Source organism: Entelurus aequoreus, linkage group LG06 (genome assembly GCF_033978785.1).
Source record: "Entelurus aequoreus isolate RoL-2023_Sb linkage group LG06, RoL_Eaeq_v1.1, whole genome shotgun sequence".
Lineage (NCBI taxonomy): Eukaryota > Metazoa > Chordata > Actinopteri > Syngnathiformes > Syngnathidae > Entelurus > Entelurus aequoreus.
The window spans coordinates 15,016,733-15,088,821 of NC_084736.1; the positions used below are offsets into that span (position 1 = coordinate 15,016,733).

General features: G+C 37.8%; 4 protein-coding genes across 10 annotated transcripts in view; 1 reads left to right on the plus strand and 3 right to left on the minus strand.

Moving 5' to 3' along the window:
* Positions 1-1,398: 1,398 nt before the first annotated feature.
* map3k14a (mitogen-activated protein kinase kinase kinase 14a) lies at positions 1,399-40,590 on the plus strand. 3 transcript variants are annotated; one of them, XM_062050047.1, is made up of 16 exons: positions 1,399-1,532; positions 20,974-21,279; positions 21,349-21,430; positions 21,514-21,742; positions 23,937-24,323; positions 24,390-24,524; positions 24,602-24,731; positions 27,550-27,678; positions 30,239-30,343; positions 31,946-32,103; positions 34,691-34,841; positions 34,904-35,143; positions 35,210-35,304; positions 38,066-38,207; positions 38,273-38,373; positions 40,334-40,590. In XM_062050047.1, the coding sequence occupies exons 2-16, from the start codon at positions 20,997-20,999 to the stop codon at positions 40,493-40,495; spliced, it is 2,529 nt and encodes an 842-aa protein (XP_061906031.1). In that variant the 5' UTR covers positions 1,399-1,532; positions 20,974-20,996; the 3' UTR covers positions 40,496-40,590. The 3 variants fall into 3 exon arrangements, with proteins under 3 accessions (XP_061906031.1, XP_061906033.1, XP_061906032.1); XM_062050049.1 differs by lacking the exon at positions 1,399-1,532 and adding an exon at positions 1,714-1,753; XM_062050048.1 differs by lacking the exon at positions 1,399-1,532 and adding an exon at positions 13,358-13,493.
* Positions 40,591-43,287: 2,697 nt separating this feature from the next.
* LOC133651457 (apoptosis regulator BAX-like) lies at positions 43,288-48,338 on the minus strand. Of its 2 annotated transcripts, none has more exons than XM_062049406.1 (6): positions 47,882-48,199; positions 47,766-47,814; positions 47,513-47,674; positions 47,308-47,437; positions 44,216-44,320; positions 43,288-44,155 (listed from the first exon to the last, which is right to left on the minus strand). In XM_062049406.1, the coding sequence occupies exons 4-6, from the start codon at positions 47,434-47,436 to the stop codon at positions 44,057-44,059; spliced, it is 333 nt and encodes a 110-aa protein (XP_061905390.1). In that variant the 5' UTR covers position 47,437; positions 47,513-47,674; positions 47,766-47,814; positions 47,882-48,199; the 3' UTR covers positions 43,288-44,056. The 2 variants fall into 2 exon arrangements, with proteins under 2 accessions (XP_061905390.1, XP_061905389.1); XM_062049405.1 differs by lacking the exon at positions 47,882-48,199 and adding an exon at positions 48,232-48,338 and having other exon boundaries at positions 43,289-44,155.
* Positions 48,339-56,907: 8,569 nt separating this feature from the next.
* On the minus strand, positions 56,908-68,736 carry LOC133651862 (ADP-ribosylation factor-like protein 5B). 2 transcript variants are annotated; one of them, XM_062050056.1, is made up of 8 exons: positions 68,665-68,736; positions 68,284-68,372; positions 68,062-68,086; positions 65,834-65,894; positions 65,611-65,758; positions 62,368-62,451; positions 59,704-59,855; positions 56,908-59,612 (listed from the first exon to the last, which is right to left on the minus strand). In XM_062050056.1, exons 2-8 carry the CDS (start codon positions 68,356-68,358, stop codon positions 59,564-59,566), a joined length of 594 nt encoding a protein of 197 aa, XP_061906040.1. In that variant the 5' UTR covers positions 68,359-68,372; positions 68,665-68,736; the 3' UTR covers positions 56,908-59,563. The 2 variants fall into 2 exon arrangements, with proteins under 2 accessions (XP_061906040.1, XP_061906039.1); XM_062050055.1 differs by having other exon boundaries at positions 68,284-68,370; positions 68,458-68,724.
* Positions 68,737-70,629: 1,893 nt separating this feature from the next.
* The window catches only part of cacnb1 (calcium channel, voltage-dependent, beta 1 subunit), a 99,268-nt gene continuing 97,808 nt past the window's right edge, over positions 70,630-72,089 (minus strand). For all 3 annotated transcript variants that reach the window (XM_062050051.1, XM_062050054.1, XM_062050053.1), the window contains one exon: positions 70,630-72,089. This exon is cut by the window's right edge and continues 2,473 nt beyond it. The gene's annotated coding sequence lies outside the window, so the exon portion shown is untranslated.

A 72,089-nucleotide genomic window follows, 5' to 3' on the forward strand; every position in this document is an offset into this window, starting at 1 on the left:
CTTTTAGCATCTTTTATGTACAAAATGTATCAGAGTGGCCCTCGCATCCTTCCATTTTACTAAACCCTTGCTGGGAAAAATTTGGAAACCTCTGACTTATAATTAAAATCAGTGGGTAAGCCGAAACATAATAATACATCATTATCATCATATTATTATTAGTACATCTAAAGTTAAAGTTAAAGTGCCAATGATTGTCACACACACACTAGGGGCGGTGAAATTATCCTCTGCTTTTGACCCACCCCCACAGGGGAGCATTGAGCAGCAGCGGTGGCCGCGCCCGGGAATCATTTGGTGATTTAACCCCCAATTCCAACCCTTGATGCTGAGTGCCAAGCAGGGAGATAATGGGTCCCATTTTTATAGTCTTTGGTATGACTATTAAGTACCTCCCTGTCTTGTGACGCCTCTATTTCTAATAATAATAGAGGGTCCTTGAATGCACCACAATTGTAGGTATAAAGAGGAAGAAAAATGTCTGATATAATTTATCCTTAATTTTTTAAATTGTTTAATGAAACCCACAGTGTCGGATATTATTTAACTGAAATTCATTATTCTTTAGTAAGGATGATTTATCATATATTATGTATTTATTCATGCAGAATACAATGGTTTTTTTGCCATATTTTACTCCAATATTTATTATTAACCCCACTATTATACTGTTTTTTCATCATTCCCAATTAGGAAATGGTAACATAGTGGAACAATGTGTCAGTAATTGTTGAAACTTGGAGAAGGGGTTGGGTTAGATACATTCTACTTCTTCCAACTCCTTTTCAGTGTAAACATGAGGTTAACTGTATTACTATGTGTGTTGCCTGGTAAACAGCACGGATAGCTCATATCTACTTTTTTGTCTCCATCTAGTGGTTACTTTGTAAATTTAGCTCCCCCCCCCCCCCACATTAGTAAAATGTTTTTTTTATTGATTAGTTATTCCCTATAAATCTATGGAATACAGGGAATTACATTATTCAGTATTTAAACATTGCTAAAAGCAAATTCAGTACCAACATAATATTGATAATACGGCATGGGAAAGACCAGCAGCATTTTTATTACCTGTATTATTTTTGTATCCAAAGTGATCATGAGGCGTAAGACAGTGACATTCTTAAACAAAGTGATGCAAGTATTTATTATTGTTTTTTTTGGAAAATAAGCTTCAACTTAATTTCCGCATTTACGTCAAAGCGAAACTGCGCTCACGGTAGTGTAAAGTTATAATAATAAACTAGCTCAATAACTGATGTGTTACTGTTTTTCACTTCAAATTAAAAGCAACACTCCTATTAAACAAAACTGTGACGATACTGGAATATATTGAGTACCCCAAATCCCTCGTAAAATATGTAAATAACCAACATTTAAATTATTGACTAATTTTAAACATTATTGTATGAAAATAACGTGTTAAACATATACTTTGAAAGGACGTTAACCGGAAATACCACGAATTCCCTCACACTTGCTTTTCCACCGCCAACGAAACAGACGACCAACGCCTACCAATAAGAAGCTTGGTGAGTAAAACATCTCATCCAAATGTTGCATTTGCGTGAGTTGTTGTCGTTAAATACTTTTGATCGTTGTTAATATTCTGAAAGACGTCAACATTTAGTAGCATAAACTTTTTTTCTGGCCGTTTCCGGTCTTGGGAAGATTCCCCCCTTCCCCCCTTTTCTCTTGCAGAAAATGACAGCAGTAAATTAACACATAATTGGAAACACAATGCAACATAAAGGTAACGATCAGTACATTCACTAGTTTATATTTACTTATTCGCATTTGTTTGCGTGTCCCTATATTAGCTTAGCAAAAACATTTGCGAGTTAAGTGCAGCAAGTTAAGCCACTGTTAAAGTTTGCAGGTTCTGCTTGTACAGCAAACTATGAATATTGTTTTTTTTGGAAGTGAAGTTTGCAAAAACTTTAGGTAAAATGTAATACAATTGGAAAAAAGCAGCACACATTCAAAACAATAATGAATCACAACTAAGTATTCTCATCTCTGGTCGAGAGATAAATCAAACAGATTAAAAAAACAAACAAACATTGGTTTAAATACAGGGTCATTCAAATGTGAGTGCAGCGTGCTAGCTACTGAGCTAAAAGCTAAAAAATATTGCTATATCACGTGGACGTGCTCATGCCGTGGCGAAAGCGGAAAAAGGAATACATGTTGGGAAAATGCAAATTTCAACAAAAGTGGTTGGCAGGCTATTTTTTGCAAAACCTGGTTAAAACCCGTCGATTCCAAACCCGGAGAAGCGTTCTGCAGCATGTGCAAAAAGACCTCCAAACTTTGCTCAATGGGCATCAAAGCGGTAAAATTACACACGTTATTTGCTCATGACAAATTGACGGTCAAAGGCAGTTAAGTTAAGTTAAAGTGAAGTTAACTTAAGTTAAAGTACCAATGATTGTCACACACACACTAGGTGTGGTGAAATGAACCTCTGTGTTTGACCCATCACCTTGTTCACCCCCTGGGAGGCGAGAGGAGCAGTGAGCAGCAGCGGTGGCCGCGCCCGGGAATCATTTTTGGTGATTTAACCCCCAATTCCAACCCTTGAGGCTGAGTGCCAAGCAGGGAGGTAATGGGTCCCATTTTTATAGTCTTTGGTATGACTCGGCCGGGGTTTGAACTCACAACCTACCGATCTCAGGGCGGGCACTCTAACCACTCTAACCACCTCTCAGGCAGCAGTTAACGGTGCAAAGTTCAAAGTGCAAAGGCGTGATCAACAAAACAACTTCTGCTGTTGCCAAGGCTGCCTTAATGTACAGGTTCACCTGAGCTGAAGCCCAGGGACCCCACCCAATCAGGACCCCCCCCGATTTTGACAGCGGATTGCAATTGTTGGTGTTCGCTGTCAATCACAAATTGCTCAGCGCCGTCTAGCGATTGTGTACTCTCTCTTTCGGCTGTTTTTTCCTACTGCTCCGAGCTGCACTGTGTGAGAGACCAGCGTACTTCTATTGAGCTAAACGCAGTCAGTCTGAACACGTTTGTTTTTAAAATGGGTGATATTTTCGCATTGTTGCTGTTCTGTTGAGTGAAATCACCATTTTTTTTTTTTCAAGCTGTGTTTTCGGGCGCGGGGTGATGTTGTTGAAGTTAGTGGGGTCGGTACGGGGGCATCGTCGAGGTTTGTTGGGGGGTAGGGAGGGGAAAAACCACCTCATCACCAGGGCCCCCCCCTTGGGTTAAGTCGCTACCACAACAGAAAAATAAATAAAGTACAGTCTTGTAAGCCAGTTGTAATTCACTAGAGAGTAACAGTTATTGTAAACTATTCAATAATTTAACATTATCATTGTTAGATGCTTACAATTTGGTCTATGCCGTGGCTCTCTTTAGTGCCGCCCTAGTGGCTCCCTGGAGCATTTCTAAAAAAGGATTGAAAATGGAAAAAGATGGGGGGGAAATAATTTGTTTTAGTGTGTTTTTTGTTTGAGGACAAACATGACACAAACCTTCCCAATTGTTAGAAAGCCCACTGTTTAATATGTTTGTGTGTATGCTTCACTGATGACAGTATTTGGTGAACATCGTTTTGTCCTACTCAGTGTTTCCCACACATTAATTTATTTGTGGTGGCCCGCCACGAAAGAATTAAGGCCGCCACAAAAAAATGTTGTTGTTTTTTTTTTAAATATACATTTTATTTATTTTTATTTTATTTTTTTTGTGTCCTGTCAAGCTTCTCAGGAAAATCATATAGTTGATGTTGATGCCCATATCGGCTGTTCAGATTTACTTTACAAAAGGGAAGTGTAGTATCAAGATTTTTGGAGCTCTTTGTTCAGTGGATCAGATGTTTGATGAAGCTTTGTGTCTATCTACCACCACTACTGTTTTCTGTTTATTTGTTACTGACTGTGGTAGGACACCTCTGCCTCTGTTTCACTTTATGTTGCTGGTAAATAATATGGTTGTAGTAGTAGGCTAAAGTTAAATTATTTAGTATGCACTAATTAAAGGGGTAGAGCTTTAAGAGACATTTTAGCTTTTATATTGTTATAATATATATTTTTTGTAAGAACCACAATTAATAAATATATTTCAGTGAATAACTTATTGTTCAAATCTGTATATAAATATGTACATAAAGTGTTGTAATTATATTGTAAAATGGATGGATGGATGGACGTTTAAAACAAAACTGTTATTATTAATTAGTAAGTATACATTTTTTTAGCCTTTTTAGAGAAAATCATATCATTGTAGTAAATTATACAAATTACTCGATGATGTCATGGTGACCACGCCCATAGCCACGCCCCCACCGCCACAGGTATCTTGGCAGTTTATGGGAAACACTGCTACTAATTTCGGCAGTTCTTGAACTCACCATAGTGTGGACTGTGACGCAACAGTTTGTTTACATGTAAAATCTTCCACTGCTTCTTTGTCTCATTTTGTACAACAAACGTCTTATACTGTGCGTGAATGCACAAAGGTGCGCTTTGTTGATGTTATTGACTTGTTGGAGTGCTAATCAGGCATATTTGGTCAGTGCATGATTGCAAGCTAATCAATGCTATCATGCTATTAAGAGTAGCTGTATGTACATATTGCACAATTATGCCTCATTTGTAGGTATATTTGAGCTCATTTAATATCCTTTGATTTTATCCTCTTTGTATATAATTTAGTTTTGCATGTCTCACGACACATCATCTGCATGTAATATTGGCTGCATTTCTGATAGTTGTTTGTGTGCCATGTTGTTCCAGACCACAGCAAACATTACCTAGCTTGCCAAAGATCGTAATAAATCCATTAGAAGAAGACAGCCTGCCGTTTCCTTTAACTTGGACACACACATCTATACCCTTGGCCATTAAAAGCCAGTAATTTCCATGATTTATTTCACCTTCTGAGTAGCCTCTGATTTACTAATGGTTTCTAATGTTGTAAAAATGTGTAGAATAAATATTAAATGTCAACATTTCTGTCAACAAAGATTTGCTTCAGCCTGCGACACATAGTCCTTTTGAAAGTAGGCTATTATAGCTAATATAGACACTTACGTCACGTGCTGCCTTTATTATAGGACTTATATAAGGCTTTAAAATAATTTTGATAGTAGGCTATTATAGCTAATATAGACACTTACGTCATGTGTTGCCTTTTTTATAGCACTTATATACGGCTTTTAATTTTTGGAACTCAAGACAGATTTATTTTTTGTATGTTTGATCCAATATGGCTCTTTCAACGTTTTGGGTTGCCGACCCCTAATCTAGGCAGACAGTTGTAAGCTTTTGACTAAATATACCGGTAAACACTGTCTGCAGTAGTACATGGGCATTACAGTTGTTTGAAGTGGTATTAAAAAGGGCATTACATTACACTGCAAAAAGCCAGTGTTCAAAAACAAGGGAAAAAAATACAAAAATTAGGGGTATTTTATTTGAATTAAGCAAAATTATCTGCCAATAGAGCAAGAAAATTTGGCTTGTCAAGACTTTCCAAAACAAGTAAAATTAGATAACCTCAATAAACCCAAAAATACCTTAAAATAAGTATATTCTCACTAATAACAACTGTACTACTATATGAGTACGTATTTTCTATTGTTTCATTGAAAATAAAACAGCAAAGTTCATTTGGCTGTCATCTGTTTTAATTATGAAACACCATTGTGTCAAAGTCATGATTTTTTTTTTCATGCTTGAAATAAGAAATTATTATTTTAAAAAAGTAGTTTTATACTTGTGAGTGTTGATGACACAGCTTTGCAACAGTTGATATTCTAGGTTCAAGCATGTTTTACTCAAAATAGGTCATAAAATCTCAGCAACAAGCTGTAATATCTCACTGAGATAATTTAGGACCAAAACACTTAAAACAAGTAAAACACTAACATAAAATCTGCTTAGTGAGAAGAATTATCTTATCAGACTGAAAATAAGCAAATATCACCCTTATTTGAGATATTTAATCTTACTTAGATTTCAGTTTTTGCAGTGTAGATATGCTGATACCTGCAGAAACCTTGAACTAATAGGCAGCATAAATTATAGATATGTCATTAATAGTATTACATGGGTGAAATGATTGTTTATCTCAATGGTAGCCAATGAGGGACATTTGAACTACAAAGAAGTAACATTGCCATAACACAATTATACAACGTACCGTCAGTTGGTGACGTTGCTAATGAGAAATTGTTCATGTAAGAAATACTGTGTGAACACCTACAGTCAAGTTATGTTGTTATGTTGTCATAATTATCACTAATAAGTGTTCAACATGCCGGTTAGTGATCAAAAAACATTTGAAACCGGCGCAGCTGGAGCCGTTTTCCAGCCATGTGTCCTTGCAGGAATGCTGTTGCCGTGTGTGTGTGTGTGTGAGTGTTGTGGCGAGGCAGACTGCAGGTCAAGTCCGATTTCACTACTCTTACTAAAGCTTTTGGAATTTCATTAATCTGTGTGGGTGTACGCCGCAAAGTCAGCCCAGGATGGCCGCTGTCGCTATCTTTAGTTGGAATCAGGAGCTGAATCGACACCGACGTTCAGCAGACAATGCAGGAGTATTTATTGCACAATGTTTCATTACTGAGATATGTTTCCAATATTGTGCGGTAGTATAGGATGGTGCAGAGACATATCAATTGATTAATTGCCGGCTGTGTGGAATTGGTTGATTTGGAGCTGTTAAATCGTCTCAAGTAGCTCACGCCAAGGTCCACCATATGTTGGCATTTAACAAAGATTTTTTTAGAGATGTCCGATAATGGCTTTTTTGCCGATATTCCGATATTGTCCAACTCTTAATTTCCGATTCCGATATCAACCGATACCGATATATACAGCGGTGGAATTAACACATTATTATGCCTAATTTTGTTGTGATGCCCGCTGGATGCATTAAACAATGTAACAAGGTTTTCCAAAATAAATCAACTCAAGTTATGGAAAAAAATGCCAACATGGCACTGCCATATTTATTATTGAAGTCACAAAGTGCATTTTTTTTTTTAACATGCCTCAAAACAGCAGCTTGGAATTTGGGACATGCTCTCCCTGAGAGAGTCTGAGGAGGTTGAGGTGGGCGGGGTTGGGTTGAGGTGGTAGGGCGTGGGGGGTGTATATTGTAGCGTCCCGGACAAGTTAGTGCTGCAAGAGGTTCTGGGTATTTGTTCTGTTGTGTTACGGTGCAGATGTTCTCCCGAAATGTGTTTGTCATTCTTGTTTGGTGTGGGTTCACAGTGTGGCGCATATTTGTAACAGTGTTAAAGTTGTTTATACGGCCACCCTCAGTGTGACCTGTATGGCTGTTGACCAAGTATGCATTGCATTCACTTGTGTGTGTGAAAAGCCGTAGGTATTATGTGATTGGGCCGGCACGCAAAGGCAATGTCTTTAAGGTTCATTGGCGCTCTGTACTTCTCACTACGTCCGTGTACCACTCCGTTCAGCGGCGTTTTAAAAAGTCATACATTTTACTTTTTGAAACCGATACCGATAATTTCCGATATCACATTTTAAAGCATTTATTGGCCGATAATATCGGCAGTCTGATATTATCGGACATCTCTAATTATCTTTAGACCAAATTGACCAAATATGTTAAAAAAAATCTAGCATTATTAATACTTATTATTTATGGCAGGCGCTGTGTCCTACTCTGTTCAGCGGTCCTTGAACGCACCGTAAAATCACCTTTTCCTTGTGAGTATAGAACGCTCACTCTCTTTTAAGCGAACACAGCTTGTAGGTTCAATGCACACAGTAATGTTGATATAAGTTTAGAATGGGGTATGTCCTTTCTTTATGGGGAAAGACGTCAATGTCTCTTGTTTTCATGTTAATTTTTAAGATAGCAAACTGGCACCAGTCAGTCTGTGAGTTTATCAAAGTGCAGTTATCAATCTCAGTTTTCCGATCGTTTTGATTTAAAACGGTAATGCCGGGAGTTTTACCGTGGTTATTAGACCTGGGCCGATAGTCCATAAGTCAAGTAACCGAACGATAGATAAAAAGGTAGTCGGCAACTATTGCAACGTCCATAATCGCAATATGCATGCATTGTTACAACGGTTTCAGCAGCTGCAGGTGTTTGTGCTACGTGCACAAAAATGGTAAGAATGATAACTGCTGTAAAACTCCCAACAGTTAGTATTATCGTATTAAATTAAAATGATGCAATAAATGTGATTGATAACAATTTGATAAAATTATAGACCGACTAATGTTAGATTGTTAACTGGCTTAAATGGTAACATAAAAACAAAGAGACGTCTTTCCCCTTTAAGAAATGTCATTGCCCAATCAAAACTTGATTAAACATATTATTGTCTAAACTACTATGATGCAGTATTTACATTGTACATTAAGACTGGACTGTCTTTGCACAAAGTGATCGATATAAACTCCATAGTTTCACGTTGAAACAGAGATGTGTTCTGCAGGACGTGAACTACCATAAACCGTAAGCAAAACAAACATTCTAATACCTTTACAAATTAAAATGGAAGAGGTTAAACATATTTAAACACACAAATAAAAATAATATGCCAGAACAATATTTCGAGTTTCCTCTGCCAAGAAAGTATAGTGGGTGGCTATTTGTTTTAGTGTGTGTAAGTACTTTTTGAGGACGTTGAACTATACTGCAATAATAATGGTATTCGTGATCATTTTGGTCACAATAACTTTATTTAGCCATTTTATTTATTATTTTAATTATGTAAAGTTGAGGGTCCCCCAACCCCTCCTTAAAAGAGAACTGCACTTTTTGGGGAATTTTGACTATTGTTCATAACTAGGGATGTCCGATAATATCGGACTGACAATATTATCGGCCGATAAATGCTTTAAAATGATATCGGAAATTATCGGTATCGGTTTCAAAAAGTAAAATTTATGACTTTTTAAAACGCCGCTATACGGAGTGGTACACGGACGTAGGGAGAAGTACAGTGCGCCCCCCCATCTCCCGAATTCGGAGGTCTCAAGGTTGGCAAGTATGCTCTAGTATACTCTGGACTGAGGCCGTGTGCCTTCATTGTTTTTGTAGCTGTTGTTTTGAGGCATGTTTAAAAAAAATAAAAAATAATGCACTTTGTGAAAGTCAAAGTATAGTATTTCCCATAGTTGTAGTGGGTATCAGGATTATCTCAGGGAGAGCATGTCCCAAATTCCAAGCTGCTGTTTTGAGGCATGTTAAAAAAAATAATGCACTTTGTGACTTCAATAATAAATATGGCAGTGCCATGTTGGCATTTTTTTCCATAACTGGAGTTGAAGTTGTTCTCTTATTTTGGAAAACCTTGTTTTTGATTGAGTGATTGAAACTTGTATTAGTAGATTGCACAGTACAGTACATATTCCGTACAATTGACCACTAAATGGTAACACCCGAATAAGTTTTTCAACTAACACGTTAATCAATTCATGGTAAAGTTACATTGTTTAATGCATCCAGCGGGGCATCACAACAAAATTAGGCATAATAATGTGTTAATTCCACGACTGTATACAGTGTTTCCCATAAACTTCCAAGATACCTGTGGCGGTGGGGGCGTGGCTATGGGCGTGGTCACCATGACATCATCGAGTAATTTGCATAATTTACTACAATGATATGATTTTCTCTAAAAAGGCTAAAAAAATGTATACTTACTAGTTAATAATAACAGTTTTGTTTTAAACATCCATCCATCCATCCATTTTACAATATAATTACAACACTTTATGTACATATTTATATACAGATTTGAACAATAAGTTATTCAATGAAATATATTTATTAATTGTGGTTCTTACAAAAAATATATCTTATAAAAATATAAAAGCTAAAATGTCTCTTAAAGCTCTGCCCCTTTAATTAGTGCATACTAAAAAATTTAACTTTAGCCTACTACTACAACCATATTATTTACCAGCAACATAAAGTGAAACAGAGGCAGAGGTGTCCTGCCACAGTCATTAACAAATAAACAGAAAACAGTAGTGGTGGTAGATAGACACAAAGCTTCATCAAACATCTGATCCACTGAACAAAGAGCTCCAAAAATCTTGATCCTACACTTCTCTTTTGTAAAGTAAATCTGAACAGCCGATATGGGCATCTACATCAACTATATGATTTGCCTGAGAAGCTGGACAGGACAAAAAAATTTTTTTTATTTTTTTTTAAAATTCTTTCGTGGCGGTCCGCCACAAATAAATGAATGTGTGGGAAACACTGGTATATATCGGTATCGGTTGATATCGGAATCGGTAATTAAGAGTTGGACAATATCGGATATCAGCAAAAAAGCCATTATCGGACATCTCTAATTGTAGATTGTCATTACTTCCACAAGTGGTGAAAAAAGTGAATTACAACCGAGTACCGCTGCGACCCAAATTAACCACAGCTGAGAAACAGATATTTTTTGCAGCCCTCTACAGGGCGCTCGCTTACAGAAATGATCTGGAATAGATCATATCCAAGTCCAACTGCAGTTTTTTTTCATATTTAGAATGCACAGAAAGACATGTGAGTTCCTGTCTCACATAAGGATTGAGGATGATGTGCTAATTTCCCCAAAAAGTTCAGTTCCCCTTTAAGTGTGGCACGAGTGTCAGAAGAAGTTGATATTAAACAATAAAACAATGTTCAGTTTGAGAGCAGTTTGAGTCCACTTAATTTCCTGTTTGCTGCAATAAAAAGCCAAAGATAAAGCACAGTGTATCTGAACTCAGAATTTTTAAGCGTGTTCATGCTTTAGCGCACAGGTGTCACACTCAAGGCCCAGGGGCCAGATGTGGCCCGCCACTTCATTTTATTTGGCCCTCGAAAGCCTGGAAATAATATGTATCAATAAAGTACTGTAACTTTTCTTACAAAATGTATTCTTTCTTTCTGTTTTGGGAGAAAAAATATATATGTAATCGCAAATTATGTTAACTTAGATATTGTCTAATTATGCAAAAATATATTAAACATTCAAACCATTTTTTATATATAAATAAATACTAATAATAATTATTTCAAAGCAAGTTATCCATCAAATTGTGCAATGTAAAAGTAGCAATAGATTTCATGGTAAAATTGTGACATTTACTGTGTTTTTTACAGCCTTTTTCTCTAAATGAAGAAAACTGTACTTTTTTTTACTGTAACAAACTGTGGTGCCGTTTTGCCATTTGCAGTACCGAATTTTTCGGATTATAAATCACAGTTTTTTTCATAGTTTGGCCGGGGGTGCGATTTATACTCAGGAGCAATTTATGTGTGAAATTATTAACACATTACCGTAAAATAGCATATAATATTATTTAGCTGATTCACGTAAGTGACAGCCGAAACCATCCTGTCCGGAATCAGAAAGGCTGGAATAATTGGAACGGCAACTGACGATGACTCTGACGTAAGGGACGTACCGATAGAAGAGGAAGCGGCGCATTGTCTACCTTTGGAGTTGGCAGAGTTGTTTGGAAGCGACACCGAGGAAGAAGATTTCATGGGATTTAGCGATTAGGAGTGACAGATTGTTTGGTAAACGTATAGCATGTTCTATATGTTATAGTTATTTGAATGACTCTTACCATAATATGTTAGGTTAACATACCAGGCACGTTCTCAGTTGGTTATTTATGCCTCATATAACGTACACTTATTCAGCCTGTTGTTCACTATTCTTTAATCATTTTAAATTGCCTTTCAAATGTCTATTCTTGGTGTTGGATTTTTTTAAATAAATTTGCCCCAAAAATGCGACTTATACTCTAGTGCGACTTATATACGTTTTTTTCCTTCTTTATTATGCATTTTCGGCCGGTGCGATTTATACTCCGGGGCGATTTATAATCCGAAAAATGCGGCGATACACCGAAAAATCTACAGTTGTTTTTTTGCGTTTAAAAAAACAAACAAACTGGCAGCTCAGGTGCCAACATTTTATTGTAAAATTGCAGTTTTTTTTATTTACAGTAAAATAAAACAAATGTAAATTTTACAGTAAAATTCTGGCAACTGAGCTGTCTATTTTTTTTTACCATAAAAACATCAGTACTGTTTTTCCATTTATAGTAATATACACTACATTTTGAGGTACAATTATTGCAACTTACCATGTATTTTTACATTTTACCGTATTTTTCGGAGTAAAAGTCGCTCCGGAGTATAAATCGCACCGGCCGAAAATGCATAATAAAGAAGGAAAAAAACATATATAAGTCGCACTGGAGTATAAGTCGCATTTTTGGGGGAAATTTATTTGATAAAATCCAACACCAAGAATAGACATTTGAAAAGCAATTTAAAATAAATAAAGAATAGTGAACAACAGGCTGAATAAGTGTACGTTATATGAGGCATAAATAACCAACTGAGAACGTGCCTGGTATGTTAACGTAACATATTATGGTAAGAGTCATTCAAATAACTATAACGTATAGAACATGCTATACGTTTACCAAACAATCTGTCACTCCTAATCGCTAAATCCCATGAAATCTTATACGTCTAGTCTCTTACGTGAATGAGCTAAATAATATTATTTGATATTTTACGGTAATGTGTTAATAATTTCACACATAAGTCACTCCTATGAAAAAAACTGCGACTTATAGTCCGAAAAATACGGTGTATATGTTTTTTGCCTTCTTTATTATGCATTTTCGGCCGGTGCGATTTATACTCCGGGCGATTTATAATCCGAAAAATGCGGTAATAGACCGAAAAATCTACAGTTGTTGATTTGCGTTTAAAAAAACAAATGGCAGCTCAGGTGCCAACATTTTACTGTAAAATTGCAGGTTTTTTTTTTATTTACAGTAAAAAAAAAAAAGAAGTACATTTTACAGTAAAATTCTGGCAACTGAGCTGCCTTTTTTTTACCATAAAAACAGCAGTACTGTTTTTCCATTTACAGTAATATACACTACATTTTGAGGTGCAATTATTGCAACTTACCATGTATTTTTTACATTTTAGTTTAAAAAAAAATCTACTTACAAAATGCATTAAAAAATTGTGTAATAATACTATTCACTGTTAGAAGCGGCCCAATGGGGCCAAACATAACTACGACGTGGCCCTCAGTGAAAACGACTTTGACACCTCTGCTTTAGCGGAACATTGTCCTGATAATGTTAAGCTTCAGGTGCGTCCCACTTCAGCGGTTGCACAGTATTGAGTTGCTTAACGCCACAAGTGTGTGTTTTGGCCCTGCTGTGATCGTAGTCTCGGTTCATTGGCTCGTCAAAAGCAAACCTCTACATGCTGCGGTGTGCGGAGCCGTTGAGGAGTTCCGTCGAGAGTCAGCAGAGTCCAAGGGGAGGCGCCAAATAGGTCGAGATGCATTTCCCGTAAGTGGCCAAACTCCTCCCCTGAAGAAAGAATTGCAGCAATAAGGAAGAGAGAGAGAGACAGGCAATAGCACAAAGGACGAGTTACTTGTTTGTTTATGTTGTTGTATACATGTTGCTGTTTTGTTTAGTCAGTGTGGAGAGAGTTCAACCCTGTTCCTGTTGGTACGTCTCCTCTTAGATGTTTCTTTTGTGTGTGCGTGTGTCAACTGGCTCTTATTTAACCCTGCCTTTCCACGTTAACTCACATGCCTTCTGTAGGAAGTGCCACTCCAAGTGCTTTGTTCTTGCGGCGCACAAAAACTTGAGTTAAAATGTTTAAAGATATTAATGGCGATGTCATCTTTATGTCCGCCATGCTCTTGAGCAACAAGCTTTGACTTTTAGATCTTTAGCATCACTACAAATTAGGTTAAAAGTCAGCAAAACAAGACACTATTGTTGTTATTATGCAACTGTAAATGAGGCCTTGTCCTACATTTGCAACTTTTTAGACTTATGTAATGTTTGGAAAAATGTTGTATTCCTGTTCTACTAGTAACAGATCAGGAAATTGTGTTTTTTATTACGGGTATCAAACGATTAAAATGCTTAACTGCAATTAAGTGCATTTTTTCTCAATTAATCAGATATGTATCAACTTTTAAAAAATCTTTAATAAGTAGCTTGGATTAAGTAGCATTGTCAAGTTTGTATTCACTTTCAACATGCGACTGGACAATATGGTTGCTTTATGCAAAAAATATTAAGCTTTTTTCAGACAGTTCAACTTGCAATGGGCGATATGGCCTAAAATCTATATCGCGATATATATTGCAGCCTCCTGCAATAAAGATATATGTCACAATATATTATTTGGTTTTGTAAATGATAATAGAAGCTTTTCAAAAAGTGTTACAAATAATCTTAATTTGGCTGATGACATATGCTGTAACATATGACATAAATTCCAGTTGTAATATTTTCTCAAAACTATTATTTTTATCTACTTGCTAATGTACTGTTAATATTTGGTTACTTTCTGGTGTAACATGATTCCATCTACACTTCTGGTGTAATATAATAAGCACTTATTCTTCAGTTGTTAGGGTACTGTACATTAGTTTTGGGCGACACCAAAAATGTGGGTATCGATTAGAGATGTCCGATAATGGCTTTTTTGCCGATATCCGATATTCCGATATTGTCCAACTCTTAATTAACGATTCCGATATCAACCGATACCGATATATACAGTCGTGGAATTAACACATTATTATGCCTAATTTTGTTGTGATGCCCCGCTGGATGCATTAAACAATGTAACAAGGTTTTCCAAAATAAATCAACTCAAGTTATGGGAAAAAATGCCAACATGGCACTGCCATATTTATTATTGAAGTCACAAAGTGCATTATTTTTTTAACATGCCTCAAAACAGCAGCTTGGAATTTGGGATATGCTCTCCCTGAGAGAGCATGAGGAGGTTGAGGTGGGCGGGGTTGGGGGGGCGGGGTTGAGGTGGGGGGGGCGTAGCGGGGGTGTATATTGTAGCGTCCCGGAAGAGTTAGTGCTGCAAGGGGTTATGGGTATTTGTGCTGTTGTGTTTATGTTGTGTTACGGTGCGGATGTTCTCCCGAAATGTGTTTGTCATTCTTGTTTGGTGTGGGTTCGCAGTGTGGCGCATATTTGTAACAGTGTTAAAGTTGTTTATACGGCTACCCTCAGTGTGACCTGTATGGCTGTTGACCAAGTATGCCTTGCATTCACTTGTGTGTGTGAAAAACCGTAGATATGTGATTCGTCCGGCACGCAAAGGCAGTGCCTTTAAGATTTATTGGCGCTCTGTACTTCTCCCTACGTCCGTGTACCACTCCGTACAGCGGCGTTTTAAAAAGTAATACATTTTACTTTTTAAAAACCGATACCGATAATTTCCGATATTACATTTTAAAGCATTTATCGGCTAATAATATCGGCAGTCCGATATTATCAGACATCTCTAGTATCGGTCCAATACCAATTAGCTACAAGGGCAGAATTGGTCATACCCATGCTGATACTGATACTGATCTACTGATAGACGGTGTTGTAACAATATCAATAATTTTTTTTAAATTATGACCTACTATTGTCTCTGATTTATATCATTTGGTTTTTGCGTTGAAAGCCCTTCTGTATTAGGAATTTATTCCCTGAGTTTGTAAAGTTTTTGGTAGTGAAAAATATTGATCTAACCCCTATGTGTCAAAGTCGAGGCCCGCTGGCCGGATCTGAATTATCTATGGCCCCCGGGATGATATTTAATTAGTATTAGAACCGGCCCGCAGGCCACAGCCGCCTGCTGCTGTTTTGCACGCACCAATAGTCCATCAGTGTGGGCTTTTTTTTGATTGATTGAAACTTTTATTAGTAGATTGCACAGTACAGTACATATTCCGTACAATTCACCACTAAATGCTAACACCCGAATAAGTTTTTCAACTTGTTTAAGTCGGGGTCCACGTTAATCAATTCATGGGCGCTAGGAATTTTCAAAATGGGGTCCCAGGGACCCCATCAAGTCATACAAATGGGGTCTCAGAGTACATTTTTGGGGTCCCACTTTTTTGTAACCGTTTTGAAAACAAATGATAAATGTATGCATTATCCTGTTATATCTCACATTCTATATTGTGTTTTGGAAAAAGGTTGTCATAAACATTACTTAATTCATAAAAAAATAAAAAAAAATGCAAAAGAAAACAAATTTTTATGCATATGTAAATGTATTCAGTTATAAACATTCATTCTCTTTCTTCTTACCTTCATGGATCTAAACTTTACCGCTGCCTGTATTTGTTTCTATATTATTATTTCAATATTTTCAGAATGTGTTTGTTCTATTTTTGGCCAAAGTAAGAGAAAGAAAACAATCTGAAGTTGTCTTTATTTTTTAGTTTTTATGCCATCATTTTAATAGTCCGGCCCGTGTGTGCACAGATTTTCCTCCATGCGGCCCCTGAGCTAAAATGAGTTTGACACCCCTAACCACTGTGGTATTGACCTGATACTATACTACTTGTTATCGTTACTGTCAACATCCGTATCAATCGGCCCACCTCAAGAGTGCTAGCTTGTGGTTAGCGGTTTGCATATCTTCTTACGGTGTGTAGTGTATCAGAAGAAAGAATACATTTAGTAAGAAAAGTTACAGTACTTTATTAATACATATTATTTCCAGGCTTTGGAGGGCCAAATAGAATTGAGTTTGACACCTGTGCCATAGCCAATAGATAGGCCACCGATCAGTATTGACCGTTTTTTTTATGTGAAAAAAGTTAGTGACCCGCATTGCCGATTAATGCATGACAAGCGGTTAGCAGCTAATTATGTGTCTCCATACACAGTGAGGAGCCACTCCTCTAAGATAATCATAATCGCCTTCGTTACGGCACATGAACGGCATTCCATTGTGTCTTAACCTGCTCAGTGGCCTTGTGGTTAGAGTGTCCGCCCTGAGATCGGTAGGTCGTGAGTTCAAACCCCGGCCGAGTTATACCAAAGACTATAAAAATGGGACCCATTACCTCCCTGCTTGGCACTCAGCATCAAGGGTTGGAATTGGGGGTTAAATCACCAAAATGATTCCCGAGCGCGGCCACCGCTGCTGCTCACTGCTCCCCTCACCTCCCAGGGGGTGGAATAAGGGGATGGGTCAAATGCAGAGGTTAATTTCACCACACCTAGTGTGTGTGTGTGACTATCAGTGGTACTTTAACTTTAATGTACCATTATCAAGTATCAATATCACTGGAGGACGAGGCTGAACATATTACACACTGTGAAAGAGAATGAGGAAGTAGTTTAACTATTGTGTTGATAATATTAAACTGTCAATAAATAAACATAACACTGTCATGACTGGATTCTTGGGTTGTGTTCCTCCTGAAGGCAAAGGAAAATTGGCGCGTGCAAGACGTGAATTTAAATACATGATTTAATTTTAACAAATAAAAAAAAGGAATAAACAAAAGGCGCTCACAGTGGAGGTAAAAAACTTGACTAGGAAAACAAAAGGCGCGCACAAAGGCGGAAATACAAAACTTGGTAATAAACACAAAACTTGCATAAATGCAGAAACTATGAACAATTAAACAAAAACACTCACTGTGGCATAAATGAACAAAACTCACTTGGCAAAGAACTGTGACATGACATGAAGCAGAGTGCTGAAATAGTGTGAGGACGCCAGGCCGAACAACAGAAACAGACAGATTTAAATAGTGACGTGATCAGTGAAAACGTGAGGCAGGTGCGTGACATGAGGTTGTGAAACAGGTGCGTGACAAGACAGGTGAAAACTAATGGGTGACCATGGAAACCAAACCAAACAAGGAAGTGCAACCAGGAACTAAAAAAAGAGCCCAAAACCCAAGCAAAACAAAAACATGATTAACACAGACATGACAAACACACGTGATTCGTATCGGTGTTGGTAATCGGCCGATCTCACTCATGGAATCAGCAGCATAAAACTGATCGAAACTTTCTTTCACTATTAAGTAGAGATGTCCGATAATGGCTTTTTTGCCGATATTCCGATATTGTCCAACTCTTAATTACCGATTCCGATATCAACCGATACCGATATATACAGTCGTGGAATTAACACATTATTATGCCTAATTTTGTTGTGATGCCCCGCTGGATGCATTAAACAATGTAACAAGGTTTTCCAAAATAAATCAACTCAAGTTATGGAAAAAAATGCCAACATGGCACTGCAATATTTATTATTGAAGTCACAAAGTGCATTTTTTTTTAACATGCCTCAAAACAGCAGCTTGGAATTTGGGACATGCTCTCCCTGAGAGAGCATGAGGAGGTTGAGGTGGGCTAGCGGGGGGTGTATATTGTAGCGTCCCGGAAGAGTTAGTGCTGCAAGGGGTTCTGGGTATTTGTTCTGTTGTGTTTATGTTGTGTTACGGTGCGGATGTTCTTGTGTTTGTCATTCTTGTTTGGTGTGGGTTCACAGTGTGGCGCATATTTGTAACAGTGTTAAGGTTGTTTATACGGTCACCCTCAGTGTGACCTGTATGGCTGTTGACTAAGTATGCTTGGCATTCACTAGTGCGTGTGAAAAGCCGTAGATATTATGTGATTGGGCCGGCACGCAAAAGGCAGTGCCTTTAAGATTTATTGGCGCTCTGTACTCCTCCCTACGTCCGTGTACCACTCCGTACAGCAGCGTTTTAAAAAGTAATACATTTTACTTTTTGAAACCAATACAGATAATTTCCGATATTACATTTGAAAGCATCTCTACTTTTAAGTATGCAGCCCTCGGTGAAAAAAGTTAGACACTACCACTATAAATGGTAAAAATTACTAGAAAATTCACACAAAAAAAAATTGACTTTGACAAAAAATACTTTAATTATAGTCATCTACTTGCTCATTGTCGCAAGGTGCCTCAACCAAGCAGGAGGGCACTTCCTGTGACTTATTTTCAGACGACCGAGTCAGCTTCAACGGTTCCTAAACAGCCCCTTCCTTCCGGTGTCATCCATACCCGCAAAAAAAAAAAAAAAGTCACTCTCGGCAACTGCAGTTCAATGCAAGGTGTGTCCTTCCGTGCAAAACCTGAAGCGGCGGGGCGGGGGCGGGGCATAAGCCCTTGTCCGTTGAGGCATGGCTCCAAAAAAGTCCACACATATTTCACGTCATTTGATATTGTAAATGTAGTTCTTAGGGCAAATGATATAAGCAAACTTAAACAAATAATATTTGCAACCCTGGGAACAATAATCACATTATTAGAGGTGAATAACACTAAGTATTTTGTAAAAACACACTCTCGTCACTATATTTTGTCTAATGGTATACATGCTTAATAAGGTTACATTACAGAATGTTTGCACAAAAGGAGAAGCAGATCTTATTTAGTCCTCCTACCCCTTCTCTGTGCCTCTGCATTTACTGTCCACTTCCCGTGTTTACTTTGTTCCACTGCACCCATTTTATAATCAGCGGGAAAGGAAGACTCAAGAATCTTTAATAATAAATAGTCGGTAATGAGAGAACAAATGCAAGAGCAAACACCGACAGACACATTGTTTAATAATAAATGAATAAGACAGAACGGTAACACTTTAGTATGGGGAACACATATTCACCATTAATTAGTTTCTTATTAACATGCAAATTAGTAACACATTGGCTCTTAATTAGTCATTTTTAAGTACTTAGTGCCTTATTCTGCATGGCCTTATTATACAATCAGTAAGCCATTAACTAAGAGTCTTCCCTCTATAACCTCAGAATTATTGCTTATTAGTAACCCTAACCCTCACTCTAACCCTAACCCTTATATGTTCCCCTAGTGTCCAAATAACTCTAAATTAAGTCTTTGTTACTTTAATAAGCAACTAATTAATGGTGAATATGTTCCCCATACTAAAGTGTTACAGACAGAATATATGATATTTAAATGTTTAAAATGATACATGATGAATTCAGGATAAATGATCAGACACAGTTGTTGTCAGCATTCGGCTTCCTTCAAATACCACCTGAACACCAAATGCTTGTCCTTTTTGCCTGAATTCAGGTTATTGCTTGAGTTCTTTTGTCATTACATTTCCAAAATGTTACTCCACATAAGTCACCGCAAGATTGCGCATAAACCTGGAGAATTCTTAACAGGTTGCGCCAAATCGAGGCGCGCACGATGAACATCGGTGACAGCCTTATGACAGCATTAGGGATTTGGTACACATTAAAGCATATTAATTCCAGGCTTTCGTGGGCCACGTAAAATAAAGTGGCGGACCAGATCTGGCCCCCGGGCCTTGAGTTTGACACATTTGTGCCATAGGGTCATGCTGTACATTAGCTCTGCTATTGACATTTTACGTGGTGATTTTAACATCTCCAAATTTGTAACTGAAAACTACAACTAAGATGCACGTTACAATCACACAGCTGGTGCGTAATAAGTACAATACTTACAGTATTAACACTTTTTAGGGCGCAGCAAGAAAAACAAATCAACACACCATAAACTATACCCTACTGCAACTTGTTGTCATACCTGCAAATGTGACTCAGAACTATCTCAGCTACAATCGGGCAGAAGGCGGCGTACACCCTGGACAAGATATATATATATATATATATATATATATATATATATATATATATATATATATATATATATATATATATATATATATATATATATATATATATATATATATATATATATGTATGTGTGGGAAAAAAATCACAAGACTATTTCATCTCTACAGGCCTGTTTCATGAGGGGTTTCCTCAATCCTCCTGAGGATTGAGGAAACCCCTCATGAAACAGGCCTGTAGAGATGAAATAGTCTTGTGATTTTTTTCCCACACATACATATTACGCTCTACCACGGTATCGAGCACTATTTTTTGGATAATCTAATTAAGACATATATATACATGTATATATATATATATATATATATATATATATATATATATATATATATATATATATATATATATATATATATATATATATATATATATATATATATATATATATATATCAAAGGTTTTATCAAACAAATTTTGTATTGATAATGTGTCTATCACGATATATATTGAGCCCTATAACTGACGCCATGTTGTGCTTCTTTAGACACGTGAGACCTTGCACAAGCCATGGCGGTGAGGCAGAGGATCTTGAACTCCACTGCCCCCTTCTCCGGGTCGCCCCCTGTCGACCTGAAGGGCTCATACCCGAAATGTACCGCCACAGAGAAAGGCACGCAGCAGCAGCAGGAAGAAGAGGAGGAGGAGGAGGAAGAGCCGTGGAAAAGCGGCAAAGTGGACTACATCGCGCTGACTCTGAGCCCCTTGTTGAATAAAGTGCTGACTCAGGGGACTGCCGAGCAGGTTGGAGAAGCGCCGCTGAAGAGCTCCGCATTCATCGCACAAGCCGAATGTAATTTTGTCTTTTTAGATGTGTTTCAAAATGGGTTCCATGGATGGTTTAACACTCCCCTCTTCTCAGGTGAAACCCAGGACTCCCAGGAGTTTAGTCCGTCCTGCTCCGAGCGCCCCTATGTTCCCTCCCCCAGCTGTTTCCTCGTCAGGTACTGCCATTCAAATAACATTTTTAAAAGTCGGTGGGATTAAAAATGACGTTGTTTTGACGGGACGCTCGCTCTCTCTCCAGTCTGCAGCCGGATCACAACAACGTGGCGTGTCCGACCACCGCCTCTGTCCAGGAGCCCAGCTGCTCGCCGTCGACTCGTCGGCTCGGCCAGAGGAAGAAAGCGCGTAAACGGACGAAGCGCAAAGGTCGGAAAAAACAAGGAGGCAAGGAGGTGGAGGAAAGCTACAGATACGGAGTAGCTTCTGGAGTCCCTGAGCAGGAGAGCGGGACTTCTTTGGAGCACATTTTGGTAAGAACAATGATCTACAATTGACAAAAGTCTTGGGACACAGGGAATTCATCCCTCACTCCAGATGTCCCAATACTTTTTGTCCGTAGTAACAGTTCACCGTGGAGCTGACACTTTGATTGGTCCAATATTGGCATTGAAATTGAAATCTTTTGTATAGCCCTCCAGGAATATTTTTGTTACAGTCCTCTGCATAATAAACACCAATCTGAAAATATCGCCTTTTTGGGAGTCGCAGTTCAGGACTTCCTTCATTGACAGTCCAACACGAGAAACCTTTACATCAGGGGTGTCCAAACTTTTTCCACTTAGGGCCGCATGTGGGGGCCATTTTGATATATTTCACTGTCAAAACCAATACTATCGATTTTTTTTTTTTACCTTTACGGCTCCCCTCAAGTTTGGTCCCAGGGAGCCAAAAGGGTCTCAATTATAAAAGTAAGTCATATATATATATATATATATATATACACAGTACAGGCCGAAAGTTTGGACACACCTCATTCAATGCGTTTTCTTGATTTTCATGACTATTTACATTGTAGATTATCACTGAAGGCATCAAAACTATATATAAATATAATAAATAAAAAAACGCATTGAATGAGAAGGTGCGTCCAAACTTTTGGCCTGTATTATACATATACACATATATATATAATTTAACGCTTACAATAAATTTATAGATCAACTTCAGGTCCATCAGTTGATATAAAGTAGAAAATGATATATGTTTTATGACCTTTTGTCAAAGATCACCGTTTTTTTAAATGCAAAAACACAATATATGCATTATTTTCCCCCCCCAAAAATTATAAGTGGAATATTTGATTGGAAGTATTTGGAGCCTTGAATAGGTCAATAATACATAGAACCCATCCATTTTCTACCGCTGGTCCCTTTCAGGGTCGCGGGGTGCTGGAGCCTATCTCAGCTGCATTCGGATTGTTTTTAATTCATTGAGCAATGACAGATTTAAAAAAATATATATATCCAACTAAAATTATTGGGAATTCAAAAGGGCCCCACTAATAAATGTGTTAAAAATAAGTGCTACACTTCTAAATTTTAACACTTTAGTCTCACGACCAACTTTTTTTTGTTGTATGCCCCTTTTTGTCAAAGAAAAAACTTATTTTTTTTTATAAGGCAAACACAGAACTTTGCAATAGTTTCCCCCAAACAAATGTAAAAGTGGAATATTGGATGTGAAGTAATTGGAGCCTTGAATAGGTCAATAGTACATAGAACCATTGTTTTTAATTCATTGAGCAATGACAGGTTTAAAAAAAAAAAACTCACTAAAATTCTTGTGAATTCCAAAGGGCTCCACTAATAAATGTGTTAAAAATAAGTCATACATTTCTTTATTTTTTCAATTTTAACACTTTAGTCTCACGACCAACTTTTTTGTTGTTGTACGCCCCTTTTTGTCAAAGAAAACTTCATTTTTCATATGGCAAACACAAGTATGCAATAGTTTCCCCCAAACAAATTTAAAAGGGGAATATTGGATGTGAAGTAATTGGAGCCCTGAATAGGTCAATAGTACATAGAACCATTGGTTTTAATTCATTGAGCAATGACAGATTAATTTTGTTTTTTTTAAACACTAAATTATTGTGAATTCAAAAGGGCCCCACTAATAAATGTGTTAAAAATAAGTCATACATTTCTTTATTTTTTCAATTTTAACACTTTAGTCTCATGACCAACTATTTTTTTGTTGTACGCCCCTTTTTGTCAAAGAAAACTTAATTTTTCATATGGCAAACACAAGTATGCAATAGTTTCCCCCGAACAAATTTAAAAGTGGAATATTGGATGTGAAGTAATTGGAGCTGTGAATAGGTCAATAATACATAACGTTGAGTTTGATTCATTATTAATTTTTGAGCAATGACAAAAGAAAACGAAAAAAAGAAAGAAAAAAAACAGTCTGCATTTATTTCACTTTTTAATGTTTGTTTTTTTAGAATGTGCCTTGGGCTGTTAAAAATGACTTTCGACACCCCTGCTTTAGATCATTACCATAGTGGTAGGACAATGTAGCTGTGATTTATAATGAGAAGATGTGCTTTTATAGATTAGATTTTTTTTTTGTACGTCTGACGAATAAAACGCACAATTTTATAAATGAGGCCCCTGGTAATTAATTGTGTATCTATTATAGCTTTGCTTTTTGCTCTCGTAGGACGAGTCGTTTCAAGGACGGAGGAGCCCCTTCAGTTCTTCTTGCTGCAGCAGTGTGGAGAGTTGTAAGGAACAGGACGCATCGCCCTCTCTATATAGCCCAAAAATCTTCAACACAGGGTCCAGCTGCTCCCCTCTGTCCTGGACGGATTTTTCCAGCAACGCCCCGCACAGCCTCCACTCCTATGGGCAAGAGAGCGACTCCTTCAGCAGCGCCGGGGACTGCTCGCTGGCCCTCGCCGGGCTCCGGGGTAGCGTTAGTCAGGGGGACCCGTGCTACGCAGGGCCTTTCTTTAAAGCCGTGGAGCGGGACGCGTGGGTGGAGGACGGCAAGGAGTGGCCGTCTCAGGACTCGGTCAGCAACGAGGGGATCATTTTTTACAATGAAGTAAGTTCTTCTCCAACCGCGTGTGAAGCGTAATCGTGGTGAAATAATTCAACCTTTTTGTCGTAGAAACTCCAGCCTGTGGACTCCGAGTACAAGGAAGGGAGGGAGTTTGTCCTGTCAGATTTCCTCAAAGAAGGCTCCTACGGCGAAGTGCACAGTGCTCGAGATGTCAACACAGGCTTCAAATTTGCAGTTAAAAAGGTGACGCAGAAGCAACGGTCTTCAACGCGTGGCTTGCGTTGTCTCTTTAACGGCCCGCTTCCTTCCCGTGCTGGCAGATCACCCTGAAGAGGTTCAACAGCGAGGAGGTGAGCACGTGGAGTGCCCTCAGATCTCTTCGCGTCCTGAAGCTCTTCGGAGTGGTCCGAGACGGCCCTTACATTTTCTTTCTGATGGACCACAAGTCAGGTAAAACACTGCTTGTGGAGATTTTTAATACCAAGTTACAATAAAGTGTTTATTGTGGTTAATTGGGACTATGGTTGTATGGTATATCAGTACTAGCAAAGTACCTTGGTACTAATGGATTTGAAAAATACCTGTACTTTTTTTTTTTGTTCTGTCCAGCTACTCAGGCAAATCATATTATTGATGTAGATGTCCTTTTAGGCTGCACACATACTTTACTTTACAAAAGAGAAGTGTGGGATACTTCTCTTGTTGCCTTATTTGTATTTGAATTTATTAAATAGATTTATATTATTATTTGGTGCAGCCGGACCAGAGCAGGAGAGAATAGAAAGAAAAGGAAGACAGGAGGAGGGGGGATAAGACAAAGAGACAACAACAACAGCAAACACAACAGAACAACATCAGCAAATAGGATATGTACAAATATGAATGTAAAAGTGATAGCAAAGAAGCAGTTAGTGAAATAAATATTAATAATACAGAAATAACAATGAGCATTATTACACTACAAATGGAGTAATACAAATACCAATAGAAATAGCACTATTGATAATGAATAATAATAATTACCTCTATTATCAACAATACATATATTAATGATAACTTGAAATACAAAAGAAAGCAGATAAATGGAGGGGAAGAAAGAGAAGCCAACTATATTAACCTTGTAGATTGTTATAGTAACAATAGGTTAAGCTTTGTCAGTTTGCCATGTGTTACCCAGTTTCCCATAGGGCAACAACGTTAATATGCGTTTGATGAAACGTGATTATATGCATGAGTGTCCTTTTTTTTTTTTAACCGCGTGCTGCCATGCGGCGGTGATATTGTTGAGCCGAGGCGCTTGTTGAGTGAGTCAGTGCGCACATACACAGCACATACAAGCAGAAACAGTTTAGAGGAAAAAGAATGGCAAAAAACGGCAATTCTACTGGTAAATAAAGACGGTGTGTGAAACGCAAAATAGAGGTATTTAATTGGACTTCAAAACTAGGTGAAGCTGTAAACCAGGGGTCCCCAAACTACGGCCCGCAGGCCAGATCGGGCCCGCCAACGTCCAAAATCCGGCCCGCTGAAGGTCCCAAGTTTAAAAAAAAAAAAAAACGAATATTTTTTAAAAATTATTATTATTTTTTTAAATCTGTCCTTTTTAATACATTTTCTACCGCTCTTTACTCTCGGTGTCTCCTAGCCACTCAGGCAAATCATATTGTCTAAAAATGCATTTTCTCATCGATAACGTGACATTATCAGCGGCAAGTGCGCGCTTTCAGTCAATTAGTGTGCGAGAAATATATATATATATATATTTATATATATATACACACATACACACACACACACACACACACACACACACACACACACACGTATATCTGTATCATGAATCAATTTAAGTGGACCCCGACTTAAACAAGTTGAAAAACTTATTCGGGTGTTACCATTTAGTGGTCAATTGTACGGAATATGTACTTCACTGTGCAACCTACTAATAAAAGTCTCAATCAAAGCCCGACCCCTGGCCAAATTGTTTTAACCCAATGCGGCCCCCGATTCAAAAAGTTTGGGGACCCCTGCTTTAAACCATCATGCCTCGCCTAACCTGGCAATACAGTATTGCACCCAAACGTAGGTAAACATTTAAATAACAAGCATCCAGATCTGCACAAGGAGTTTAAAGAGTGACAGGTAATAATGTAGTTAACCCACTCCACTGTTGTGACCATATAGATACGTAGACGGTCACACAGCTGGTTGGCTTGTTGCCAATTATTAGCGCAGTCAAAACCACTCACGTAGCGTAAACTAATGCAAGTGAAAATTGAAATGAATGACTTTTCTAAACAAATCCCACAATTGTATTTGTGTTTTATCTTTATAATGTGTGTTTTACTTGCTATATGTCTTATCTATGTACCGTATTTTTCGGACTATAAGTCGCAGTTTTTTTCATAGTTTGGCCGGGGGTGCGACTTATACTCAGGAGCGACTTATGTGTGAAATTATTAACACATTACCGTAAAATATCAAATAATATTATTTAGCTCATTCACGTAAGAGACTAGACGTATAAGATTTCATGGGATTTAGCGATTAGGAGTGACAGATTGTTTGGTAAACATATAGCATGTTCTATATGTTATAGTTATTTGAATGACTCTTACCATAATATGTTACGTTAACATACCAGGCACGTTCTCAGTTGGTTATTTATGCCTCATATAACGTACACTTATTCAGCCTGTTGTTCACTATTCTTTATTTATTTTAAATTGCCTTTCAAATGTCTATTCTTGGTGTTGGGTTTTATCAAATACATTTCCCCAAAAAATGCGACTTATATATGTTTTTTTCCTTCTTTATTATGCATTTTCGGCCGGTGCGACTTATACTCTGGAGCGACTTATACCCCGAAAAATACGGTACATATTTAACAATCACACACATTTACACACAAAAAGAAAAGAAAAAGAATGACCGAAAAAGTGCTTTGAAAATGTTTTTAACTTAATTTGTATCGCTCATGTTTTTTTTTTTTACAAAAGTAAATTTGTGGTCATCAGGAAAGGAATTGTCACAGCAGAAAGTAATTTATTCTGTGACTAAGCGGTAGAAAATGGATGGACTTCTTGGCTGTCGTTCAACTAACAAAATGCACCCAGTTGCACAAGTTATGTTCAAAAACTGCTATAGGTTCAAAACTCCATTACCATGAGACATTATTAGTATGTTTCTGGCGAAATAACGAGTGAATGTGCAAGCAATGGCTATTTTCGGTTAAACAGGCTCCTTTTGGAATCATTTCTCCCTCCAGGCTCGCTTGGCCAACTCATTCTCCGGCGGGGGCGTTTGCCAGAGGACCTCAGCCTCTATTACCTGTTGCAAGTCGGAACGGCGCTGGAGTACTTGGCCAAGAAAAAGGTGGCGCATCTAGACGTCAAAGGTACTTGAAGGAATATTTATGTTCTCATTAGGGTCAGGGGGTATGAGACAGGGTACTACTTTAATTTATTTTCACGTGAAAACCCTAATTTTCAAGGTGTGGCGACTCTTATTTTGCAAAGTAGTAATGACTTCCTTGTTCATTTACAGAATTTGGTCAACTTCCTGTTTTCACTTTATGAAACTGCGCATGAAAGTGACGATGAGACCACATTAGGGCCTCTGTGCGTTTATACTGGAGTCTGATATAGATCACATTTTACTTGTAGTCTAAACAGTCTAAATTTTGCCCTAAATTAAGCATTTTCAAGCATCAAAATAGCTAAATTAACCAAAAATACAAATACTACAATAGTGTTGGCCTCTAGAAGAGACCAAAACAATCAGATCAATCAGATCGTGTTGTTCAGTATCGTGGCCACTGATTGGCTCAGCCTCAGGCAGCATTACTAACATTAGCATGCTAACTTTTTCAGACAATTTTCCAGCCAAATGCCTCACTCATATAACTTGGTACTTGACACATGCTAACTTTTAGCATGCTAACATTAGCAAGCTAACTTTTTTAGCCAATTTTACAGCCGAATACCTCAGAGTCACATAACCTGGTACCTGACACATGCTAACTGTTAGCATGCTAACCTTTTAAAGCTAATTTTACATGCATACACTTCATAGTCTTATGATTTGGCGGTGACACATTCTAACTATTAGCAGGCTAACGTTAGCATTTAAGTTCCGCATTTCAGCTGCTTTCACATTAGCATTCACACGCAATTTATCCCGCCCTTTGAGACACTTGTGATTTAGGGCTATATAAATAAACATTGATTGATTGATTGATTGAAAATTGCATATTATAGTTCAGGGGTGTCAAACGTACGGCCCGCGAACAGGTTTTATCCGGCCCGCGGGAGGAGTTTGCTAAATATAAAAATGAGCGAACATTTTTGAATGAAAGAAACTGCTGTTCTAAATGTGTCAACTAGACGTCGCAATAGCAATTCTTTATATCTTTGTAGACTATGCTACATATGTAAAAAAAATAAAACACATGATGTTAGTGCCCCAGTCGAGGAAAATGAGAAAACTATATAAATAACCTCCTGTAATTTGATTTTGATATTTTTTTATCTTGATAGATTGAAAATGAACACCAATGAGTTCACTGATGAACATGATCACATAATTTATTCAGAAAGTATAAATAACTACAAATAAAGAGAATACTATTAACCACAACATATAAGTGTAAAAATGTTTTTATTCACTGTTGAATGTGGCCCCCGCGACTCCAAAAGGGACAAGCGGTGTCTGCCCTGAGATCGCTAGGTCTTGAGTTTAAACCCCGGCCGAGTCATACCAAAGACTATAAAAATGGGAGCCATTGACTCCCTGCTGGGCACTCAGCATCAAAGGTTGGAATTGGGGGTTAAATCACCAAAAATTATTCCCGGGCGCCGCCAACGCTGCTGCTCACTGCTCCCCTCGCCTCCCAGGGGGTGAACAAGGTGATGGGTCAAACGCAGAGGTTAATTTCACCACACCTAGTGTGTGTGTGACAGTCATTGGTACTTTAATTTTAACTTTTAACATGTGGCCCTCTGTGACGTGGCCCTCAATGAAAAGTTTGACAACCCGGACCTAAAGTGTATGGATACTCGCTAAATATAAGTTACAAAAATAAATCAGCAACACTGATCTGTCTTATTATGCTGTGGCAGACCAGGCACTGTCATATCAATTGTCTCCTATCCTATAAATCTGTTATTCTCAAACTGGTACGTGGGCTCAATTAATTATAATTAGGTATTATTTATTAATGATCACTTACTGTACGAACTGTGGGTAATGTTAGTGGCCAAAAACATTAAACATACTTGTAAAATAAAACCTCCGGCTTGTTTTTGATAAATACTTAGGCCTACTACGCTACTGTATTTTAATGTTGGTCATTATGGGGTTTTATAAGGTGGTACTTGAGAACCGCTGCTATAAATACTTTAGTGTGACTATAAAAAGAGCAAATCACAAATCAAGGTTGAAGTGATAGGAAAAAGTAAAATAACAGTTCCGGCTTTTGATTGGTCGTCATGGAGACGTCTGTCGTGCAGCTGTCTGCTTTGGGCGCAGAGTGGATTTACAGCACCTGTGTTGCGAAACCGGGCCGCCACTGAGAGAAGCAGGGACGGGAATTTCCCACTGTGACTCACCGCTGCTCGGTGGTGGAGGGGGGGGGGGGGATATGAGGAGCAGGAAGTCGTTAGGAGAAGTGGAGGAGGTGTGCGAGGACAGAGATCAGAGAAAAGACTGATTGTAAAGAAAGCAAAAAACGAAAGTAAACGCCAGCATTTATTTCTCAGGCGCCACCTGGTGGTTGTGTCAACCGCAACTTTGTGCTCCTGCAGCTGTTCCTTGCGTGTCCCCTCTCTTACTTCCCCGCCCTCGTTTTTCTGCAGCTGCTCTGTTTGCAATTATACTGTCCTCTAACTATGCACAAGTCATGGAAGTCACCCAAGCTCCACTTTTCTTTTCTTTTCTTTTTTTGTCGTCCCCCTCAGCCGACAACGTGTTGCTGTCAGAGGACGGACGAGACTGCTTCCTGTGTGACTTCGGACACGCAGAGAGACTAGACACGGGGGGACAGAGCCTCAGCGGTTCCAGAGGTAAACACCAGTTTAGACCCCTCACGCTTCAGCAAACACATCTTGTCAAGGTACAACACTACAGAAAGTCAAGTTAGATATACTTTGGAGTAGTCAGTAAACAGCTTATATTTACCCCCCACGGAAATAAGTCAACACAGCCATATTTGTGCAAATAGCTGGTAAGGTACCGTATATTTCGGACTATAAGTCGCAGTTTTTTTCATATGTGCGACTTATACTCAGGAGCGACTTATGTGTGAAATTATTAACACATTACCGTAAAATATCAAATAATATTATTTAGCTCATTCACATAAGAGACTAGACGTATAAGATTTTTTCGGATTTAGCGATCAGGAGTGACAGATTGTTTGGTAAACGTATAGCATGTTCTATATGTTATAGTTATTTGAATGACTCTTACCATAATATGTTACGTTAACATACCAGGCACGTTCTCAGTTGGTTATTTATGCCTCATATAACGTACACTTATTCAGCCTGTTGTTCACTATTCTTTATTTATTTTAAATTGCCTTTCAAATGTCTATTTTTGGTGTTGGGTTTTATCAAATAAATTTCCCCCAAAAATGCGACTTATACTCCAGTGCGACTTATATATGTTTTTTCCCTTCTTTATTATGCATTTTCGGCCGGTGCGACTTATACTCCGAAAAATACGGTAATTGTGTGTCTTGCCTGTAGTCAGGCTTTGGTTACAGTCTGGGACTGCAGGAGTGCACTGAGGAGCTGCGGTTCAACATGATGTACCGTATTTTCCGGACCATAGGGCGCACCGGATTATAAGGCGCACTGCCGATGAGCGGGTGTATTCAGTTTTTTTTTCATACAAAAGGCGCACCGGATTATAGGGTGCATTATAGGGGTCATATTATTATTATTTTTTCTAAATGTAAAACACTACTTTGTGGTCTACATAACATGTAATGGTGGTTCTTTGGTCAAAATGTTGCATAGATTATGTTTTACAAATCATCTTCAAGCCGCTTTCTGACAGTCGCTTCAGGATGCGCCGTTTTGTGGGCGGTCTTATTTACGTGGCTCACCTTCGGCAGCGTCTTTTCTCCGTCACCTTTGTTGTAGTGGTGTAGCGTGCAAGGACGGGAGTGGAAGAAGTGTCAAAAGATGGAGCTAACTGTTTAAATGACATTCAGACTTTACTTAAATCAATAACGGAGCTCACTGGTGCAATAACAACGCCAGAAATGTGTCCCGTGAAAAGCCGTCCAACCGGAACTCTCTAATAACTAAAGTTCCTTGGGTGAATAATGTAAACTCACTGCACTGCCTTAAAAGCTGAGAGGATTACAATCAGAGGAAGGTTACATTTGAAATAAAAAAAGTTTACATTTCATATTTTTCTCCTGCTCCTTATTTCCGATAGGTCCTAAACTATATCAATAATTATCGATATCGACCGATAGAAAACACTTATATCGTGATACAGTTTCAGCCGTATCGCCCAGACCAAAATGCTTAACGAGCTGTACACTGACTACTCTGAAGTACTTTCAATAGCAATGTGCCTTGACAAGATACCGTCATAAAAATGTTAGCAAAAATGTGAGACCCGGTACTTTGTCCTTCGTCCTCTCGCAGACCTAAAAGGCACCGAGACGCACATGGCCCCCGAGATCGTGAGAGGTGAACCCCGCGGTGCCAAAGCAGATGTGTGGAGCAGCTGCTGTATGTTACTGCACATGCTCAACGGGTGTCAGCCCTGGACGCGATATTACACCTGTAGACTCTTCCTGAAGGTACACACACACACACACTACACTATAATCGGTGTTTCCCACAAACGGCAATCTATTTGTGTTGAGAGGGAAATATCAAATTGACAAACCTGGCTATAACATGTGTTTTTTGTTTTTTTTAAAGGCTAAAAAAATACAGTATTATACATATATCAAAAGACATATTAATGTTATTAGTTATTAATATCAACTAGGGCTGTCAAATATAACGAGTTAACGCATGGGATTGAACACAGAATTATTGCATACATTTTGTATAAACACATGTTAATCACGCAATTTATTTTAAGCGCACATGCTCTTTTATCTTAAAGAAAAAAATTATTTGGTTACCAAATTTGGTGACGTCTCATGTGTGAATGTAGGATGACACAGTTCCTCGAAAATTAACTACCATAATATACACATTTAGCGCAAAACATATAGAATTTTTGTTAAATCAACAATGCAGTTTGGTGTAACAGGAAAAAAAGCAATGCAGCCAAACAGGATAAAGGTTGGCTTGTATGCTGCTAGCTTAATGCTAACATACAATGGATGATCCCATTGACAGGCTAACAGATTAGCATTGCGATTGTGCAAATTTAAAAAAAAAATCAACATTAAGCAGTAAATTAATTTCTACTGATAGACACCAAACTCTGTGGAAACGAATATTGATGCTAACTTGGCCAGTCTGCTGGTCTCTGACATACCTCGCAAGCCTGTTGCTCAAACCTCAAACTCTAATTTTAACATGCCTCATATGCACCTGAAACATTTGCCCAGGAGAGGGCAGCACATACACCACTTGGAGAGTGAACCGTTAGCTTCCTGTAATGGTAGATCCTGAAAAAAATTACAAAGTAAAAAACAAAACCAACAAAATATTTTTTTAAAAGCAATGCAACCCTACAGGATGAAGGTTGGCTCTTATGCAGCTAGCTTAATGCTATCACACAATGGACGATCCCATTGACATGCTAACAAATTGGCATTGCGGTGGTTTTACAATATTGTACAAATGTTGAGGTTTTAATGGAACAAAACCTGGAAGGTAAAGGTAATAAAAACAATTTTTAATTACGTTAAAAAAAAACTGTAGATTTGTGGCGGCCCTAAACTAAATTAGAAAAAATATTTTTAAAATGTATTTTTTTAATGCACGCTACATCGCACTTCAAATACTGCGACTTTCCCATATTGCGTATTCTATTTTTGTATTCTATGATTTTTTAAAGCATATTGTAAAAAAGTGTTGGGTCTTAACCAAATTAATGCATAACAATGGCTAAATAAACTACAAATATCAGTATCACAGTAGTATTGGTCACTAGATACCAAACCAATCAGAGCGTGCCGTTTTTCAGTATCGTGGCCACTGATTGGCTCAGCCCCAGCCAGCATTACTATATTGGATTAAAAGAGTTTAAAGGTGATTATTTCATGTCTACAGGCCTTTTATATGTTAAAAAATGTTATTTAGAAGGTCGTAGACAGATTTTGTACGATCTAGCTATGAAAACATTTGCTTTCTAATTAGATATCGGACTGCCGATATTATCGGCCGATAAATGCTTTAAAATGTCATATCGGGAATTATCGGTATCGGTTTCAAAATTATCGGTATCTGTTTTAAAAAGTAAAATTCATGACTTTTTAAAACTCTGCTGTGTACACGGACGTAGGGAGAAGCGCCAATAAACTTTAAAGGCACTGCCTTTGCATGCCGGCCCAGTCACATAATATCTACGGCTTTTCACACACACAAGTGAATGCAATGCATTCTTGGTCAACAGCCATACAGGTCACACTGAGGGTGGCCGTATAAACAACTTTAACACTGTTACAAATATGCGCCATACTGTGAACCCACACCAAACAAGAATGACAAACACATTTCAGGAGAACATCCGCACCGTAACACAACAGAACAAATACCCAGAACCCCTTGCAGCACTAACTCTTCCGGGACGCTACAATATACACCCCCCGCTACCCACTGCCCAACCTCAACCCCGCCCCCCCCGAACCCCTCCCAACTCAACCTCCTCATGCTCTCCCAGGGAGAGCATGTCCCAAATTCCAAGCTGCTGTTTTGAGGCATGTTAAAAAAAATAATGCACTTTGTGACTTCAATAATAAATATGGCAGTGCCATGTTGGCATTTTTTTCCATAACTTGAGTTGATTTATTTTGGAAAACCTTGTTACATTGTTTAATGCATCCAGCGGGGCATCACAACAAAATTAGGCATAATAATGTGTTAATTCCACGACTGTATATATCGGTATCGGTTGATATTGGTATCGGTAATTAAGAGTTGGACAATATAGGAATATCGGCTATCGGCAAAAAAGCCATTATCGGACATCTCTATTTCTAATTAATGATTCCCTCTTTGCAGCATTTCATTTGTCACGTTCATGTCCGGAACCAATTAACAGCGATAAACGAGGCATTACTGTATGGTATTGTACACTAGTGAGGACAACCCTGACTTAAGTGTACCCATGTTTACTTTCTATATTATTGCCTGTAAAAATGCTTACTTTAGTACGACATACTGTAGTGTCATCACCGTCACGCCACGTTGTCACGGTTACAGATCGCCAACGAGCCGCCGCCGCTCCGAGAGATCCCGCCCCACTGCGGCCGCCTCACGGTGGGGATCATGAAGGCGGGGCTGCAGAAGGACCCCAGCAAGAGAGCGTCGGCCAGTGACATGAAGGAAAGAACGGCCAGAGCTCTCCAAGAAGGTTGGCATCTTTGACAAAAGCTTTGGCGATTCGAAGTTCAAACGTTCTTTGATGGCTTGCAGTCGGAGGTCTGAGAAGCCCGTCCAGCAGATCGTACGCCGAGCCGCTTCATTTCGCCAAGAAGCCACCAGACTCCTTGCCGGCCGTCCTGAGCGAAGGCGAGGAGCGACAAGAGCAGACGAGGAGGATCCTGCAGCTGGACGAGGAAGAGGAGGCCGACGTGTCGAAGATTCCCTTGTTTTCCCAGCCCGGACGCAAAGAGACCACCGTGCCCGAACTGGAGCTCCGTAAACTGGAGAGAGGTGCGCCTCGTGTCTCTCGAGGATCTTTTCTTGTGGCTCCTCTAGAACGCTGTTGTTTGTGCACAGATTTCTACCTGAGCAGCTTGTCCCAGCTTCACTCTGCGGAGATGCAGGAGCAGCTCCTATCTTGTCTCAGCAGCGACCCCTACTGCAACAGGAAGGTAGGTTGGCTTGTATGCTGCTAGCTTAATGCTAACATACAATGGATGATCCCATTGACAGGCTAACAGATTAGCATTGCGATTGTGCAAATTTAAAAAAAAAAAAACATTAAGCAGTAAATTAATTTCTACTGATAGACACCAAACTCTGTGGAAACGAATAATGATGCTAACTTGGCCAGTCTGCTGGTCTCTGACATACCTCGCAAGCCTGTTGCTCAAACCTCAAACTCTAATTTTAACATGCCTCATATGCACCTGAAACATTTGCCCAGGAGAGGGCAGCACATACATCACTTGGAGAGTGAACCGTTAGCTTCCTGTAATGGTAGATCCTGAAAAAAATTACCAAGTAAAAAACAAAACCAACAAAATATTTTTTTAAAAGCAATGCAACCCTACAGGATGAAGGTTGGCTCTTATGCAGCTAGCTTAATGCTATCACACAATGGACGATCCCATTGACATGCTAACAAATTGGCATTGCGGTGGTTTTACAATATTGTACAAATGTTGAGGTTTTAATGGAACTGCAGCGACCCCTACTGCAACAGGAAGGTACTGACCGCTTGAATAGATCACAGGTGTCAAACTCGAGGCCCTGGGGCCAGATCTGATCGTTTTATATGGGCCGCAAACTCTATTTGTTTATCTATCTTCAAATGGACAGAAAATAAATACATGCAGTTGCATATATTTTAAATAGGGACGTTCCGATCAGGGTGATGAGTGAGATCAGCTGATACCAATCACGTACAGTACAGGCCCAAAGTTTGGATACACCTTTTCCTCATTCAATGCGTTTTCTTTATTTTCATGACTATTTACATTGTAGATTGTCACTGAAGGCATCAAAACTATGAATGAACACGTGGAGTTATGTACTTCACAAAAAAAGGTGAAATAACTGAAAACATGTTTTATATTTTAGTTTCTTCAAAATAGCCACCCTTTGCTCGGATTACTGCTTTGCACACTCTTGGCATTCTCTTAATGAGTTTCAAGCACACCTGTGAAGTGAAAACCATTTCAGGTGACTACCTCTTGAAGCTCATCCAGAGAATGCCAAGAGTGTCATACCAGTAATACAATAGAAAATGACAACAGATTTTACGGTAAAAAAAAAAGAAAGTTGCAGCTCGGTCACCAAAATTGTACAGTTTTTTATTTTGATTTAATCTCATGATCATTTGCCACTGTAAATTTTACGATATTATTTAGAAATTTCAGCTGCCTTTTTTTTTTTTTTTTTTTTTTTTACAGTGTAAACTGTAGAGTAATCTCTTGTTTCTCACTGTTTAAAAAACTGCATTTACAGTAATACACTGTAAAAACCACTGTAGATTTTATAGTCATCCCCCGTTTATCGCTGTTAATTGGTTCCGAACATGACTGCAATAAAGACATTTCCGCCAAGTAGGAATTATTAATTACTCAAATATTTTCGTTAGGGATGTCCGATAATATCAGACTGACGATATTATCGGCCGATAAATGCTTTAACATGTAATATTGGAAATTATCGGTATCGGTTTCAAAAAGTAAAATGTATGACTTTTTAAAACGCTGCTGTGTACACGGACGTAGGCAGAAGTACAGAGCGTCAATAAACCTTAAAGGCACTGCCTTTGCGTGCCGGCCCAGTCACATAATATCAGCAACTTTTCACACACACAACTGAATGCATGCATACTTGGTCAACAGCCATACAGGTCGCACTGAGGGTGGCCGTATAAACAACTTTAACACTGTTACAAATATGCGCCACACTGTGAACCCACACCAAACAAGAATGACAAACACATTTCAGGAGAACATCCGCACCGTAACACAACATAAACACAACAGAACAAACACCCAGAACCCCTTGCAGCACTAACTATCTCAGGGAGAGCATGTCCCAAATTCCAAGCTGCTGTTTTGAGGCATGTTAAAAAAAATAATGCACTTTGTGACTTCAATAATAAATATGGCAGTGCCATGTTGGCATTTTTTTCCATAACTTGAGTTAATTTATTTTGGAAAACCTTGTTACATTGTTTAATGCATCCAGCGGGGCATCACAACTAAATTAGGCATAATAATGTGTTAATTCCATGACTGTATATATCGGTATCGGTTGATATCGGAATCGGTAATTAAGAGTTGGAAAATATCGGATATCGGCAAAAAAGCCATTATTGGACATCTCTAATTTTCGTAAGCATAAAACCATGTTTACAGCCTTCTAAATACATTTTTCAACATTATGAGAGCCGTCTAGACATGAAATAACGCCCCTTTAGTCACCTTTTAATCCACTATAGTAATACTGTCCGAGGCTGAGCCAATCAGTGGACTCGATACTGAATAGCACACTCTTATTGGTTTGGTCTCATCTGATGTCGAATTCTACTGTAATCTTGATATTTTTTGTTTATTTAACCATTGTCAATGCTTGAAAATGCTTAAAGTAGGCCAAAAATGTTGTAGGATATACTTTTTTTTTAAAAGTCTGCAATATTTGAAGCGCGATGTGGTGAGGGACAACTGTACGTGGAATAAAATATAATAAATCAAACGCATAGGCAATTGTGAAACTATATCAACAGGCGAATCCTCTGAAATTATTATTCACATATAATTCAGTGTTACAAGTGGAGCTCTGAGGGCGTCCATAACGGTGATGTGGCCCTCAATGAAAAGGAGTTTGACACCTCTGGAATAAATGCACTTTCACACGCCACAATCGCCAAATAAAATGTTAAAATCCTCTTGGAAGGACTCGGGTCGCTGGTCGTTGAACCCAGCAGACGACTTCAGCTCCGGCGTGGGCTCTTACGGCAGCCAGCCTGACGGGCAGCAGCAGCACCTCAGTTTGGATCTACTGGGACAGTCGCCCCCTCGGCCGTGCTGCTTCCAAGGTGAACGACTATTTAACTCATTTTCTCACGCCTAAAAACCATAACAAATGTTGTCCGGGGTTCAGGCGTGGACGTCTGCATCCGCGACATCAACGGGGCGACCATACGAATCCGAGAGACTCGGCGGGTGAAGGTGGGCCACATCGCCACTGGCATCAGCGATCAGGTGAGGCTCTTCTTCCTGCTCCTTTTCACACCCGCGCTGTTGCAATTAAAGGCGTCCTCACGTTTAATTAGCGTCCTCATTCATGCTTGAACGATACACAACCTTCCAGCTCGATATTGATTAGGGAACTTCATCCCATTCATGATTTTCAAAAATCGATTAAAAAAAAAAATATATATATATATATATATATATATATATATATATATATATATATATATATATATATATATATATATATATATATATATATATATATATCAGGCAACCTCTTTTATAACCTGTAGAATTCCCTTTATTTGCCATTTTTCCTCTCCACACTATTTCTGCCTGTGTGCTCCGTGAGTGTATGTGTGCTGACACACTCAACATGCTCCTCCGCTCTGTACGTCACTGCCGCATGGCAGCATGCGGATGAAAAAAAAAAAAAGCGGTATTTTTCAAAGGCTGTATAGTACCGCTTTTATATAAAACGATTCTCGGTTCAAAATCACTATTTGTTTAATAACATTGGGTGCCAGTTCTATGATTAACTACATTCCTACATAAAAGAGATAAACAGCCCTGGTACATTTCTATATTACTTAAAAGGAAACTGGCTTTGTTTAATAAAATTCTACCCAAACATTTACTAAAGTAGCTGGATAGGACAGATTTTGGAAGAAGAAAAAAATTGATATATATATATTTTTTTTATCAATTAAGAATTGTTACAAATAAGAATTGCTATTCATTCGAAAAATAAATTTCTTTGACACCCCTAACATACATACATATACACACACACATATATATATATATATATACATATACATATATATATATATATATACATAAACATACATATATATATATATAATCTTTATGTGTGTGTGTAGTTATATATATATATACACACACACATCCAAATATTATATACACATGTATACATATAAAGATTATATATATATATGTAAAGTGATTTGTTTAATTCAGATTAATCACATTCTTGAACTGTTATTATTTGCTTGCATAAATAACATTTGCTTAAGAAAATACCCCAATATTTTGATAAAAATGCAACTTGGTAGTCAGAATGTCATACGGTAATAGTTTTTAAATGACTTACTGATCAGCAAATTTGCTCTAAACTTGGTGACAGTACGGTAAGTATAGTAAGAATTAAGTGCACATTTTTAAAGTCTTTGCAGAAATATAACAAAAAAAGTACACACACATTAGGCACCAATGCGCCAAAATCATAGGATTAAACATACAATCTATTAGATAGCAAAAATTTTAAGAATTAATCAATGATACAATTCTATACATTGAGTCTATCAGATTGATAAATATGCCAGAAGTTAATCAATAACCAATAATATTCCAGTGTGCAGCTTTTTAAATACATCATCACAAAATGCCTGTTTCTGTTTCAGCAAGTTCGTCGTTGTTGTTTTATGGTTTGTTGTTATTCTTGCTTTTTAACATACAAATATACTTGTTTTTGCCTTTCCTTGCTTTTAAATGGACATCAGTTTAAAAAATATATTTTTATATATTTTTAATTAATTTAAACTAATTGTGTGAATTTTATTTTGTAACAGCTGAATGAGCAGCATGGTTAAATGAATATTTATGAATGTAATAGTCATAAATGTTGTTAGTAAGTGCAGGCCTAAAAATAACTCACTAAATTAGAGCTACTGAATTTGTGTACAAATTATAATCCGATTAGTCAACTAATCGTTGGGATAGTCCATTATTAGTCAACTATCAAAAGAGTCGTTAGTTGCAGCCTAATGAGCCTGTGCGTAACAAATGTATTTGTAAATTAATTTATTGGAATAATTTGTGTATTTGTATTTTATTTATATTTGGAAATGTGGTGGTTATCACCAACAACCTGCGAGACGCGAAACCATTACGGCTACTAATGAAACACCTTAGGGCTAAATACACGTCTCTCTGTCCTTTTTAGATTTCTGAGAGAGTTTTTACGCTGGAGACGCACCTGGGCCACAAGGTCGCCCACGACGACGAGGTGCAGGAGTCCGGCCTGAAGCTCTGCTGCGTCACCGCGCCGGACTACAGCGCCGCGTGGAGGTGGAGGATCAGAGACGGGATGCTGGAAACAAGATGAGGCGGGAGGATGAATAAAGTCCTTGGAGACGATTTTTAATATCCTCTGGTCTTTTGATTCCATCGCCGTTTAGCTCGAGCCAAAGGTGTGAATGTAAACGCTTGTCTGTGTTATATATATATATATATATATATATATATATATATATATATATATATATATATATATATATATATATATATATATATATATATATATATATATATATATATATATATATATATATATATATATATATATATATATATATATATCTTGTGAAGGACATAATGTCATGGCTGTCTTGAGTTTCCAATCATTTAAATTTTTGTTTCATCTGACCACAGACCTTTCCTCCAGAAGGTCTTATCTTTGTCCATGTGATGTCAGATGGAACAAAAATTGAGCTGTTTGGCCACAATACCCAGCAATATGTTTGGAGGAGAAAAGGTGAGGCCTTTAATCCCAGCAACACCATTCCTACCGTCAAGCATGGTGGTGGTAGTATTATGATCTGGGCCTGTTTTGCTACCAATGCAACTGGTGCTTTACAGAGAGTAAATGGGACAATAAAAAAGGAGGATTCCCTCCAAATTCTTCAGGACAACCTAAAATCATCAGCCCGGAGGTTGGGTCTTGGGCGCAGTTGGGTGTTCCAACAGGACAATGACCCCAAACACACGTCAAAAGTGGTAAAGGAATGGCTAAATCAGGCTACATTAAGGTTTTAGAATGGCCTTCCCAAAGTCCTGACTTAAACGTTTTCAGAAAACCAACAAATTTAGCTGAACTGCACCAATTTTGTCAAGAGGAGTGGTCAAAAATTCAATCAGAAGCTTGTGGATGGCTACCAAAGGCACCTTATTGCAGTGAAACTTGACATGTAAGCAAATATTAACATTTCTGCATGTATACTTTTGACCCAGCAGATTTGGTCACATTTTCAGTAGACCCATAATAAATTCATAAAAGAACCAAACTTCATGATTGTTTTTTGTGACCAACAAGTACAGTATGTGCTCCAATCACTCTATCACAAAAAAATAAGAGTTGTAGAAATTATTGGAAACTCAAGACAGCCATGACATTATGTTCTTTACAAGTGTATGTAAACTTTTGACCATGACTGTATATGTATTACAGTATATATAGCTTCTATATAAATATATAGCTTTTGATACTTGGCGCTAACTTTTCGTGTTAGCATGCTAATGTTAGCATGCTAACGTTTTACGCTAGCATTGGTCAGCTGGGATAGGCTCCAGCTCCTCCTATATAAATAATGAATGTGGTCTAGTGGGCCTGTTTATATTCGACTTGTGCATCAGAAAACATCAACATACACACAAGTGACATCTTCAGACACATACACAGACATTTTGGGGCATGTTGGAAAAAAAAGTCAGGCTAACGTCAGTTAGCTTCACTTAAGACCTACATTTGACCTACATCAATAATTAAAACTAGAGAACTGTTTTAACTTGTAGAACAATAAAAATGTCTTCAAATGACCTGCCTGTCTCAGCTGAATCAGGCTTTGAGTTGTTTTTAAGGAAACGTTAAGGCAGTAAAGTTGTTCAGTTCTGCTATGTTGTAGTTTAGCATCAAGCTAAACACGAGGCTTTGAAATCATAGATTTTGTGAGTTTTATTTTATTTTGTGAGTTTTTTAAAAAGGGACCTATCATTGGTTTACTCTTCATATATCCCAAGATTAGATGAACATAATACTTTATCTTACCTTCTCATGTGTTTACTCAAAATAACTGGCGTAGTTTTATTTTGAAGGCCGGGTTATGGTCTCAGGAAGTGGCTGCGAGAAACCGGATGTAGTTACACGGAACAGACGTTAAACAAGTAAACACTTGCATTGATATGGCAAAAGAAGAAATAATTGGTAACTGACATAAACTCTCGTCAAATATTTTCTCCGGACATAAAAGTGTCACTATGTATACTTGGGCAATATGTTTTTTATTTTCATTAAGTTTAAATATTGTAAAAAGTGTCAGTATTGACCATACTCGGCCTGTATTCACTTGGTATCGGATCGATATCAATAGTTAATCTCGATACCTACAACAGAATCGGTACTCGGGTAATGAAGCTGCCATTTTTTTATTTCTCTTAAATACTTGTTCCGCAAGTATCTGAGTTTTTTTGTTGTTGTTCTGTTCGTATTGTTACAATTTTGGTATTGTTATATACATATTCTGTAAAAAAAAAAAAGTGCCAGTATTGGCCTGTATTTACTTTGGATCGGAATGGTACCAACACTTTGGAAATATGGCACAACCCCTTAATGAGTCAGGGATGCACCAGCGCCACCTGTCGGTGTGGCGTGGAACAACATGTCGGTAAGTAGCTTGTTGTATGTACCGTATTTTCCGCACTATAAGGCGCACCTTCAATGAATGGCCTATTTTAAAACTTTGTTCATATATAAGGCGCATAGAATAGACGCTACAGTAGAGGCTGGGGTTACGTTATGCATCCTGTAGTTGCGAGACCTGTTGTGGCTCAATATTGGTCCATATATAAGGCGCACTGTCAGCTTTTGAGAAAATTGAAGGTTTTTAGGTGCGCCTTATAGTGCGGAAAATACGGTAATACTTGCAACATTTTGCATTTTTAGTTTAGTGCCAATAGAAGATACATTTGTGAAATTTCATTTCAAAGTGTAGATTTGTAGGAATAAAATCAAATTGACTCCTCACAAACTAATGACTTCTTTTTGTAGTTATTGTGAAGATTCTCACGCATTATACTTGACAACTTTTAGAAGTTCAATATAAGCAAGCAAGAGTAAGACCTTAAATGTTTTATTTCCATATTACAACATACAAACTCTTTGCAAAGTATTTTTTTGGACACAAAACTTTTAGAAATGTGATAGAAAAAGGTCTACAAATTGTATTGTAAAAAAAAAAAAAAAAGCAAGAAAGGCACTGACAAACATATAAAAGTCATTTGCTGCTGAAAGTTTAAAGAAGTGACTTGACGTTGGAAGAATACAGAACAGTACTTTTAAAACGGGCGTAAAGTGAGGTAAACCAATGGATGGTTTATGACAAATGTTGGTCGTGTGCGACTGAACGTATTGTAGAAGAAAACAAAAATCCACGTTGAATTGTGCATATATTGCTTACGATACCCGTGAGAAGAACCAAAATGGCCGCCTCAAGATTCTCCTCTTCCTGACAGAGAATGATTGTTCACAGCGATCCAATTCCGCAGAAAAGGAAAATGCACGCGGATCGTCAAATAATTGTAAATTACAGCACAAATCAAAACGCAGTGACTTTCTTGTATTTGTACCGAGTAAAAAATAAATTACAATGAAATCCCTCGCTCAAAGTGTGGCAGCCAACCCCCTGCATGCTGCCGGGGGGGCGGGAGAGGCCGCGGCGCCGCAGTCAGTCGTCGCAAAACGCGCAAAGAAGTATTGTTCTCGTCCACATTCCAAGTCTTTTTGTTCAGTTCGGCCGCTTGGTCTCCTCTCCTTCCTGCCAGGTCCGCTCGCTCAGGCTCACGAAAAGACGCACCCGCCCTCCTCCTCCTCGCTCAGCTTTCACGCCACTGCTCACATTTTACGAGTCACGATGACGGTGGTGAGAACGCCAGCGAAGAAGATGGCCACCATTTGCCATGTGGGAGTGCCAAAGTAGGCCCGAATACCCTCCTGGGAAGAAAAAAAAGTTTTAATTTGAAATCCTGACTTTATCATTCACGACTTCCATACCCAGCCCCCTTGATCCCTGATCCAGTTGAGAACATTTTCACGGAGGTAATCCACAGTCCAGTTGATGATGGTTCTGATGATGTCAGGAACGTTAGTCAGGAGAGCCTAGGAGAAGAGGATCAAGACCAACACACAATAATGTCATACCTTTCGTTTCATAATCACAGGGGTGTCAAACACATTTTAGATCGGGGACCACATGGAGAAAAACCTACTCCCAAGTGGGCCGGACTGGTAAAATCACGGCACGATAACTTAAAAATAAAGACAACTTCAGATTGTTTTCTTTGTTTAAAAATAGATCAAGCACATTCTGAAATTGTACAAATCATAATGTTGTTGGGTTGTTTTTTTTACAATTAGCTGTTGCGGTTAATAGTATATATACTTTATTTGTCGTTATTTATTTATTCTGAATAAATTATGTGGTAATGTTCATCAGTCAACTCATTTGTGTTAATTTTCAATCTATCAAGATAAAAAATGTCTATCAAAATCAAATTACAGGATGTTATTTATGAAGTTTGATCATTTTCCTCAACTGATGTACTAACATCATGTGGTTTATTTTGTACATATGTAGCATCATCTACAAAGATGCAAAGAATTGCTATTGCGTCATCCAGTGGACACAATTAGAACAGCTGTTTCTTTCATTCTAAAATTTCAGGTTGACTTTTATTCTTAGCCAACTCATCCCGCGGGCCGGATAAAACCTGTTTGCGGGCCTGATCTGGCGCTCTGGCCGTACGTTTTGTCACCCCTGGTCTATAGGGAAGCAAGCGAAGGACTTCTCCTTCACTATTAGTCTTCTTTTCTATATTCCGGAGAACCAGTGTCCTCGACAGTAAATATTTACCGTACTTTTCGGAGTATAAGTCGCTCCGGAGTATAAGTTGCACCGGCCGAAAATGCATAATAAAGAAGGAAAAGAACATATATAAGTCGCACTAGGGTATAAGTCGCATTTTGGGGGAAATTTATTTGATAAAACCCAACACCAAGAATAGACATTTGAAAAGCAATTTAAAATAAATAAAGAATAGTGAACAACAGGCTGAATAAGTGTACGTTATATGAGGCATAAATAACCAACTGAGAACGTGCCTGGTATGTTAACGTAACATATTATGGTAAGAGTCATTCAAATAACTATAACATATAGAACATGCTATACGTTTACCAAACAATCTGTCACTCGTAATCGCTAAATCCCATGAAATCTTATACGTCTAGTCTCTTACGTGAATGAGCTAAATAATATTATTTGATATTTTACGGTAATGTGTTAATAATTCCACACATAAGTCGCTCCTGAGTATAAGTTGCACCCCCGGCCAAACTATGAAAAAAACCGACTTATACTCCGAAAAATACAGTAAACTGTGCTGAAACTACCGCTGTTGTGATGCATTTTCTGCCTTAATTGCAAATATTACAAAATAGGGGAACACATTCAGCTATCCTAAATGATATTCCACGTAATATTTAAATGTACATATCAAAGTACAAACATATACAATTGTCATAATCTGTTGGTGGTGAACCTCAAGATGCAGAGATGGCAGGCGTAGCGCAGAAAAACATGACTTTAATGTCAAAATGCAGGAAAAACAGGAACAAGGAGACAGGAAACAATCATCGAGCCCTGACTGGAGGGCGAGGCAGGCATAAATAGCAGCCAGCTGATAGAAAACAGGTGTGGCCAGGCTGCCAATTATGGACAGGTGAGGGGAAATGGCGCTCAGGGAGACAAGCAGGAAATGGAACTAAAATAAGAGCGCTGACAACAGGAAATAAACACCAACTAAGGAAACATAACAAGACGTGAATGTGACAGATCGTCACAGTATCCCCCCATTAGAGACGGTTCTAGATGCCCCAAGATAAGAAAAAAAACAGAACAAGTCCAAAAGTCACGAGAGGTTGGATAATGTGGTCATGCGTGAAACGTGTTCACTTCAAACTGACACCACTATTACTCGCAGAGTGACTTATGAAGAGGAAATACGGTTGAGTTCCAAACTTTTGTGTGCTGTCGCTTCCTTGTTTGTGATTTTTCCAAACTGATTTTAATGCGTAGCAGCGGCAGAATGTGACATAATTATGACGGTCAGCTGGATTAGAAAAATACAAATAGTCGTATTGTTTGTCCAGAATCTTAACGATCCTAACAAAACGACCCAATTAGGAACGAGTTAGAAAGAATACCGGTACTCGGTATTAGAGATGTCCAATAATATCGGGCTGCAGATAAATGCTTTAAAATGTAATATCGGAAATTATCGGTATCGGTTTCAAAAAGTTAAAAGTAAAATGTATGACTTTTTAAAAAGCCGCTGTACTGTAGTGGTACACGGACGTAGGGAGAAGTACGGAGCTCCAATAAACCTTAAAGGCACTGCCTTTGCGTGCCGGCCCAATCACATTATACCTACGGCTTTTCACACACACAAGTGAATGCAAGGCATAGTTGGTCAACAGCCATACAGGTCACACTGAGGGTGACCGTATAAACAACTTTAACACTGTTACAAATATGCGCCACACTGTGAACCCACACCAAACAAGAATGACAAACACATTTCGGGAGAACATCCGCACCGTAACACAACAGAACAAATACCCAGAACCCCTTGCAGCACTAACTCTTCCGGGACGCTACAATATACACCCCCTGCTACCCCTCAACCTCCTCATGCTCTCTCAGGGAGAGCATGTCCCAAATTCCAAGCTGCTGTTTTGAGGCATGTTAAAAAAAATAAAGCACTTTGTGACTTCAATAATAAATATGGCAGTGCCATGTTGGCATTTTTTTCCATAACTTGAGTTGATTTATTTTGGAAAACCTTGTTACATTGTTTCCAGCGGGGCATCACAACAAAATTAGGCATAATAATGTGTTAATTCCACGACTGTATATATCGATATCGGTTGATATCGGAATCGGTAATTAAGAGTTGGACAATATCGGCAGAAAAGACATTATCGGGACATCTCTACTCGGTATACATCCCCTAGTGCCGTGTCCAAGAAAGATGAACATGTTGGCATGTCTGCAATATAAGAATATCAGAAAACAAAATACTCACTTTAATGACGAGTCGACAGGCAAAGTAAAAGAGGGAGACCACTCGGCCCCAGTTGAACTTTCTATCTGAGAAGATTTCAAGGGCCACTTTCATAAACAACTCCTTGGTGGGTGAACATTGTTCTATCATCCTAAGCAGAGAGGGAAACAAAATGTTAAAAAAAACCAGGCGATGTTAATAGTAAATAAATCCACTGGTGGCTTACTTATTGAGCACAACATTGCCGTCCAGCTCGTCTCCGATCTTCTGCAGGCACTGGCCCAGCTCCTTTTCATTGGCATTGCACAGCTCGCCTCCGCCCAGCTGGTCCCGGGTCACCACCACGGCGCTACCGTCTCCGTAGCGGCGAACTCGCTCGAAAATGAAACTGTGTAGAACAGAAAAGCCAGGTTACGGCAAAACGATACCATGACTCAGACACAGTCTAATGCCCATTTATGATGATGAGGTCAACTTACTCTTTTAGCAAGTCCGCTCCTAGTTCCAGTAACTGTTCCTTGGAATTACCTGTAGATAGATCAAATGACAATCATACATTGTACTGCAATTGATCAACAAAACACACTTTAACCACCTTATTATGACAATCACGTGCTCATCTTGGATAATAACAGCTGTATTACGAATACCACAACACAAACCAGATCCCATACACTTGATTTATATGCACTTTTGAGCTAAACGTCGTCGTTTGTGCCACTATTGTCTCAACAATGTTTAGGAAGTAAACTTAATGCGCGGGATAACGTGAAGCTAACTGTGGCTAAAGGCTAGCATGCGCTGTTGCCCGACGTGCGATGAAGCTACTAGCGCACAATAGCGATAAATAATGACAAAAAAGCATCCTCTACGCGTTCGTGCTAGTTTGTGACGTTGTCAGGAGCCGTTTAGTACATAATAAAGCCGACGCGGCGGCCGACATACCCTTTCCGTCTCCTCCCGGGTGCGCCATCTTGTTTTCTGAAAAAAACACCGCTGGGATTTCCGCGTTCAGTCACGTGACACAGTTTGTTTGTCTCTGGCTACCGCTGCCCCGGGAGTGATGACGTAATGCCTTTTGTTGCGCCTTTCCAAATAACTAATAGACGTAAAATGTGCTATTTGGATTTACACTGTATGAAAAATAAAAAAAATCGAAAAGGAATTTTACCTTTGCAACCTCATTATACTATTATTGGCGAAGTTTTATATTCATAAATGTAAGTTTCCTGTTTTTTGTGCCTTTAAAAAAAGAAGTAGAACTTTAATTTAAAACACTTTGTACCTCTGACAACCAAAAATATGTGAAAACTATGATGCTGTGCTCCAAATTTGGATTATTTACGGAATTTGTGTGATTGATTGATTGATTGATTGATTAAACATTTTATTAGTAGATTGCACAGTACAGTACATATTCCGTACAATTGACCACTAAATGGTAACACCCAAATAAGTTTTTCAACTTGTTTAAGTCGGGGTCCACGTAAATCAATTCATGGCACAAATATATACTATCATCATAATACAGTCATCACACAAGTTAATCATCAGAGTATATACATTGAATTATTTACATTATTTACAATCTGGGGGGTGGGATGAGGAGGGTTTGGTTGATATCAGCACTTCAGTCATCAACAATTGCATCATCAGAGAAATGGGCATTGAAACAGTGTAGGTCTGACTTGGTAGGATATGTACAGCGAGCAGAGAACATAGTGAGTTCAGATAGCATAAGAACAAGTATATACTTTAGAAATACATTTGATTATTTACATTTGGTTATTTACAATCCGGGGAGGTGGGATGTGGAAGGGTGTGGGTGTTAGTCATGGGTTGAAGTTGCCTGGAGGTGTTGTTTTAGTGCGGTTTTGAAGGAGGATAGAGATGCACTTGTTTAAGTCGGGGTCCACGTAAATCAATTCATGGTAATCAATTCACCTGTTTTTTGTGCCTTTAAAAAAGAATTAGAACTTTACTTTAAAACGTTTCTACCTCTGACAACCACAAAACTGTGAAAACTATGATGCTATGTTTGAAATTTGGATTATTTACGGAATTTGTGTGAGCCTGTGACTCTACATTTTGTTACATATATATATTTTGCATTCTATTTTAGTTACTTTATTGAGTTTACAACCCCCTGGCCCTGTTTTGTACTGTTTTTGTACTGTTTCTGTACTTGTTTTGATTATTATTATTTATTTGCTTGTATTTATTGTTATTTATTACTCCGGTACTCTTGTCTTGTTCTGCATATTGTACAGTATTTTGTATTTTGTATAGTGTTTTTTATATTGTACAGGATTGCTTATTATTTTTATTGGATAGTAGTCTGTTTATTTCAATTCTTAGTTTTATCTTTATTACTTCTTGTGTAATTTATTTTTATCCCATATTTGTTCCCACTACCGCACCTTAAATTAGAGTCCTTAATCTCGTTATATGCAAATATAATGACAATAAAGTCCATTCTATTCTATTCTATTATATTCTATGTAAATGTTGCATATTATAAATAAAGGCTTGTAAAAATCCATCCATCCATCCATTTGCTACTGCTAGTCGCGATTGGGGTGGCGGGGGGGTTATAAAAAAATAAATAAATAAAAATAAACATTATATTTGAGCAATGTTTTAATGGGGATGTTTTATTCAACACGTTTTTATGCATTCCAGGATCGTTTATGTCTATTTATTGTAATGTTTTGTGGCAAGTTTGGTCTTGCGGGTTGTGTTCATTTCCTGTAAATTACAAAAAAAAAACATTGTAGATTTGTAATCTATACTCTTTTGTTTATGGAGCCAAAACACTGCCAGTAAGATTTGGTATGAAATAAATTTGCATTGTAGAAAACGTTGTATTCTTCCACCCATGTGCAGCTGAGATAGGCTCCAGCACCCCCCGCGACCCCAAAAGGGACAGTCAGTAGAAAATGGATGGATGGATGGGGGTTTATGAAAAACAAAAAACAAAAAAAAACAAACTAATAAACATTATATTTGATCAATGTTTTAATGGGGATGTTTTATTCAACACGTTTTTATGCATTCCAGGATCGTTTATGTCTATTTATTGTGATGTTTTGTGGCAAGTTTGGTCTTGCGGGTTGTGTTCGTTTCCTGTAAATTACAACAACAACAAAAAAAAAAAAATACATTGTAGATTTGTAATCTATACTCTTTTGTTTATGGAACCAAAACACCGCCAGTAAGATTTGGTATCAAATAAATTGACATTGTAGAGAACGTTGTATTGGCACTAAAAAAAAAGGTTATGGCAACAAACAAATACATTGAAAAAATACAATATGTTTTTGTATGTTTTCAATGCCAATAGGAGGGTTGATTATGATGTCATATCCCTTTTTCTTCTTCGCGTCTTAATTTATTATTTTATTATTAATATTATATTATTATCAGAATAAGAATAATATAATGATGTATTATTTTATTTATAATCTATTACCTATTCTGTGTTATGTGTTTTATGTTGTACGATTGTACCAAGAAAAATTCCTAGTTTGCGAATACGTTCTCAAACATCCATCCATTCTTTTTCTACCGCTTGTCCCGTCCGGGGTCGCGGGGGGTGCTCGAGCCTATCTCAGCTGAATTCGGGCGGAAGGCGGGGTACACCCTGGACAAGTCGCCACGGCAATAAAACTATTCTGATTCTGATAATAATAATTGACACGATGGTCAAGCAGCTGGAGCTAGCATTAAGATGCCACATTGCTGTTCTGTTCTTGGGTGTTCCAGTCGTTCAAATAGAGAGATAAGGAAAAGGTTTCGCAGAGTCCCAAAAGAAATGGCTCATAAAGGTGATAAAGTCAAGGAAAAATTTAAAGTGCGTCGAAGGAAATGGCTCTGAAAAATATCACTTTCATTATCATGTGGAATACAATTGGACCATGCTTGTGTCTGCAGCAATCACTTTGTAAAATGTTGGGTTGAACATTTGATTTGTTTGAGAAACTTTCTGTGATGCAATCGAGTTATATCAGTAGTGTTTGATAGCAGAACTAAATGTAAAGTTTGTGTTCTTTTGTGGTGGCTATGACTAAATATAACTACGAAGACCTGATTGTGCAAATAAACTTAAGTTATGTTAAGTCCTAGTAATAAATATTTTGAATGTTGGTCCAATCCACCGTATTTTCTTTGTCCATTTTCATAACACAACTAAAAGCTCAGCTGTTGTTGTGCAGGAAAGCCAAGTGATTTATTCCACACGGATTCCCACATTATAGCGTCTTTGGTGACATTTGTTGGCATCAAGAAAATATTATTAATAAACTAAATGAATAAATCTCTGGTAGGCTCAACAGCATATACTGAATTTTAATATCGCTAGCAATGCTGAACAACGGACATTTATAGCTAATTAATGAGACAAAATATGAACCTCGCACCATAAAAACAACTGCAGACATGAATTGGAGATGAGACTAATATTTGTAACAGGAAATCAACTGCAAACCAACTTATCCTTTTTCTCATTAGCGTCATGATCACAGCAGCACGGCACTAGTCATGTCAATCAAATACGTTACTTAACGATGCACGAATAAATCAAACCTTATTCTTTCATGGATAAATGTTTAATTTGTGGACCCCTCAGATGTAAAGACATGATGTTCCTCCAATCTTTTCTTCTCTAAATACCGTAAGTGTCAAGTGACGTGAGGTAGCAGTAACCTTTTGGTCATGATAAATGGTTGAAATCTTTTTAACAAATATTTTTCTTAAGAGTGTAAAAATCCACTCAAATCCCATTTTAGATATTTTTTCACAGTCTTTTATATTTGCCTTTAAACCTTTCAAAATAGGCCTAAATGTGCATGGATTCAGTTAAATAAACAGGCTAATGAGGCTTAGACCATCGCCTGAAACCCAGAAGTGCCCCGATGTGCCTGTCAACCCACCTATATTCATATTTTTGTCGACTTTTTATCGCTTTCGTATGTCTCACAGGTTTTGGTTTTTCAACTTTTTTTTCCCACATCCGCTTCTCTTTTCCTGTTTCGTTTCTTTTTTTTTTCGGTTTCGCTTCTCTTTTCAAATTAATGGCAGCGACTTGACCTGGTGGGCGGGTGTCTTTGTGCGGGGTTTACAGCAAGTTCACCCGGAAGCAGTTTTACTTGACTTCGGCATGCAGACACAACACTGTAGAAAAAGACAGGGCGTCTAAATCAGTGGTTCTTAACCTTGTTTGAGGTACCGAACCCCACCAGTTTAATATGTGCATTCACCGAACCTTACTGTAGTGAAAAATTAAACGTTTTTTTTTTTTAATTCAAGACAAAGTTATGTTTTTTTACTGGTGCACAAAATGAACCGTTCAAAGAACAAAACCGACACAGTGCATAAACTCACAACAAATTACACACCTGCAAATCAGATGGAAAATTAGAGGGAACATTGTTTGGGGGTATCCATAGTACGCCGATAGGGAGAAGTTTTTATTTACAAGATGAGTCGGGTGTGTCTTGACCTCCGCGGCGGAGGCTCCACCGAACCCCTGAGGCCGACTCACCGAACCCCTATGGTTCGATCGAACCCAGGTTAAGAACCACTGGTCTAAATCAAGTATGCGATGTCTTTGTGTTAACGGAGGGATGTCAAACATGCCCGTTCAATCCGGCCCGCGAGATGAGTTTGCTAAGTGTAAAATTGAGCTGCATTTTTAAATGAAAGAAACTGCTGTTCTAAATGTGTCCACTGGGTGTTGCAATAGTAATTCTGTTAGGCAGGCAAATAGTTTATACCGGGGGCGAGCAAGTATACCAAGCAAGAGGTTCACGATAAAGCGGGACTGCGACTCCTCCCCTTCGACCCAATGTAAAACAAATTTAACAACACATTTTTACATTTAAAGAAAGTGAACAATGTGAGATTTACTGCAATACTGTCAGTCTTTTAAGTTTTTATTTTTGGTTTGTTGAAATCAGCGGTGTGCCGTCAGGGCCAGCAAAGCCCTCTCTGCTGGCCTAACATAACCAGATATCGCAGAGAAATCACAGATACTCACAGGGATCCGGGGGAGACGAGACACACAGCTCGAAACCAGGGAATGACGCGAAGCTGCTGGATGACGACACAGTGCAAGACACGATGAGCACAAAGAAGGGGAAACACAAAGAGCAAGGAAGCACTTAGGCGAGGAAAGCTGGAGACGTGTGAGACTTACTGTACAGGTACAGGTAGCTATGTTCTGGCACTGGAACGCAGGACACGCTGGCTTAAGAAGGCAGGGGAGCTTTCATCAGCATCAGCATTCACACGCAATTGCTCATCTAGTTAAGTGTGTCATTCAATTACTTAAATTATCAAATATATAAAATTCACAAGGGGTTAATTAAATTTTTTGATTTAATTACAGAAAAATACATGAATTGTAATTAAACCATGTATTCATTGCAGGACTCAATAACAATAACAATTGTGATAGATCAGTGGTCCCCAACCTTTTTGTAGCTGGGGACCGGTCAACGCTTGAAAATTTGTCCCAGGGACCGGGGGGGGGGGGGGGGGGGGGATATTCTTTTTTTTTTTTTTTCTTCATAAAATCTATCACAGTGGTTGGGGACCACTGTGATAGATGAACTAATGGAGGGCCAAATTTGAAAGGTCGAGATCCGGGAAGGCAGCAGGGAGTCCAGAGGGGATCCGGGGAGACGAGACACACACCTCGAAACCGGGGAATGACGCGGAGCTGCTGGATGACGACAGTGCAAGACACGATGAGCACAAAGGAGAGGAAACACAGAGAGCAAGGAAGCACATAGGCAAAGAAAGTGTCAGGTTCAAACACTGATGACATTTATTAAACAGACGAGAAGCAAGGAATCATGCAGAGAGTTACATTTTGCTCGATTGAGGAGACGTGTTTTGGACTGTACTTTAGTTACAGATCCAAAATACGTTCTAAAAGTCCAGCCCACATGCTTCCTCTATTTATTTGGGAGGTCCCTGGTTACATCACTGAAGCTGTCGCTGAGGGAAGGGGGTAATCTCGACAGCTCCAGTTAGACACAATATATGATTATACAAAAATGCAAATGTGCTGACAGTCCTGATATCGCCTTGTCTCTGCTTTGTCTGCGTCACGGTACTCGATGTTCGGCCTTGGCAGTCAGCAGGCCGATTCCGGAAACAAACACTGATACGAGACTGGCTTGCAATCTTTTGGATTGTTAGCTTTGCACAGACAAAGAAAAATACAATTTCAGCACAATTGATACTAACTGTAGCAACGGCCCTTAAGCATAAGAGTTGTGTGATAATATATTAGGGATTATGTTCGAAACCGTTTCTCCCGGTTGTTCGATAAGAAAAGAACCGATTCCATGGACTCAAATCCCTTTTTGAGAACCGGTTCCCGTTATCGAGGCCACTATAGTAAAGAAAAAGAGTTGGTTCTTTATTCGAATCCCTGGGAACGAATCCCAAATGGGCAATGTTATGCCTATTTGATTGTTAACTCTTACTGACACCTTGTGGCGATATGAAAATACTACGCGTCAATAGTTTGGGCACTTCCGGGTTGACGATGTTAGTCCAGTTCATGAGACAATTGAGAAGTAGACAAGTTGTGTTAGCGCTTACAAGCCTTGGAAAAGATAAGTCTGTAAGTAAACTGTTTAACTTGTTTATACAACTCAATATTAAAGTGGAAAGTGTTTAAGTTTGATACTAAGATGTTTATTGAAAAACGATTTTTGTGCACTGTTTCAATGGATGTTTTGAGGACTTAAAATGTCTGCCAGTCGTGTACTTCCACCATCGAAATAGTTTCAACACTCAGAAGTATTTGTTTGACGATAGTACCGTATATTTGTGTGAAGCTAATATTTACATATTGTGTATTACATTTCAGTATGTTAATTGAATCACATAGCTTATACATTTGTCATTGTGTGTATTTCAGTTTAAAAAAATAAAAAAATAACAGTCCAGTGCAAGACAAAAGTAAAGATAGGAAAAGACAAAGCAAGATCAACAACAATAAAGAGCCTAAATGGATCAATCTGCTTTGGAACTTTATTAGACGTATTGGATTGTTTGTTAGTGGTCTGCCTGTGTGTGTAGTTAGTATGTTCCAATAGCAGCAGAAGTGCACTTTTTGAAAAGCTGTATTATTTGCAGTTTTGTGCCCAAGGGTCTGATTTTATTTAACACTATATTATTATTTATACACCTATAGTGAGAGACAGGTTGTTTTTGTGTTACTGTATATATTTGTTTTTCTGAAAAATCCCACTTAATATACTTTGGGTAACAGTCAATATTTATTTATTTTATTTTTTTAGGGGGTAACAGTCAATATTTATTTATTTTATTTTAGTTTTTTCTTATAAAATAAAAGTGAGCTTTTGTTAAACCAAATATTGTGTTTTTTTCCATATACAACAACCTATCTGGATCCGATAAGAGAATCAATAAGGAATCGGTTCGATAAGAGGATTCGATAATGGGCTCGAACTCGATAATTTCTTATCAAACATCATCCCTATATACATAATTATTCTAAGAGAAAGCTGGAGACATGTGAGGCTTACTGTACAGGTGCAAGTAGCTACGTTCTGGCACTGGAACGCAGGACACACTGGCTTAAGAAGGCAGGGGAGCTTTCATCAGCGTCAGGTGTGTTGATTGTAGATTGAGGCGCGGCTGCAGCAGGAGAAGAAGGTCCGTGGGCGTGTCCAGGGGAGCGCACAGTTGGACCTTTTTAGTCCACACAAACTAAATGTTTGTGACCAAACTGTTTGGCCGGGACCTATCCCATTGTTCTGTTTCCACCCCCAGTTCCCAAACATGAACGGTGCCAGTTGCTTGTCGAGCGCCAATAATCGCGGAAGAAGAAGATTTGGATGACCTCAGACAACAGGGTGCATCATGGGACGGGCCTCCCAAAACCCACGTGGTAACTTTCCAGCCAATGACCTCACAATTAGCGCTGAGCTAATTAGCCGTCCTCTGTCTCAGAGGAGCTGACAGGTGTCGTCATGATGACATCACCTTATGTAAGCGTGCGAGCGTGCACCCGAGCTGAGAAGAAATGGTGGGAACGTGCATCATGAGTAGTGTGGGTTCCTGGTTGTCCACGGCTGCGAAAAGCAGCCTGATGTTCACTGTCGGCCCTCCTCCCTATGTAGGGAAACCCACCAAGCACGTCTTGTTGTACCAGGTCAGCGGAAGCTGCTCCAGCGGGTCTGCGGCGTACGCCCACCCTAGTCCGTGCTGGACACACCTGCACAGGATGAGCTCGGCGCTGTGCTGCGTGCACGCCAGGAGGATGTCTCTCACGCTCTCCCGCGCTCCAGGCCTTTTCACCAAATCGCACGGCAAAGCGCTCGCCTTGGCACAAGCGGGCACGGTCGCCGGATGCTTGGCGCAGGCCGCCAGCGCCATCTTGACGGAATGCGGGCGTGCGGCGCGCTGGCTCCTGGAGAGGGCTACGAGGAAGTTCCTCTACTGCTTCAAGATGGCGCTGCTCCTCTATATCATACTGTGCGTCCGAAACGTGGCCATGGACTGCATTGACATGTTGACCGCCATCCTCTACCTGATGGTGATTTTCAAACTGTGAAATGAAGGCTCAGAACCAGATCGTTATTTTTGCATCATTTATTCATAACAAGGCCATTTTTCACAACGTCACTATAGCAGCTATGCTAAAGTAAGGGCACTTGTGGGACATTCAATCACAATACAAAATACAAATATAGCAAGTATATACATACATTATTTACACAAGAAAAATATGTTTTAAAAGTCCACAAATGAGCAAAAATTCCCAGATTTCCAGGTTTTCAGGGACATTTTTCCCATTCAAAATGAATTGGCCATTTTCACATTTTTCAACCTATTCAAACTATTCCACCTTCAACACATTCCACTCATCCTGGAAATTCAAACTATAATTTTTCCAAGTTCAAAAAATTTCCAGGAATTTACGTTTTTTCAAACCCTTTTTTCACCCTTCCACATTTTTCAACCGTTCCACCGTCAAAACATTCCTCTTAATCAGGACAAAAAAACAGTCGTTTTTTGAACTGTAAAAAGTCCCGGTTTTCCCGAAATTCTAGGAATTCCGTAATACCATTTCTCGATTAAAAATGTTACTACTTAAACATTTCTCGACCGATTTGAAAAATGCCAACACCAACCATTTCAACTCATTCACAATATTAAAAAAATATTTTTCATTTTCAAAAAAAATCCCGCTTTTCCCAAAATTCCATGAAATTCCCATTGAAAAGAATTAAGATTTTTTATTAAGATTAAAGTACCAATGATTGTCACACACACACTAGATGTGGTGAAATTTGTCCTCTGCATTTGTATGGGACATTTTTCAAAGTTCCACAACTCCCACATTTTTTTATCCGATTCAAACCGTTCCAACTTCAAAATATTCAGCCTGTTCAGGAATTGTGTGCTCTACTTCAACAATTAGTCATTTTGAAGTTCAACTTCAGCATTGGAGCATTCTCACGCAATTCCTTCAGGAATTGCTCATCTAGTTAAATGTGTCATTCAATTACTTAAATTATTAAATATATAAATTTACAAGCCGTTAATTAAATTATTTCGATTTAATTACATGAATTCGTTATTCAACCAAAACGCAATGAAGTGCGATTTATTCATTGCAGGACTCAATAACAATTGAGATGGGTGAACTAATTGGACAAAATAAATTAAATACCTATTTAAATAGTTACATTTGTCAGTATTTACTGATAAATAGAATGAAATGTATAAATGTGTTATTAAATGTGTCATTGATTTACCTAATGTAAACGTACAAGGCGCTAATTTCCATGAGTTGATCATAGAAAAATAAATTGCAAAAATTTTAATCCATTGACCATTGGACAAAATATGAAAAATAAATAAATACATATTTAAGTAATGACACTTGTCATTATTTAGTTATAATTGGAATTAAATGTATAAATGTGTTATTAAATGTGTCGTTAATTTACGTAATGTAAAACTACAACGTGCCAATTTCCATGAGTTAATCACAGAAAAATAAATAAAATGCAAACATTTTGATCGATGGACTATGGAGGGCCAAATTGGACAAAATAAAATAAATAAATACATATTTAAATAACTACTATTTAATTATTGTTGAAAATAAATGCATGAATGTGTTATGAAATGTGTCATTCATTTACTTAATGTAAAAATTACAAGGCGCCCATTTTCATGATTTCATCACAGAAAAATAAATAAATTGCAAACATTTTTATTGACTATGGAGGCCAAATTGGACAAAATAAAGGAAAATTAACTTACATTTCTTATGAATTCTTTATAATTGGAATTAAATACTTTGTAAAATTACATTCAATTATTCACTCATTCAGTTAATTATTTCATTATTATAGTGTACTACACTATGATTAAAAATCAATAAATAAATCATTATGTCATGAAATCAAGAATTTAATAATTCAATATTTTACGTTAAGTAAATTCAATTTTTATTATTTCATTATTTATTTATTGAATGTTTTCCCCATTTGGCACTCCATAATTGACGGCATATTTTCTTCAGTTAATACATTTTTTTCTCCCTCCTTGGTAGAGATAGAGTAAAACCTGACAGCTAAGCTAACATTGAGTGCTATTGTGTGCTTAGCTGTTGTGTAGCTGCCACTTGCTTGTATTGAGAAATGTGCTGTTTTAGGCTGCAATATTATTCAATTAAGGACACTTTATACGTGTGTCTAGCTTGAGTGCTATTGTATGCTTAGCTGTTGTGTAGCTGCTACTTGTTTATACTGACAAATTTGCTGTTTTAGGCTGCAATATTGTTTAATTAAGGACACTTATTATGTGTCTAGCTTGAGTGCTGTTGTGTGCTTAGCTGTTGTGTAGCTGCTACTTGCTTGTATTGAGAAATTTGCTGTTTTAGGCTGCAATATTGTTCAATTAAGGACACTTATTATGTGTGTCTAGCTTGAGTGCTATTGTGTGCTTAGCTGTTGTGTAGCTGCTAGCTCTTAGTAGCTTATAGCCTACCAAAGACCAACCCTTGTGCATACTGGATGACATTTAGATGCAGATGGGAGATTTTAGATGCACGCTGATATCATCCGATACTTGCTATCTGTATCGGATCGGGACATCCTTAATAAAAGGGGAGCTTTTAATGAGTATGGGGGACTGCTGAGGTAGCGTGTGTTCCAGTGCTGTGCTGTTAAGGAATCCTGACATGGTAACCTTTGAACTCCCACTTTCAGGGGTTTTTTCAGCTTGCCACGACCTTTGACCTCATCCAGTCCAGACAGGCAGTGAGGCTGAAAGACAGACAAGAGTGTGAGCTTGGAGGCTGTAAAAGATCACCCCCCCCCCCCTTATTTATGTTCAAGATAGAGTTATGCGACTGACCCTTCCCCAGTCAGCCCGCAGCAGGCTTGGACATGCCAGGTGTGCGTGGTGATGGCGTCCAGCGTGAGGCAGCGTGAGATCTCGGCCGCCGTCATGGAGCCTTTCACGTCCTGTTTGTTGGCCAGGACAAGAACGGCGGCGTTTTGAAGGTCCTGCCGGCACACGGGATTGAAAATATCTTTATATCAATGCAGCTTTAACATAAATATATAGGATGGGTGTTTCCAACTGGAATTGCATTGTTGTAGACGACTACAATTATTTACTCATTAAATTAATTATTGGTTGCATTATTATATTGTAGTATACTATGTAATAAATGTAAAATAAATAATTAAAAAGTCATTAAATCATTAAAACAATTAAATCAATAATTCATTAAATTCTGAAGTTATTTTTTAGAATAACTAGATTAAAGACACGTTTATTAAGACATTTATGTATTCAATTTAAATTAAATAAAGACATTTAAATGATTATTTAATGATTTATTTATTTATTTATTTTCTTCTCACTCCCTTTCAGGCAAAATTGGATCATCATGCTTACATACTGTACATTACCGTTTGCATTATATTAATTAATATTATGTGTTGTCTACCTTATACTTTTTTTTTATTTCATTGCCTGAATTAAAACAATTTAAACTATTACAATTTTAAATTTTAAATTTAAATTAATCATTAAAAAGTAATTGAATCATGAAATAATGAAATCAATAATTCATTAAAAATTCTGAAGTATTTTTTTCAAATAAATAGATTAAAGACACGTTTATTAAGACATGTATGTATTCCAATTTAAATTAAATAAAGACACATTTAAGTAATTAACGATTTATTTATTTATTTAATAAATAAGTTTTCTTCTCACTCCCTTTCAGGCAAAATTGGATCATCATGCTTACATACTGTACATTACCTTTTGCATTATATTAATTAATATTATTATGTGTTGTCTACCTTGTACTTTTTTTTTATTTCATTGCCTGAAATAAAACAATTTAAACTTTATTACAATTTAAAATTTAAATAAATCATTAAAAAGTCATTGAATCATGAAATAATGAAATCAATAATTCATTAAATTCTGAAGTATTTTTTCGAATAAATATATTGAAGACACGTTTATTAAGACATTTATGTACTCAATCTAAATTAAACAAAGACACATTTAAGTAATTATTTAATGATTTATTTATTATATATGTTTTCTTCTCACTCCCTTTCAGGCAAAATTGGATCATCATGCTTACATACGGTACATTACCTTTTGCATTATATTAATTAATATTATTATGTGTTGTCTACCTTGTACTTTTTTTATTTCATTGCCTGAAATAAAACAATTTAAACTTTATTACAATTTAAAATTTAAATAAATCATTAAAAAGTCATTGAATCATGAAATCAATAATTCATTAAATTCTGAAGTATTTTTTCGAATAAATATATTGAAGACACGTTTATTAAGACATTTATGTACTCAATCTAAATTAAATAAAGACACATTTAAGTAATTATTTAATGATTTATTTATTATATATGTTTTCTTCTCACTCCCTTTCAGGCAAAATTGGATCATCATGCTTACATACTGTACATTACCTTTTGCATTATATTAATTAATATTATTATGTGTTGTCTACCTTGTACTTTTTTTTAAATTTCATTGCCTGAAATAAAAAAAATTAAACTTTATTACAATTTAAAATTTAAATAAATCATTAAAAACTCATTGAATCATGAAATAATGAAATCAATAATTCATTAAATTCTGAAGTATTTTTAAAAATAAATAGATTAAAGACATGTTTATTAAGACATTTATGTATTCAATTTAAATAAATACACATTTAAGTAATTATTTAACGATTTATTTATTTATTTATTAAATACGTTTTCTTCTCACTCCCTTTCAGGCAAAATTGGATCATCATGCTTACATACTGTACATTACCTTTTGCATTATATTAATTAATATTATTATGTGTTGTCTACATTGTACTTTTTTTTTATTTCATTGCCTGAAATAAAAAAAATTAAACTTTATTACAATTTAAATAAATCATTAAAAAGTCATTGAATCATGAAACAATGAAATCAATAATTCATTACATTCTGAAGTATTTTTTTCAAATAAATAGATTAAAGACACGTTTATTAAGACATTTATGTACTCAATTTAAATTAAATAAAGACACATTTAAATTATTATTTAATGATTTATTTACTAAATACGTTTTCTTCTCACTCCCTTTCAGGCAAAATTGTATCATCTTGCTTACATACTGTACATTACCTTTTACATTATATTAATTAATATTATTTGTTGTCTACCTAGTACTTTTTATTTATTTCATTGCCTGAAATAAATGAAATGAATAAATGTATAAAACATTTTCCTATTTGGCCCTCCATAATTGACACCCTAGCTAATACTATTTTCTTTGATGTTTTTTTCCCCCTCCTTGGTAGAGATAGAGTAAAAACTGACAGCTAAGTTAATATTAATTACTGATTAGGAAGTGCTGACAAAAACAAACAAACACACTAGTATGACCTTTGACCCTTGCTGAACCCGACATTTGAACTTAGACACTTAACAACATGTAGCTGGCAATGCAAACCCTTCCAAAAAAAAAAAAGAGACCTCTCCCCGTACCTCATGGGCGAGCATTCGGTGCAGCTCGTCTTTGGTGAGGGTGAGTCGCGCGCGGTCGGTGCTGTCCACCACCAGGATGACGATCTGCAAACGTGTTGTGGAATCAGTATTTTGCAAACAAGCAATTGTCAGCGCACATTAGCACGCTCCTTATCAGCTGCCATGACACGACAAGGTTGGATGAAACGTCACTTATGTAAACGTCTTAAACAGCACACTTTATCACCAGCTGATAATAAGACGCCGACTGTGTGTCCTCCAGACCAGGGGTGTCAAACGTACGGCCCATGAACAGGTTTTATCCGGCCCGCGGGATGAGTTTGATAAGTATAAAAATGAGCCAAAATTTTTGAAAGAAAGAAACTGCTGTTCTAAATGTGTCCACTAGATGTCGCAGTAGCAATTCTTTGTTTCTTTGTAGATGATGCTACATATGTAAAAAAAAAAAATAAACCACATGGTGTGGAAAATGAGCAAACTACATAATTAATATCCTGTAATGATTTTGATATTTTTTTTATCTTGATAGACTGAAAATTAACACTAATGAGTTGACTGATGAACATTATCACATAATTTATTCAGAAAGTATAAATAACATTTTTATTGACTATTGGACAAAATAAAAGAAAATGTACTTACATTTCTTATGAATTGTTTATAATTGGAATTAAATACATTGTAAAATTACATTCAATTATTCACTCATTCAGTTAATTATTTCATTCATTAAAAATAAATAAATAAATCATTAAGTCATGAAATCAAGAATTAAATAATTAAATATTTTACATGAAGTAAATACAATTTTTATTATTTCATTATTTAATGTTTTCCCCATTTGGCACTCCATAATTGACGGCACTAATATGACTATTTTCTTCAGTTAATAAATTTTTTTCTCCCTCCTTGGTAGAGAGAGTAAAACCTGACAGCTAAGCTAACATTGAGTGCTATTGTGTGCTTAGCTGTTGTGTAGCTGCCACTTGTTTGCATTGAGAAATGTGCTGTTTTAGGCCGCAACATTATTCAACTAAAGACACCTGTTACGTGTGTCTAGCTTTAGCGCTATTGTGTGCCTAGCTGTTGTGTAGCTGCTACTTGTTTATACTGACAAATTTGCTGTTTTAGGCCGCGATATTGTTTAATTAAGGCCACTTATTACGTGTGTCTAGCTTGTGTGCTATTGTGTGCTGTTCTACATGTGTCCACTAGATGTCGCAATAGCAATTATTTGTTTCTTTGTAGATAATGCTACATATGTAAAAAAAAAATAAACCACATGGTGTGGAAAATGAGCAAACTACATAATTGACATCCTGTAATTTGATTTTGATATTATTTTTTTATCTTGATAGACTGAAAATTAACACTAATGACTGATGAACATTATCACATAATTTATTCAGAAAGTATAAATAACGACCAAGATAGAATACTTATTAACCGCAACGTGTAAGTGTAAAAAAAACCCCAACAACATTATGATTTGTACATTTTTCAGAATGTGCTTGTTCTATTTTCAAACAAAGAAAACAATCTGAAGTTGTCTTTATTTTTAAGTTATCGTGCCGTGATTTTACCAGTCCGGCCCACTTGGGAGTAGATTTTTCTCCATGCGGCCCCCGATCTAAAATGAGTTTGACACCCCCTTTACTACAGTGGCAGCACTGTAGTAAAGACACATATATATCCTGTGTAAGTACCGTATTTTCCACCTAAAAACCTCCAATTTTCTCAAAAGCTGACAGTGCGCCTTATAATCCGGTGCGCCTTATATATGGACCAATATTGAGCCACAAGAGATACTACGGGACTGCATAACATAACCCCAGCCTCTACTGTAGCGTCTATTCTATGCACCCTATAATGCGGTGCGCCTTATAATGCGGTGCGCCTTGTATATGAACAAAGTTATAAAATAGGCCATTCATTGAAGGTGCGCCTTATAATCCGGTGCGCCTTATAGTGCGGAAAGTACGGTAACATTTTTTGAATGTCAAATATGTGCCTTTGCTGAGTGTGATTGGGAAACACTTATCTAGACCAGGGGTGTCAAACTTGTTATCATTGGGGGCCACATCGCAGTTATGGCTGCCTTCAGAGGGCCACATGTAACAGTGAATAATATATACATTTGAAATTGCTTCATGACACAATTATTTATTGTTATATATTTTTACGTACACTGTAAGAAAAATATGTAGATTTTAAAAGTTTAGCTACTGAATTTTTACCATAAAATGTACCATGTTTTTTACAATGTATACTGTAAATGTAAATGGAAAAACAGTACCACTGTTTTACAGTAAAATCTACGGTTGTTGTTTTTACGGTGTATTACTGTAAATGGAAAAACGGTGTCACATTTTTTTACAATAAAAAAACTCAATTGTTAAAATAAAAAAGTAGTAGCACTGTTTTTCCATTTACAGTAATATGTTGTAAAAAAAAACACACCATATGTTACATTTGACAGTAAAATTCTGGTGACTGAGCTGCCAGTTTTTTTTTACTGCAAATTCTACAGATTTTTTTTTTACAGTGTATGTAAAATATATACATATATAATGATCAGATGCATAGGCAAATTCATATATTATCACTTTTACAAGTGCTGGCTGTTAGAATAATTATGTATATATTATCACACAACTTTATGCTTAAGGGCCGTTGCTATAGTTATTGTCAATTGTGCTAAAGTGGTATTTTTCTTTGTCTTTGCAAAGCTGGCAATCCAAAAGATTTCAAGCCAGTCTGGTATCAGTGTCTGTGTCCAGGAATGGCTTGCTGACTGCCAAGGCCGAACATCGGGTACCGGGACGCAGACAAAGCAGAGACAAGGCGATATCACCAGCGTCAATACATTTGCATTTTTGTATAATCATATATTGTGTCTAACTGGAGTTGTCGAGATTACCCCCTTCCCTCAACGACAGCTTCAGTGATGTAACAGTGACCTCCCAAATAAATACAGGAAGCACTTAGGCTGGACTTTTAGAACGTAGTTTGGGTCTGTAACTAGAGTACAGCCCAAATAACGTGCCTCCTGAATTGAGCAAAATTTAACTGTCTCTGCATGATTCCTTGCTTCTCGTCTGTTTTAATAGATGTCATCGGTGTTTGAACCTGACACTGGCAGCCATTTTGTTTTGTTTTGAGGTGGCGGGCCAGTACTGGCCCCCGGGCCTTGAGTTTGACACCTGTGGTCTAGACTAAGTGGTCAATAAATGTAAGGCTGACCTCGGTGTTGCAGTAGTAGGCGTACCAGCTGCTGCGAAGGTTGGACTGGCCTCCGATGTCCCACACCAGAAAGTGGGTGTTTCTCACCACCAGCTGCTCCACGTTGCTGCCCACGGTCGGCGACGTGTGGACGGCTTCCTTGGTCAGACTGGAAGGAGGACAGAATAGGGTGAGTTTGGGACGTCGGGCAAAAAGGTGGCGGCGGTGAAGCGAGGAGACGTACAACTGGTAGAGGATGGTCGTCTTGCCCGCGTTGTCCAAACCCACGATGATGACTTTGTGCTCTTGGAGAGAGAGTTTGGACATCAATTAAAGCCTGTCGTATTTGTACAGTACACACTAGCACCAACCTGCCAGTCACCGTGTTAGCCTCCAAGATAATACGGTAACCTACAAGCCACCACGGTAACCTGAGAGCCACCAGAGTAGCTTGCGAGTCACTGGTAGCCTACGACCTACTGCGATAGTCTGCGAGCCACTAGGGGTAACTTAAGACCCCCGAGGTAGCTTGCGAGTCACTGTGGTAGCCTAGGAGCTACTGGGATAGTCTGCAAGCCACTAGGGGTAACTTGAGACCACCAAGGTAGCTTGCGAGTCACTGTGGTAGCCTATGACCTACGGGGTTAGTCTGCGAGCCACTAGGGGTAACTTGAGACCACCGAGGTAGTTTGCGAGTCACCGTGGTAGCCTATGAGCTACGGGGTTAGTCTGCGAGCCACTAGGGGTAACTTGAGACCACCAAGGTAGCTTGCGAGTCACTGTGGTAGCCTATGAGCTACGGGGTTAGTCTGCGAGCCACTAGGGGTAACTTGAGACCACCGAGGTAGTTTGCGAGTCACCGTGGTAGCCTAGGAGCTACTGGGATAGTCTGCGAGCTACTAGGGGTAACTTAAGACCACCGAGGTAGCTTGCGAGTCACTGGTAGCCTAGGAGCTACTGGGATACTCTGCAAGCCACTAGGGGTAACTTGAGACCACCAAGGTAGCTTGCGAGTCACTGTGGTAGCCTATGAGCTACGGGGTTAGTCTGCGAGCCACTAGGGGTAACTTGAGACCACCGAGGTAGTTTGCGAGTCACCGTGGTAGCCTAGGAGCTAGTGGGATAGTCTGCGAGCTACTAGGGGTAACTTGAGACCACCGAGGTAGTTTGCGAGTCACTGTGGTAGCCTAGGAGCTACTGGGATAGTCTGCGAGCCACTAGGGATAACATGAGACCACCGAGGTAGCTTGTGAGTCACTGTGGTAGCCTATGAGCTACGGGGTTAGTCTGCGAGCCACTAGGGGTAACTTGAGACCACCGAGGCAGTTTGCGAGTCACCGTGGTAGCCTAGGAGCTACTGGGATAGTCTGCGAGCTACTAGGGGTAACTTGAGACCACCAAGGTAGCTTGCGAGTCACAGTGGTAGCCTAGGAGCTACTGGGATAGTCTGCAAGCCACTAGGGGTAACTTGCGAACACTGAGGTAGCTTGTGAGTCACAGTGGTAGCCTAGGAGCTACTGGGATAGTCTGCGAGCCACTAGGGGTAACTTGAGACCACCGAGGTAGCTTGCGAGTCACTGTGGTAGCCTAAAAGCTACTGCGATAGACTGCGAGCCACCAGCGTAGCTACCAAGGTGACTGCGCGCCACTGGGATAGCCTGGGAGCCGCAGTGGTAACATGTGAACCATTGTGCTAGTCAGCAAACTACCCAGGTAGCCTGTGATGCACGGGTGTAGCCAGGCACTGGGGTAGTCTGCGAGCCACCAGGGTAGACTGCAAGCCACTGTTGTAACCTGCGAGCCACCGAGGTAGCTTGTGAGCCATGGGGGTAGGTGTGAGCCACCAGGATAGCCGGCAATCCATCACGGTTGCCTACGAGCCACCAACGTAGCTACTGAGGTGGCTGTGCGCCACTGGGTTAGCCTGCGAGCCACTAAGGTAGCCTGTGAACCACCGTGGTAGTCAGCAAACCACCCAGGTAGCCTGTGATCCAGACACTGAGGTAGCCAGAGAGCTACTGGGTTAGCCAGCGAGCCACCGGGGTAGCCTGCAAGCCACTGTCTTAACCGGCGAGCCACAGAGGTAGCTTGTGAGCCACGGGCGTAGGTCCGCGCCACCGGGATTGCCTGTGAGCCATCGGGGTAGCCAGCGAGCCACCGGGGTAGCCTGTGAGCTCCTGTGGTAGCCTGCATGTCCCCCTGCTCTAAAGGTACTTGTGCTGGCTGTAAAATTCATCCAATACAGAAAAGGATACATATAGTATATCAACAGCTTCGATATACTTAATTATTTCTTGCTCACATAAAATAGCTGTTTAATTAACATACATGGAGTTTACCAAAAGTCCTAAAAAACATAATAACAGATTTGTATCAAGTGGAATGACATGAAACAGCTGACATGTGCCAATAGTGACATTTTTTAAGCAAACCTAACATTGTCTAATTACTCTGTGTAATAAATATTCTTACCTGTGTGGCCAAACACAGTCATCAACTTGGTGAGGAACAATCCCATGTCAACAAACAAAGTGATGAATGATTAAATCCCTGGATGAATGAGAACTTTCATACACAATAAATCGCCCTTGATTTTAAAAAAAAGAATACTCTTTTAAAAGCAGCGTGAGACTTCGTGAACTCAACTCTCCGAAACTAAATCTGCCTTTGTTATAAATTGGAAGCCAGACTTACCCAATTCCAGACGAGACTGGAACGCCCCTGAGAATCCAATGTCCGACACCGGCGCTCCACCCCTGAACTCACCATCCAAGATGGCGACTCTGCCGTAAATAAAAAAAAACTCGATATAGACGCTCGAACAAACATTTGTTGTCTATTAATAAAGTCTCACTGACATACACTTACTATGTGGCAGTGACGTAAGATTTGCCGTCAATAAGCTATCGTTGAGGCCATTTTTGTGTTAAATAACATAAGTAGTTGCCGGGGAAACTTCCGTGTATGTAACTTACGAAAACATAATTTTAGCGTGGGAAATCTTATTTTGCCCCCGTTGCCACCACTTTACAGTAAACCGTCCATGTTGGAATAAACAAATACAAATCATTTTACCAGCCTCTGGGGAAATCACTTCAAAGTTGACCCTGGCGTACTTGAAGGCAACACCGGTCTCCCAACGTGCGAGGCTTATGACACAGCCAGTGACGCACATACAATGCCCATATATGGAAGTGTGGTTTCTTTCCGATGACGACTTTTCATTGTGAAGAAAGGAAGCAACAGTACATACTTGAATAAAAACGGATACAAAAAGTATTGGGTGTGTCAGGAATCCTCAGAATTTTCCATTTTGGCTTTTGTTCGGAGCTTACTTATACTTTAAGATGGAAATGAACCCCTTATGACCCCATTTTACTTTTTAGCCGTGCAGTCTATAAAAGTAATTAACACAGTGTTCTGGGAATGAATGAATTATAATTGAGTGCGCAACCTCGGTGGTGCTTGTCTGAACACTGGGCTCCTAAGATGACGTCTTTAAGTGCCCAACTGGGATCTTTTGATCAGGTTAACACATGTTTCCTGTCCATCTGTCAATAAACAAGTATAAAATAATTCTAGTTGTGTATTAATTACACATGCAAAGTATCAAAGGTAGAAAGTTTTCAGTAACAAACGTGTCGGCACCATTCAACTTACTGATGAGCACTTTAATTATTGTGACTACTAGTGTTTTTTTTTTTATATCTATCATTGTTCTCGGACTAATTTCACTTGATCAAACCTTTTCTAACATTTCACACTACAAAATAAAAGTATCTATGACTTGGGTTGACATTGTTTCGGCTTAATCTCGGTATCGACCAACATGTAGGCTCTAGTATCGTATCGGAAGGGAAAAGGTTGTATCGGCCCACCCCTAATTTAGGCATTTATTTTTTGATATCAAAAATTGTTTCATGATCAGATAAAGTTTAGAACAGAGGTTGTCAACTCTTCCACTACATATTCCACTCAAATATTAATACTGAATTAGTAAGCTTTCTCTTGACTTTAATCGTATTTAACATGTTATCACGTTTTATGATTATTTTACAATTTACAACCTTGTCCAATGATATAAAAACATGTGTTAATCAGAGGTTATTATTTCGGCTTAGGTCAAGCTGATTACAAATTAAAATATACTGAAAAAAAGGGACTCGAAAAATAAATTTACATTCAATTACGCAGTGTTAAAATAAATACATTGCAACTAAATAAATGTTTCTTAAATGAACTGTCAATAAAATACAGCTTCACAACTGTAGTCATAATTATTGCGCTCAAGAAACTTTTATATGACTTCACCTTGTTTGATATTGTCATTACTGCCACAAGTGGTTGAAAAAGTGTATTACATCTGAGAAACAAAATTACATTTAGCAATAAAGGCGACGTGCTTTATTGACGCACATTATTTAAAATTAAATATACTGAAAAAAAGGGACTCACAAAAACTGATGAAAAATAAATGTACATGCAATTATGCAGTGTTAAAATAAATACATTCCAACTAAATAAATATGTTTCTTAAATGATCTGTCAATAAAAAACAGCTTCACAACTTTAGTCTTAATTTTTTGCGCTCAAAAATCTTTCCTATGACTTTACCTTGTTTCATTACTGCCACAAGTGGTGGAAAAAGTGTATTACATCTGAGAAACGAAACTACATTTAGCAATAAAGATGTGTTTTATTGACGCACATTATTTAAAATTAAATATACTGAAAAAAAAGGGACTCACAAAAATTGGTGAAAAATAAATGTACATGCAATTATGCAGTGTTAAAATAAGTACATTCCAACTAAATAAATATGTTTCTTAAATGAACTGTCAATAAAATACAGCTTCACAACTGTAGTCATAATTTTTGCACTCAAGAAACTTTTATATGGCTACCTTTTTTTGATATTGTATTTACTGCCACAAGTGGTGGAAAAAGTGTATTACATCTGAGAAACAAAATTACATTTATCAATAAAGGCGACGTGCTTTATTGACGCACATTATTTAAAATTAAATATACTGCAAAAAAGGGACTCACAAAAACTGATGAAAAATAAATGTACATGCAATTATGCAGTGTTAAAATAAATACATTCCAACTAAATAAATATGTTTCTTAAATGATCTGTCAATAAAATACAGCTTCACAACTTTAGTCTTAATTTTTTGCGCTCAAAAATCTTTCCTATGACTTTACCTTGTTTCATTACTGCCACAAGTGGTGGAAAAAGTGTATTACATCTGAGAAACGAAACTACATTTAGCAATAAAGATGTGTTTTATTGACGCACATTATTTAAAATTAAATATACTGAAAAAAAAGGGACTCACAAAAATTGGTGAAAAATAAATGTACATGCAATTATGCAGTGTTAAAATAAATACATTCCAACTAAATAAATATGTTTCTTAAATGAACTGTCAATAAAATGCAGCTTCACAACTGTAGTCATAATTTTTGCACTCAAGAAACTTTTATATGGCTACCTTTTTTTGATATTGTATTTACTGCCACAAGTGGTGGAAAAAGTGTATTACATCTGAGAAACAAAATTACATTTAGCAATAAAGACGATGTGCTTTATTGACGCACATTATTTAAAATTAAATATACTGCAAAAAAAAGGGACTCACAAAAACTGGTAAAAAATAAATTTACATGCAATTATGCAGTGTTAAAATAAATACATTCCAACTAAATAAATATGTTTCTTAAATGAACTGTCAATAAAATACAGCTTCACAACTTTAGTCTTAATTTTTTGCGCTCAAAAATCTTTCCTATGACTTTACCTTGTTTGATATTGTCTTTACTGCCACAAGTGGTGGAAAAAGTGTATTACATCTGAGAAACAAAATTACATTTTGCAATAAAGATGGCGTGCTTTATTGACGCACATTATTTAAAATTAAATATACTGAAAAAAAAAAGGGACTCACAAAAACTGGTGAAAAATAAATTTACATGCAATTATGCAGTGTTAAAATAAATACATTCCAACTAAATAAATATGTTTCTTAAATGAACTGTCAATAAAATACAGCTTCACAACTTTAGTCTTAATTTTTTGCGCTCAAAAATCTTTCCTATGACTTTACCTTGTTTGATATTGTCTTTACTGCCACAAGTGGTGGAAAAAGTGTACTACATTTGAGAAACAAAATTACATTTTGCAATAAAGATGACATGCTTTATTGACACACATTATTTCAAATTAAATATACTGCAAAAAAAAGGACTCACAAAAACTGGTGAAAAATAAATGTACATGCAATTATGCAGTGTTAAAATAAATACATTCCAACTAAATAAATATGTTTCTTAAATGAACTGTCAATAAAATACAGCTTCACAACTGTAGTCTTAATTTTTTGCGCTCAAAAATCTTTCCTCTGACTTTACCTTGTTTGATATTGTCATTACTGCCACAAGTGGTGGAAAAAGTGTACTACATTTGAGAAACAAAATTACATTTTGCAATAAAGATG

Bases quoted from the DNA above. Each gene is read 5' to 3' on its own strand.
- map3k14a (XM_062050047.1), top strand. From the start codon at position 20,997: ATGGCGGTGAGGCAGAGGATCTTGAACTCCACTGCCCCCTTCTCCGGG. The intron at 21,280-21,348 runs GTAATTTTGTCT...CCCTCTTCTCAG, and splicing joins ATTCATCGCACAAGCCGAAT to GTGAAACCCAGGACTCCCAG. The intron at 38,374-40,333 runs GTGAGGCTCTTC...TGTCCTTTTTAG, and splicing joins CCACTGGCATCAGCGATCAG to ATTTCTGAGAGAGTTTTTAC.
- LOC133651457 (XM_062049405.1), bottom strand. From the start codon at position 48,259: ATGGCGCACCCGGGAGGAGACGGAAAGG. The intron at 47,438-47,512 runs GTAAGCCACCAG...CTCTCTGCTTAG, and splicing joins GGCAATGTTGTGCTCAATAA to GATGATAGAACAATGTTCAC. The intron at 44,156-44,215 runs GTATGGAAGTCG...TTTTCTTCCCAG, and splicing joins TCAGGGATCAAGGGGGCTGG to GAGGGTATTCGGGCCTACTT.
- LOC133651862 (XM_062050056.1), bottom strand. From the start codon at position 68,358: ATGGTGAGTTCAGGGGTGGAGCGCCGGTGTCGGACATTGGATTCTCAG. The intron at 68,087-68,283 runs GTAAGTCTGGCT...TTCCTCACCAAG, and splicing joins CCAGTCTCGTCTGGAATTGG to TTGATGACTGTGTTTGGCCA. The intron at 65,759-65,833 runs GTACGTCTCCTC...TCCTCCTTCCAG, and splicing joins ACGACCATCCTCTACCAGTT to TCTGACCAAGGAAGCCGTCC.